Source organism: Triticum urartu, chromosome 1 (genome assembly GCF_003073215.2).
Source record: "Triticum urartu cultivar G1812 chromosome 1, Tu2.1, whole genome shotgun sequence".
Classification (NCBI taxonomy): domain Eukaryota; kingdom Viridiplantae; phylum Streptophyta; class Magnoliopsida; order Poales; family Poaceae; genus Triticum; species Triticum urartu.
The window spans coordinates 12141062-12213150 of NC_053022.1; the positions used below are offsets into that span (position 1 = coordinate 12141062).

At 45.5% G+C, this 72089-nt stretch overlaps 2 protein-coding genes and 1 pseudogene across 3 annotated transcripts; 1 reads left to right on the forward strand and 2 right to left on the reverse strand.

Annotated features, from left to right (window-relative positions):
* Positions 1 to 976: 976 nt before the first annotated feature.
* On the forward strand, positions 977 to 3156 carry LOC125532530 (annotated as a pseudogene).
* A 10384-nt stretch (positions 3157 to 13540) lies between these two features.
* On the reverse strand, positions 13541 to 15049 carry LOC125532531. The gene has a single exon (XM_048696568.1). It carries the CDS (start codon positions 15047 to 15049, stop codon positions 13541 to 13543), a length of 1509 nt encoding a protein of 502 aa, XP_048552525.1.
* A 21191-nt stretch (positions 15050 to 36240) lies between these two features.
* Positions 36241 to 54804, reverse strand: LOC125535779 (disease resistance protein RPM1-like). 2 transcript variants are annotated; one of them, XM_048698880.1, is made up of 4 exons: positions 54695 to 54804; positions 49908 to 50094; positions 49707 to 49802; positions 36241 to 39411 (listed from the first exon to the last, which is right to left on the reverse strand). In XM_048698880.1, exon 4 carries the CDS (start codon positions 39403 to 39405, stop codon positions 36655 to 36657), a length of 2751 nt encoding a protein of 916 aa, XP_048554837.1. In that variant the 5' UTR covers positions 39406 to 39411; positions 49707 to 49802; positions 49908 to 50094; positions 54695 to 54804; the 3' UTR covers positions 36241 to 36654. The 2 variants fall into 2 exon arrangements, with proteins under 2 accessions (XP_048554837.1, XP_048554893.1); XM_048698936.1 differs by lacking the exon at positions 49908 to 50094 and having other exon boundaries at positions 54695 to 54803.
* Between the last annotated feature and the right edge of the window lie 17285 nt (positions 54805 to 72089).

Below are 72089 nucleotides of genomic sequence, written 5' to 3' on the forward strand. Positions count from 1 at the left end.
TACTTGCCGTTTTTTAGTGCAAATCAGGGACCTCTGAATTGTGTGGCATATTCCTTGGTACCACATATCAAGCTTCTTATGAAAATATTTGTGTTAACATCCACACCAAGTTTTGTGTTGAATAAGGAATAGTGCGCAGCAGGCGAGCAACTACCATGAAAATGACTTGGGCCAACAGAGCTAGATAGTGAACTTTTGGAACTAGTTAGACCCCTGAGATGATAATGTCTACCATATAGTCCAAAATATTAAACTGTGAGAGGGAGACGATAATCAATCAGTGGGAGCCCTGGCACCACCGTGCTGCCGAGATCCTCTTTCCAGCGATCAAGCTCCATTGACTCGGTATCATTTCTACTTTCCCCTCCACAAGCTCATCCCTGCACTCATGTCATCAGTTGCTTATCGGCTTTTCATGCATGCAGTCTCCGTTTCCGTTCAACTTCAAGCACCATGGGTCGTCATGCCAGTCTGTTCTTCCTCCCGCTTGCAACTGCAGCACCCGTGCTCTCCATGGTAAAAGGCTTTGGCTATCCGACAGCCAACCTCGCGACACTTTGGATCAACAATGATGCCTCCCTCCTGCACAACTTCCACTATGACGGAGGTTTGTCATGCGTCCCATTCTCCTCTGTTCACAAAGTACATACTATAGCCAGTCCTTTGCCATAGGGTTCTTCTGTGCCCCACCTTATGACATGTTTTACTTTATCGAAAAAGGCTTTCGCCCCGCTTTATAAGTAAAGCAACCACCAAGCACAAAGTATCAAGATAACAACAGAACACACCACACACGAACACAACGCCACCGCAGGCTAGGTCCAACACACACACACAAACAGACAGACCCAAGTTCATCTGTGGGCACAGCACAACAAGCCCAACACAGGGGCGTGGTGCAGTGGAGATCGGCGCCCGATGCGCGGTGATGGACTCGCGCAAGTGGAGGTAGTTGTCTGGCGTCAAGGTGGCGTCGATGGCGGCGTGGCCTGACAAGGTAGAAGCCTCAATATCTGTTCTGAAGACGGACCTGTGGAAGATGGCAGCGACGACACATGTGAGTGCGTCAGACCAGTTTATGCCCCAGACCAGGTATGTGGCTCGGCTGGGGCTTCTGGCTTTTGATGATAGGCTTAGGTGAGTAGACCGGGTATTTGGCCCAGGTAGCACCCCTTCATCATATGGATAGGAGTAGTGGCATATGTTGCCAAGATGGCGAATTCAGAAATTTTGTTGTAATACTTTGTAAGGTCCTCGTGAATAATCAATAAAATGGCCATATGCATCTCCCAGATGCAGAGGCCGGGGGTCATCCTCCTTTTCTAAAAAAAAAAATCTATGGGCACAGCACAACAAGCCCAACACAGGGGCACTACGATAAAACACATAGAAGGCGGTGGCGGTGGCAAGATGACGACGATCTAATCTGGTTCCGGTGGTGGAGGGGGAAGCAGTGGAGCCATCTGGAGAGCCATTGCGCGAAGCTGGGTGTTGATGGAGGTGATGGCGTCTCTCTCACTGGGACGGCTAAGGGGCCGCCAAAGCTGCAAGTAACCAGACCATTTGAACAAAGCGTCAGTAGCACGACGAAGAGGAATATGCTGAATCACAAGTTTATTCGTAACAGTTCACAGCGTCCAGGCAAGCACCCCAATGGCCAGCTACCTAATGTGGCGCAACGCGGGTGGAATCGCCTGGAGTTCGATGAAGAGAGCGGGGAAGTTGTTGTGGTCCCAGCTTCCACCCACTACCTCGCGGAAACAGCTCCATATGAATTGTGCGGACACGCAGGTCAGGCCTGCAAAGCGGACAACGACCATCACCAGGGCCATTGCGCTTCAGGACTTCCACGCCGGACGGGAGGCGACCGCGAATCCATTGCCACAAGAAGATCCTAATTTTCAGAGGGAGGCGAATCTCCCAGATGGAGGTGAGCGCCTCATGGCCAAGCGAGGGGGCGATGGTCTGGTAGAGAGATTTAGTGGGGAATTGCCCAGACGGCACTAGGCGCCATCTGGATTGGTCATCTTCAGTCGTGAGATCAGGCTCATGCAATACAATGCAGTCGAGCAGCTCCTGCCAGTCCGCGTTTTCAGCCGGGCCGAAAGGTTTCCGGAACGCGAGTTGCCCCAAGTCAATAAAGGATGTCGCGACAGAAATCCGCGGGGCAGCCACGATGAGAACAGGTTGGGAAAGCGAGCCATGAGGGGCGAGTCTCCAGTCCATCTATCGAACCAGAACAGCGTGGCGGTGCCGGACCCTACCTCAATCGAGGTACCAATCCGAAGGACTGGAAGGAGCTGGATGATGGATTGCTAGAACTGGAAGCCCCCAGACCGCTACCAGAAAGCGAGAGGTTGGCCGCGAAGGTATTTCCGCTGAATGATGCGAAGCCACAGGCCACTATATCTGATTGGAAGGCTACGATCAGGTGGTGCACGAAGTGGACCTAGAAGCTCCCGATGAGATTCGACGTGGACAGGGTGGGGCTTGCCGGCACTGACGGGCCCACCCACTATGGAGGCCGAGTTGTTGAACATGGCCGCCACTGCCGTGGCCATTGACAACCGCCCCTCATGCTTCTGCTATCCGAGAGGCAACGGCATGGTTGGTGTCCCGTTGCCGGAAAACAACAAAGGCACTGCCATCGAGGTACATTAATTTTTCGGATCAACCTCATAATAAGTCAATCAATCAACATAACTCAAGCAACAAACTACTCCTTCTGAGATCCTAAATTAATTGACGCAACTTTAGTACAACGTGTGCTTTAGTACAACGTACACTAAAGCTGCGTCAATAGATTTGTACCGGAGGATTCAAGTCGGCAAAGGCAGGACTATAATCGAGGGTGAGAGGGTAGCACTGCTGGGTTATGGGTCCGCGGTGCAGTACTGCGTGGTGGTGGTGGCCATGGTGGAGCAGCATGGCCACGACCAGAGGGTCACCGTCGCAGATGCCAGGTTTCGGCAAGCTGTTGGACCACGGCAAGCCGTTAGACCACGCTCTCTCATCAGGAGCCTCGCCAAGTCCCACAAGGTGATCATCACCGTTGAGGAAGAGTCCATCGGCGGGTTTGGCTCTCACGTGGCTCAGTCCCTCTTAATACAAACCAAACCAGACAAGTTCAAAATGGGTAGCAACCTGTCATCCTAGCACGAAGTTCACCATGGAATAGATATAAAATCATGCATGTCATACAATAACATAACAAAGATCACCGGTCAAGTTGCTAGTGAGGCAAAATCTAGAGCTACAACAAAAAAGAGGTGGGATTTCACAAACAAAGGTCTAACCAAGATGTGCCATCCGATGTTAGTCAATCACTGGATATAGTCCTCCATACATAAACATACCCAAGGCACCTCGCTCGTCAGTAACGTGCCTACGGATCCTCCCAAATCCCCCCTCGCCCCAATCCTTTCCCCACGAGTTCTTGAAGCGCCAATACTTAACGCCATCAGGATCCATACCATAACCGACAATCAGGACAGCATGCCATGTAGTTGCGCTACTATCAGGTACAGCTTCACACTCCATGATGCCTCCTTTGTAGTTAAATAGATGAGTGAATTCCAGTTTTTACCCCTAAGTTTAACATTTTTGACGCTAATTACCCTATTTAAGAGAATTTCATCCGGTATACCCCATTTAACAAAAGTGTTGCCACAAATTACCCTCTTCTATTTTTTATGAGTGTTCTGATCTATGGGCCCCGATTATCAGGTCCACGTGGCGTGCCACGTCGTCGGGTTTTTTCCTTGGCGACTTTTCTACAGACTAAACCGATTCGCCAGCTTCTGCCGACCGGACCGGGCCGATGGCAAGCACATGCAGACGCATGTCCTCACCGATTTACAGGTCGCTTGAGTCTGATGCACCACGATCCCATCCAATCCTGCCACGCATATCTCGCTGGAGTCTGTTGCGCCACGCATGGATCACTAGAGGAGAGGGTAAACCTTGGACTTTGCCCATGGATCTCCGGAGCATCATCAAACCAACCATCACAGAATCACCGGAGGAGTTAACTGCACCCTACATCAAGCGAGAACTATTCACACATACAGTAGGCCAACGATGTATGCACAGGGAGTCTAGTTCCATGGAGAAACAATTCAGAGGAAGAAAGAAATACCTGAACTTGCTGACAGTGACTGGCGGGGCGGGATAACGCGCCAGCATGGGACTACACGCTCGAGGCACGGCAGCCGCACGCCGTTGTCGTCGCCGCCCTTCAACACCCTCCGCCACCGTCGCGGCCCTTCAGCACCGCCGCCACCGTCGCAGCCCTTAGGCACCCGCCGTCTCCGTTGCCGCCATTCAGCACCCGCAGTTGCCGTCGATGTCATTCAGCACCTGCAGCTGCCATCATTTCCCTTCAGCACACGCCGTCGCTGTCGCCGTCGTAAGCGAATCCCTAACCCTAGGCGCGAGCGAGAGCGGTGCGTGCGGTAAGAAGCCGGGCGACCGGTGCGTGCGCTAGGCTAGACGCGAACGCGGTGCGGCCCGGGTCGAGCGTCGATCGCCACGACTGACGATGCGTGCGGTTCAGCGATCCGGTCGGGCTCAGTGGCGCGGACTGGTTTCACATGAGGAAAAAAACCCAGAAAAACCGACGACGTGGCATGGCACGTGGACTTTGAAATCGGGACCCATGAATCAGAATGCTCATAAAAAATAGAAGTGGGTAAACCCTGGCAACACTTTTGTTAAATGGGGTATGCCGGATGAAATTCTCTTAAATGGGATAATTAGCGTCAAAAATGTCAAACTTAGAGGTAAAAACTGAAATTCACTCTAAATAGATCAGGCGTACCCTGTAGACAGACAACCACAGGCCGCTTCGCTACTGCTTCCTCGAGAGCATCCTCGGTCGAGTCGACGCACCAAAAGCCTAATATACGTGTTTCTGCTGCTACTGTCTTGTCCCTCTTCCAACCCGAAGCACTTCTCTTGGCCATGTATGGGTAGGATGATTCGCTCGAGAGTCCATTATCCCGTATGTACTTGAAAGCAAGTTGATAGTAGCCACCGTTGCAACCGTTGTTCTCTGTGTTGCAGTCGATAAGCTCTTGAACCGATAGGGAGATCGATTGCAAGGTCTGCAGATAGTGTGCTGCTTCAACCGATGCTGTTGTAGCCATGGCCCAACAACAGCCTGGAACAAATGAGCAAGTTAAGGTTGTGGTGTATGCTAGCTATGTCAACAACTGTATTGCGTAATTACTCTTAATTAAGCGACCCCTGCCCGCATAGCAGGAAATAAACTACTACCTCTGTAAAGTAATATAAGACCTTTTAGATCTCTACAGGGGGAGTAAGATCTACTAATCGAGCAAATTCAAACACATGCTAGTCAACAGCAGAGAAGATCCTTACCACAACCGTCTTGTTTCCTCACAACCGGAGAGACGGCGCCAGCTTCGACCCAGTCGATCTCTGATGGGCGGGTAGACTTCTCAGCATGCTCTCCTGTCTTGTTCATATGCCAAACTCCAAGACCAAGAGCAATGTGTACGGTGCACCATGCAGGGATCGCTATGACATGCATCTTGTGGTCCCTGGAAAAACGACGCAACTGCATACTTAATTATACAAACCTCGCTCATGAGCAATCTGATTAATAGAGGGACATGACGCACGTTTACATTGTGACAACCATGCATATATTCTAGGGTTTGTTCGCTGAGGAAACATGATGTATGTCTATGATGATGAAACTATAAGAGTCGGCCGCTGCGGGATTGACAGATTTACTATTATAAGAGTCTGCCGGCATATCATCTTAAAATTTACGAAGTCACCGTAGACACCTCGGCGTCGATGGGAACGTCTCCTTCCACTGAATGCGCATCGCCGGAAATCCTGAAACAAATCCAGGAATAAATGCAAGCACCAGGATCTGAACCCTAGTGGACTGGAGATACCACAGTCCCTCTAACCATCCAACCACAGGTTGGTTGGCTCCTTTTCATGTTTTTGGTGGGTATTTTCTAGAGAAAATTAATCAAGTAACAGAATTTTTTGATACAACATGAAAAGTGAAAAACAAATGTTAACATACCTCAATATAATTGTTCAATTATATGGAATGAAGATTAATATCATATTTGGAAAAGGTTCCTGTAGATATAAGAAAACATTCATGTATTGGAAAATATTTGTACATATTCCTATAAAACAAATCGTAGGCTTAAACAAGGTTCTTTCACGTACGTTTGGATATACCTTCATATAGTTTCCGACACATGTTCACATTTTTCCCAAAAAAAAAAGGAAAGGGAAAATGAGAAAGGAAAAGAAAGAGAAATAGTTAAAAGGGGGAAATAATAGACAAGGTTAAAAAAGTGAAAAAAAAAAGCTAGGGGGAAAGAAAAGGAAGATGAAAAAACAAAATGAGCGGGAGAGAAAAAAATAGCCAAAGAAGGGAAGATGCTTCATCTCGTTTTAGCCGCAACCTATGGGCTGAATGCCTGAATGCATAACATCCTCAAGGAGGGCCCTTTTTTTTTAAGAAAGGTCATCATGGCTAGTTTTATTAAAACTCAAATAATGTTTACAACGTCAAGGAGGGCCTTAGTGCCCCTCCTCTGCGTGGAAGGTCTTTTAAAATTTAGCTCATCAAACGGCCCCTTATCCTTCAACTCCTTATATTCTTGTAGCAAAAAAAAGCGGTTCCTAGCCAAACTCTTAAATTTAGCTCTTAAAAATATTCACACAAATTTGAACATCAATAGCCCAATTTATTAAAACTACATTGCATAGGGACATCACCAATATGTTCAAACTACGGTGCATAAACATGAACTTAATCTCGCTGATTCGAACGAAACAATAAAAAAAACTAGTCGACTTAAACCTAATTAGGGTCTACTTCGGTGTCATCATTGGAACCCCTTTCTTGTACAGCTCGAGCTGCCGGTGCTTCTCGGCGAAGAGCTTCGGATACATCCGGTGGAGCTCAGCCATATACTGCTCATTGCCGCTCCCTGCATCTAACCGCTCGAGAGCCTCCTGGTTCTCTCGCAACTTGTGGTGGGAGACCAATAGGGGGTCAATCTCGACGCCGGCCGGGACATTGCAGTTGTAAATAGGGAAGTTGAAGTTGAGTTTAGTAGCGCTGTCGTAGAGGGCCACCACATTCAAGCCATACACCCTCGCTGCTAGCTTGACTAGAACGAGCCCAGCCAGTACCAGACTCCGTTGTCCGTGACCTTTATTTCGGACACCCATGTCCCCCACGGTTGTTGCGGCACGTTCTGGTACTTCTTGTTCGGCTGTGGTATCCGCAGGTCGACCGTGAAGGAGCAGGAGGAAAGAGCGCCACCACGGCAGCCTTAGATGGGTTGTATGCCGGGGCGTGGATCCACACTTCTAATCGGTGGCGACGACCTCCAACGGCTGGATTCCGCCATTTTGGGGTCTTGCCGGTCGATTGGAAGGTTGGGTGGAGGTGTGTGATGGCTCAAGGAAGGCCTGTGGGGACGTGCGGGCTGGATTTGGGCGGTGGTGACATCGATGCGGTGTGGTGTGGGAGGGGTGGAGATTTTTTTGGAGAAAAGGCGCCAGAAGAGTTATTATATAAACACGGGCTGATGCGAGGAGTAAAAATTATCCTTCTCTAAGGGCATCTCCAATGCCAACCCGCAAACCTCACGCAACGGTCTGGACCATGCTGTCCGGTCCGCGAAAGCCATCCAACGCGGGCCCGTATCGGTCCACAGGGCGGTCCGACCGCGATTTCTCCCGCAAACTGGACAAAAGTAGGGGAAGTTTACCAAAGTCCAGACCGATCCAAAACCCGTTTCCAAACGCCCTAGTCCACAAAAAACATCTCACCCCTCCCGTGCGTTTTTGGTCAGCGTCGGCATTGAAGTGGTGTGCCGGCTGATAGAGCGCTGCCCGCGCCACTTCCCGGTGCAGGCCACTGCCGCGCGTTCAAACAATACGACGGCTGCCCGTCTGTCAGTCTGCCGCCCGCATAGATGGCATGTGGTTGCCGAGGCGTCTCCTCGGGCGCCACCCGTCCGTCCGTCTGCCGCTCACCACTGCCCCAGTGCTCCGGCCATAGTCAAAGTCATCCCTCTCCACAGCACTCCCCGCCATGTATCCTTCCGCTGCCAAAGCTCTCTGGACAAGCTTATATCGGAGCAGAAGAAGGCCAGGGAAGCCATTGTTGTGGATTGGCAGGCTAGTAGGCAGCGAAAGGACGTGCAAATGCAAGACGCCTCCTCCGACGAGCCAACACCACCCCCCCCCCTCTTCCTCCGCGGCACCCTCCTCCTCCGCTCCACTCTCGCCGGTGCATTGCACCCTCACCATCGACGAGGCCCGTCCCATTATATGGACATGGTGTGGGAGGAGCGGGAGGAGCAGTTTCAGGAAGCGCAGGCCGACGCCAACTACAACCACAACCTCCTCCAGGAGCATCTGCACGCAGAGGAGCAGGTCGCCTTCGGCAGGGCAGTCACATCGGACACAGAGCTGGCAGAGCAGGAGGCGCTGTTCGAGTCCTATCGGTCCTCCAGGGAGATCCGCCTCGCCCACTGGCAGTACCGGCAGCGTGTGACGGAGGTGGCGGCCACCGGCAAGGAGTGCGACGACGCGGGCGAGGCATTGTTCGGCACTGACGAAGAGGACATCGCCGAGAACGTGCCCCGGCGCCACGACGACGAAGAAGCCGGAACATCCGCGGGCACCGCCGGCAGCAAGGAAGAATAGTGCATAGTAGGTCGCCTTCGCTTGTGTCCCGGGAAGGCCACAACTCCTTCCCTCCCGTCGACACCAAGCTTGGTGGGCTCAACATCTTCGGCCAATTAGTCGCTTGGCGGCTACATGGAGGCGGGCAGCTTCAGTTCCCGGGGCTCCAGAGGCGGAGGTCACGGGGGCGGAGCTGGTGAGCGCCGAGACGGAGCTGGAAAAGGCGAAGCTTCTGTTCTCTTGGTTCATGATCGGACAGGGGGACAAGGCACCGGTGATCATTTAGATTACGTATTAATTATACTCCAGACACCGCCTCGGCCAACTTTGATGTATTTGTAATGAAATTCGTCATGTTTATATGAAATCAGACCATGTTTATATGAAATCCGGACTTGTTTGAATGAATTTCGTCCAGTTGGTTGGAGTTGTTGTCAAGATGTATGCGGCTAGCATTGGATGGCTGCCTCCCGCATCCGTGTCCACGAACTGATACCCCTGTCCATGGACGGATGCAGGAGGTTTTTTGGTTTTTTGCGGGTTGTCGTTGAAGATGCCCTAAAGACTATATAAGGGATCGGCTTGGTCCAGTTTAGATGATTAATAAAATGATTTTTTTATACTCATCTAAATGCTTTTAAGTGATGGGCTAGGGGTAATGAGTTTTTTTATACTCATCTCTATTCGGACTGAATTTCAAGAAAAAAAAAAGAACTTCTACTCGGACTAGTACTCCGCGTACACAACTAGCATGGACACGAGGAAACCAAATTAACACCCAAACTGACTCCTACACGAACAGAGCTCTCACTTACGTAGACTTTGACAAGATTTACCTAACAAGCTGTAGTATATGTAGAAGAGGGTGGGATCGATATATACGAAAACGAGATCAATATACGAGTAGCAGAAGAAAACGCCATGTCGGCGCCGGGTGAGGTGTCAAACCTGGACCACGACGTGGTGACGGAGATCCTCCTGAGGCTACCGTGTACCTCCGTGCTCCGCTCCCGGGCCGTGTGCAAGGCGTGGCACCGCATCACCACCGACCCCTCGTTCCTCGCAGCCCACGCCGAGCGGCGCCCAGCCGAGCTGCTCGTCGTGTCACGCGAACCTGAATCTGAATGGGCTTACCAAGATCGTGTCGACACAATCCCGCTCTCTCTCCGAGCCGACGACGGCCCGGCGGGGTGCCAGCGTGAGCTCCATTATCCCGAGCATTGTGATGTTCACTTGCTGGTGGGTTGCTGCGATGGGCTCCTGCTGTTCCTGCTCGGCAGATTCCCTCCGGGCCAGTGCTGCTCCTACTTCTTCGTGTGCAACCCGGTGACCAGGCAGGGGACATGGCTAGACCTGATGCCGCTGGCTTGCCGCGGCAACCTGCTGGTGCTCTGCGGCTTCTACCGCCACGGCCCGTCCGGCGAGCACCGGTTTCTCGTCCTGGCCAATGAACCACAAAGCACGAAAAGCCTGATGACCAACATGGACTTCTTCACTGGCTCCGCCGCGCACTATGTTTTCAATTTCTCAGCCGCCACCGTGTCCTCAGAGGCTCCTCGCCGGCTGGGACCGGTGCCCGGAAACGTAGTCGTCAAGCCCTACGGCTCCGAGAACCAGGTCCCCAGCCACCTCTACCATCGGGGGAAGCTTCATTGGACGACGCATCCTCAGGCCACGAGCACGGGCAAGATCTTGGCGTTTGACACGCTGTCCGAGGAATTCCGGCTAATATCGTGCCCGGTGCGGCCAAGGGGCCAATACTCCTACCTGCACGACCTCTGCCTCATGGAGTTGCACGGTAGGCTAGCCATAACGACCAATCTACTCTGTGGCGAGTTCATGGAGCTCTGGGTGCTCGAGGACTACGACGATGACCGGAGCTGGTCACACCGTTTCCGGATCCAACTGCCGCCGCCGTTCTGTCTACATTGGACGTTGGGCACCGGTATCCCTAACGTCATTCTTGTGGGAAGCTACATGGAAAAATTAGCGGCCGTATACCATCATACCGAGAAGTGGAGCGTAGAGAAGATAGGGTTTATCAACAGCAACACATCGGCTCGTCACTTTCTCTTCAAGGAGAGCCTTGTGCCACACGCCTTTTTTGATCCATATTAATTTTTTCATGGAAAAAAGTCACGCATGATTCTCATCAATCACTATATATGCTCAGTCCACATGCATATAGTATATACTTTGCATTCAGAATTATACCCAAGCAACATCCATGTACTTTGCCTTGAACTTCCTATCACTCTCAGATGCGTACCTGAAATGAGGAATATTAGTGGTAGTACTTACTACTCGCTCCAACGTTAGTACAAAGTTAAGACACTTATTTTGGAATGGAGGAAGTACATATCAATGAGGTAGCTCTGGTATGTCCTTATAGTCCATTGGAATCCTTTCATCTTGATTTGTAATACTCCTACCTACATCTGTTTGCAAATGTACTTTTTTCTTTGTCTTTTTGAAACAAAAAATTACATTATTCTTAACTATGTGCCGGTCCTAGTATTTCTCAAGTAAGGTAGTATTGTTTTTATTTTACAAAAACATTTCATAATATGTTTCTGTGTTACCAAATAATATAAAGTTAAACGATCTCATTTATAAAAATATATTGAGATCACATACAGTGATATGGTTTTAGTGTATGAAAATACAATGCGTATCAACATCTAAATCCTTAGAGAATATTCTTTACGATCTTGGATTCATCCGTGCATCAAACCATCATTTACATTGCACTGGAGATTATACCATGAACACCACAGCTACTCCCAAACTCCATCCGACTCCACCTGCAACTGTGGTCCCTTCTTTTCTTATTCATAGTCAACACCCGAGAAAATTTAATTCCTCTTTACTCTAGTTTCTGCTCCCAACTTTTGAAGTATCCGCTCAATGCTATCACGCAGTGATCATTGTCTCTGTGAAAGTGAACAACTCGCATATTGGGTGGCACATATAGAGTTACCCATACTCAACATCCTAACTCTTTTCTTGACCGTTTGCCTGAAACTTCAGATAATTTCACTGTCACTTTTTATCACTCTAGTCAAATTCACAGTTGTCTCATTCTTTTTTTTCGGATAGTCTCTTACATGTCCCACCGCTATAGCACTCCGCCTTCTTTTGTAATTGCCATTGGCAACGTGCTCATATGTCGTCATCGTTGATCCCACCACCATCCTCTGTTACGAACGGCATCCCCGTCGATCCGTCAACTGTGTAGTCTAACCCAGCCAATTTTTTTGACTGCAACCATGTCACCCTACTCTATATCTGCACTCGCACATCTCCGTGCATTGCTTCATGCACTGTGTATGCATGATCCCGCCACAACATGCTCTAGACTCCTCCGAGCCTTATACGCATGCCGCCATCCTCACCACGAGCACCACAGACCGTCACACTACCATCCACTTGTTAGAATAATCCAAGGTGCATAGTTGATCTATCAACGACCAAGCAATCACACGAGGCACGACACCGACATTTTCTAACACAGTTAACTGATAAGGCTACATCTTCTGTGCCTAACTATGGACGCTCCTCCCCATGATACCGCTACAATAGCACACACGGGTCACCCGGGCACCGCCACACGCCGCCGGCTCTCCCTGTGTGCATGTGCTATTATGTTGGCATAAGTTATATCATGTGATTACCCCTACATTATATAAGAGGTCCGGGATAAAAGTGTCCTACTCGAACACAACCTGTAATCCGTCTACACATGTTACAACTCCAAGTCCAATGGTTGTACTATGTAGCAAGTGGTTGTTTAATTATATCATACATCTACTTGCTTGCAAATAATTCATGCTAGTTGTCTGATGCAGCTTGTCGTGATTCAGATACAAGGAAATTCACTTGGAATAGGCTGTTCAAGTTTCTTCACGGTCGGTCTCCACATGCTCAACTCTAGTAAGCTTCATGAATCATAATGAGGTTATGAGAGACCATCCTCATTTTATGCTATATAATATGGTTAGCTGATTGATCAGGCATGTGACGACCAGCTATATATGTAAATTATGTTATATTTTCAAGAGAAAAAGTTGAGATGAGAAGAAAGTCAGGTCGGAGTGACCTTTCTGGAAACCCGACAAATTTGACGCTCTAGACCAGCTGAGGTTCCATATAGTATGGTTGTTTTATCTATGAGATATATTTGGTACGAATGGCTGTCATCTGATGTATTGTATGGTTATACTTGCTAAAGTATAACATACAATACATGCATGCAGATGCAGTTGGTTGTATTAGCTAGCTGCCTCTCACTCACGACAAGAGTTGATATCACACCAACCATATTATATCATACTCCCTCCATTCCTAAATACTTGTCTTTCTAGGCATTTCAACAAGTGACTATATACGGAGCAAAATGAATGAATCTATACTCTAAAATATGTCTACATACATCCGTATGTAGTAGTCATTTGAAATGTCTAGAAAGACAAATATTTAGGAACGGAGGGAGTATTACCTTGTTAGATGGTACTTACTATGGATGTATTTAGAACTGAAATACATCTAGATACATTCATTCCTCCAACAAGTATTTATGGACAGAGTGAGTACTATGTAGCAAGTGGTTTTAGTTAGGGCCAGGCCCCGGCAGCTAATTAATGCTCGAGTAGCGACATATCATACATTCACTTGCTTGCAAATAATTCATGCTAATTGCTGGATGCAGCTTGTCGTGACTCGGACACAAAGAATTTCACTTGAAATTAATAGGATTGAGATACAAGGAATTTTACAATGCGAAGGCATACAATTAGAACATGCATATCATAATACAATTAATCACGTCCAGTACGTCTTAGGCTGCTGGCTTGAGAGCTTGCAGCGAAGACAAGATGCCGACAACTGCACCAATGATCGAGATAACGGCAATGATTTTGTTCATGTTCTTCATAATGAAGAGGTACGACCTGAGCAAAAATGACCTGTTGCGCTTGAAGTTTTCGATCTTGATTATTATGTCGAGGTAGAACAATCCGAGGCGCATGTTCTTGCCAATGCAAGTGAAGAATTGGAGCGCCTCCTCGCTGGTGAGTCCTCCTCCTTCGATGACATGGTTTTCTTGCAGGTCGCGCACGTGCTTCTTCTGGTCCAGCAGCATGGCGAAGAGGTGGAGGTAGGAGCAGACAGCGGAATCTTCATCTTGAACCCCAGCAGCTTCGAAATTTGGGGTCTTGCATAACTCGAAGGCCGCCATGTTGACGAGCCAGGTCGCATTTGCCTCGGTCAGGAACAGGGGCGGCACGACCAGATCGCCAATCTCGAAGAAGCACCAGGATTTGGTGTTGAGGCCCATGTCCACTAGCCCTGCTTCCATTTCCTTGGGTACCAGCGTGATACCGATGTCGGCAAGCTCGGCTATGCTGATAGATAATGACATAGGCTTGTTTTTGGGGAGCTCGAGGTGTTTGTCGGACTTGTTGTTCCCCACGATGTAGAACCGGACTAGGCCGAGGAGATGTGGTGGTTGGTAGTTAGGATCTACCACGATGTCTTGGACGACGCCAGAACCCACTCGGTTTTTCAGTCCGCTTCTCATCGCAACGACGAACTTCTCCCAGGGCCAGGGCGATGACGCTGGCGGCATAAAGCTGAAGACGGTTTCAACCACCACCCAAGGGATCTGATTCTCAAGCATCATGATGTCAGTGGAGATGCGCTCGAAGTTGGCGTAGAAATAGCTGACCAGCACCTGATCCATGTCGTCATCGACGACATGATACCAACGCATGAACTGCACCAAGAAGCAAGCGTCAAAGAACATCATCGGCAAGAAGTCGTTGTCGCCGATACCCGCCACCTCATCTTGGTGGTAGAGGCTGCGGGCGATGCCGGATACGGAGGAGACCCCATTGTACATCTCCTGTACTGAGCAGCTCGAGTCCCTCATGCACTGGGTGGCAGCCACATGCTTCAACCTCTCCGCCTCGAGCACGCCGGGATGACGAGCATGGTGGTAAGGGCCGATGGCCACCGTCACCGGGGCGTTGTACCGTGTGTCGTTCACATCTATCAGGCTTGGAGGGAACTTGTGCATCTTCCGTTCCATACTGTCCAAGTAGTCAGCACGGAACGGTTGCACCGCTTCCTCGAACACCTGGATCGGATAACTGCAGTCATTATCGTGTGTGGTTGTGGCTGTGGATGGGGCTGCATACTCAACCACCTGCAGCTGCATTACGCTTTCACTATGGCTAGGCAAGGATTTTTGGAAGCTAATCCTACGATCACTACTCCACTCAGCTGCTTCTTCCAAGGACCAACCCGAGTCGCAAGGTACCACCCATGACGATGGTTCCATGCTCATCGATCAACCAGCTGCCCAAGAGTATTCAATAATGAGTGGACTAGCTACCTACCTAAATACAAGCCCAGAGTGTGGCTGAGATGAACGTACCCCTGATGGAACAAACAAGCACACAGCCTTGTCTCTCCTCTTATAGCCACGTTCGCACATGCTGATTTCTCTTCTTCGTTCACTCCACTCCACTCCACGTAGAGTGAGAGCACTCCATATTATCGAATTTGTAGGTGTGAGTGGTTACTTCGGATGGATTGATGTATGTTCTTGTCAGACCTTTGTTAAATAATTAATAAAGATGGCTGTATGCATAGATTGATGCAGAGGCCGGGGTTTTAACCTCCTTTTCCAAAAAATAAAGAGCAAAGTATGTTTTTGGTCCTTCAAGTTCCCACAAAGTATATACTTGGTCCCTCAAATTTTTTTGGTATGGACGTTGCTATAAATCAGCCGGATGATTTCTCTAAAAAATCATCCACCTGCTCAGCCATCCGATCTGCATACTGAGGTCCGTTGGATCAAAGCAACACCACGCAGCAGCGCAACCCGACAGGTACAACGTAGCGCCATTGCAGCCCCGCGTGTTGCTCCAACGCAGCATCGAAGGTGTCCCGCGAGCTCCATTGCAACTCCGGCCGAACTCCATTGCAGCCCGGTGGAGCTCCAACGCAGCAACGATGCTCCGCCGAAGCTTCATTGCAACTCCGGCCGAGCTCCACTGCAGCTCCGGCCGAGCTCCAGCACAACACCGACAGCTCTGGCGAAGTTCCAGTGCAACTCCGGCGGAGCTTCAACGCAGCACATGCGCGTCCAGCAAAGCTCCATTGCAACTCCGGCGAGTCTTCATTGCAGCGTCCGGCTATGCTCCCGGTGGTCCGACGGTGCTCCCAGTAGCTTCAAGGCAAACATCGCCGGATTTGCAGCACCCACATCGGCCACTCTCCGCGGTCACCGCCGTAGCGCCGCGCGCTCCATTGCATCTCTGGGAGGGTGCTCGTGGCATCAAGCCCGCTTTGCAGCACGGGTAACCCCCTGCAGCGACCGGCGAGCACCTGCCCATCTGCATCCCAGCGCCCCCAGCCGCCGCGGGCGGGAATCTCTCGCACTCGTAGTAGCAACGGTAGCGTGCAGGGACGGCAGCGTCGGACCACCATCGGCGATGACGACAACGGCTTGCAGCAGCGCCTGCAGCTTGGGCAGCAGCACTTGAATATGCGTGCATGGCCGCGGTGGTCAGCGAAGAGAAAGGGGATCGAGGTTGGGCAGCAGCCCGACGGAGGAGGCGAGAGGTGGAAGACGGCAGGAGATTGAGCTCGGGGGGAAATTGAGTGGTCCCGTGACGTGCGCAGTACATATGAGAAGATAAGGATGGTGGGCGATGCTTGGCCCACAGGGACACGTGTCGAGCGCAGGGGATGGTTTACGCCAGCGATTTTATCATCCGGATGAAAGTAAACGTTTTCCTTTTGGTATACACTTGGTCTCTCAAGTCTCAAAACAGGATAAATTTGGTCCTAAACCAGATTTGGAGCACGTTGACCTGTGTTGAGCGCCACAAAACCGCCAGATGAATAGTACATCCAAATAAATAAACTTAAAAAATCTGATTTTTTTGGGGGTCGAATATGCTTACATGCGCAAGATGCAAACAAAATTTCGGACTCTTTCGGCACTCGAGGAGCTCGTATCAAAAAAACAAAAATATATGCCTGATGCACAGTAAATTCAAAAAATATCAAAACAAAATAAAAAATTCTGAAATTTTTTGGTGTCCAATATGCTGACATGCGCAAGCTGCGATCAAAATTTTGTCATGAAATGACTTCGGTTTTGTGGCGGTCAAACTATGTCAACATGCTCAAAATCTGGTTTAGGACTAAACTTATCCAGTTTTGAGACTTGAGGGACCAAATGTATACCAGCAAATCTTGAGGGATCAAGTATATACTTTTTGAGAACTTGAGGGACCAAAAACATACTTTTCTCAAAAAAAAAACTCCACTCCACGTACTATTTCCACCTGCCACACACCATTTCCCGCCTGGATGCATGTGTGTCTCGGAATCTATCTATGCACTCCACACATGGCTCAGCCCGGGTCCAGAATTTATCTGACGGACAAATAGGCCATTTTTGTCTGCAAATGGTGTTCCTTGATGGTATTATTTATTGGTCAATGTACCTCTGTCCTATGTTGCCACGGCCGGTCTTCACATGTCCAAACTCTAGTAAGCTTAAGCATCTTTGGTCAAGAGAACATGAGAGGCCAACGACCTCATTTGATGCTATATAATACGGTTAGCTGATTGATCGGGCATGTGACAACCAGCTATATAATACGAATGGCTGTCATATGATACACTGCATGGTTATACTTGCTACAGAGAGCTGTGCTTTTTATCATTAGTGGGCAATAATCATGTTTCAAGTCATGGATAATTAGATCCCGGCCGTTTGGTCCGTCAAACAACACCCGGTATACAGGGTATCTTCCCCGGTGCCCCCACCCCCCACCCCCGCGCGCTCGGGAGACTCTGGCGGAGACCCAAGACCTAACTGCCAGGGCCCCTTCCATCCCGTCCTCCCCTCCAACGCCGCTGTGGGGAGATCCTCTTCCCTCCTGCGTCGTGATTGGATGAGGCGGGTAACCCAACGGCACTGGGGCGCTTCTCTTGGATCTTGATCACAGTGGCGCGGTGGCTTGCCTTCGGCAACGGCGCAATAAGGCAGCGGCGTGGTGGTGGGCGGAGGCGGCGGAGCTGCAGGGTGACGTGGAAGAGCGGGTGGTCCTGGCCGCTCGACGCGTCCGTGCATTCATGGTGGCGATGCCTGCGCTGGCCGGCAGTTCTGCGGTGGCGGGACGTGCCCCGTGGCAGCAGCCATGTCCGGCCTGGATCCCGGGCCGGCGGCCATGGGTGGTGGCGGCGGGTGAAGCTTAGGCTTCCCGTGGCGGCCTGGCGTGTTGGTGTCCCTGTTCAAGGCGGATCAGCATGGGCAATCTGGTGGCTTTGTCTCCGGATTGAATCTCCTGTACAAAGCCGGGCGGTACAACAATTATATCCCCACTTCCATGTAAAGTTACCATAAAAATTTATACTTCACACAGTTTTGCTGACATCGTCACTATACTTCTATTTTTAAACTAGAGAAGAATTTCTATATTTCCACGCGCGTGGTGCAATAACTTTTATCCAAATATAGTGATGCGTGTGAATGGGGTACACAAGAATATATATATTTCTATGCAAGTTCCTGCTTTGCCGCCGCCCTTCCATCCGCACATTGTCAGGAATCCCACTGTTGCATTTCTTTTCTTACTACACGCAGTCTTGACTCAGTCCACAATCTTTTTCTGCACTACGTGCGAGAGGAACACGAGCGCAACAGTGCCACCATGTGATTGCTCAGATGCTCAAGGTGCCATAAATAAATTGAAATCTAACAAAATGAGGAAGTGTGTGTACGACGCATATGTGAAGAGAGAGGCTGTGTGTGGCATGCAAAGGTGGGGGGGAGAGAGAGAGTTGTGTGTTGCATGGCGAGTTGTTTTCAACCTGGATGCAAAGCTTAAGAGAGAGAACATGCAATTAGAGAGAGAGAGAGAGTGTTGCATGCAGCTGACCCACCGTTCACACCTCTTTTTTATTAGCAAGTTACTGTCCACTCGTGTGACCTGCTCGTGTATGCTGCATGCAACGCAGCGAGACTGCTCTCTTTTTTATTCACAAGAGACCATTCTCTCTCCTTCGTTTCACTCTCTCTAAGCCAAGTACAATAAAACTGAGTCAACTGGTTATAAGAAATAAATTAGTATATTCTTGCTTAGTAGAAGAAAAAAAGAGAAGAGAGAATGTAAGCGGACTCTTGGTGAAGAGCAAGCTTTATCACGTGCTCCTAGACACTTTATGAGAGTGAAAGGTGGACCATATAATAAAAAAGTAGTACACTCTTCTAATTAATAACTATTATACATATTGGCTATAAAATGGGCTACAGATGACATGGCAATGGCTTATAATCAGTAGTTGGCTATACTATTAATCATGCTTTTACAAAGTCATAACAAAGTTCTGACATGTCTATAGCCAACTGCATCTTTTGCATGTTGTCTTGTCTGACTTGATGCAAATCTCGAGAAACAGGAGGCCAATGAACGGTATAGATAGAAGGTGCCATGTAGCCTGAGCTACAAAAAATCACTCTAATTATTACTATGTCGAGGTAGCACTTTTCGAGGCGCGTGCTCTTGGCAATGCAAGTGAAGAAGAAATTGAGTGCCCATTAAGGAGGCCACTTCCTTGCTTTGACACGTGACAAGTATAGTGGCGGAGCTAGGTAGAAACTGCTGGGGCCCAAGGCTAAAACATGATTGTTTGAGGTGTAAAATGCTAAAAACAAGTCACATCTAAGTCCTCCCCCAAAAAATTATTTACAGTTTAGTACAAAGTTGGGCGGGGGGGGGGGGGGCTGAGGCCCCCAGACTTGTACTCCTTCCGTTCGGAATTACTTGTCGCAGAAATGGATGTATCTAGACGTATTTTAGTTCTAGATACATCCATTTTCGAGATAAGTAATTCCGAACGGAAAGACTACATAGCTCCACCACTGGACAAGTATAACACTTCTTGGTCCACCAACTGAACACAAGAGTGGCTTCAGCCAATCCTCCCACTTGCCCTCCTCTGTATTCCACACGTCATCAAGGACAAGTAGATATCTGTTCTTTCGCCCTCGCAGCAGCTCGATGATGTCGGACAGGTCGCATTTTCCTTTGGTAGCCAATTCAGTGACTAACTTCACAAAAGCAGTGGCTTCAAAGTTTTCTGACACACAATGCCACATGTTCAACTGGAAATGTTTCTGGACACTAGGGTCATTGTACACCATCTTGGAAAGAGTGGTCTTGCCCAAGCCTCCCATCCCGAAGATGGCTAGCACCTGCAGATTCTCCTGATCTTGCTGGGCAAGCAACAAATTTATCACCACCTTCCTGTCTTCATCCCTGCCGGAGATCTCAACAGGCCTATTCAGTCCTTCGTGTGTTTCCCAACCCCGATCAAGCGGCGCCTCCACACGATTGTCCACCAGGTCAAACTTGTTGGCCTCTTCAACAAGCTTGTTAATCTTCTCAAGGACGTTGCTCAGCTTCCTGCTCATGGTGAGGCGGAAGAGGAGCAGGGTGTGGCTCATGAAATGGCTGAGTACCTTGTGCGTCATGAAGGAGCCGACAATTTGAGCATGGTGGCACAGCTTCTGGTACCGGAAATCGTTGAGGATGATGTCGGCCTCGTAGGCGATGGTCGTTTTTTTGATAAAAGAGAGCATTCTCTCTGATTTCCATTTAAAAGAAATCACCATGTCTTACTCGTCGACGCCAGCGGAGCGGGGACTCGTCGGAGCCGGCATTGTCCTCTGCCTCGTCCTCGGTCTCGTCAAACAGCGCCTCGTCCGCTTCATCGCCCTCTTTGCTAGCCTCTTTATAGGCGGCGCAGCCTCCGCCACCCGTATGCGCTCCCGCCAGCGCTCGAGGCGGCCCTTGCGGGCGGAGCGGTACGAGTCGAGCAGCGCCTCCTGCTCCGCCTGCTCCGCGGCGATCTGCTCCTCCGCCTGCAGATGCTCCTGGAGGAGATGGTGGTTGTAGGCGGCGTCGGCCTGCGCCTCCCGGAACTGCTCCTGACGCATCTGCCTCACACTGTCCATATATTGGGCATGGGCCTCGCCGATGGTCATGGTGCAATGCACCAGCGAGGATGGCGCGGAGGAGGGGGTTGGCGCTGGATCGTCGACTACCATGTTCTCCATTGGGACGTCGTCGTCCTCCGGCTGCCTGCCGGCCAGCCGGTCGGCAGCAATGGCTGCCATCTCCTTGTGGTCCGTCGTCCCCCATCCGAAGAGCGCTGGAGCGCGAGGAAGCCATGGTGGGCAGTAGTGGTGTGGAAAGGAGAAAGAGAACGGATGCGGATGACTGCGGCTATGGCCGGCGCAGCAGTTTATATAGCAATGGTGGGCGGGCGGAGGGACAGACGTGTGGCGTCGGAGTAGCCGCCTCGGCAACCGCGTATCAGTAATGTTGGCGGCAGATGGACGGACGGACGACACTTGTGTCGTTTGAAGGCGGAGCAATCGCCTGCAACGGGAAGCGGGGCGGGCGGCGCTGACTGTTTCGGGCGGAAAGCGCGCGCGGGCGAGGAGATGACTTTACTTGGAGAGGATGACAATGGGAACCCACCAGGTCCATAGCCTACGTACGCAAGTGCCTCCTTATTTTATATATATATATATATATGTATATATATATATGTATGTATAAAACTATACTTCCTCCGTCTAGGTGAATAAGTCGTATTAGAAGATGCATCACGACCTAGGTGCAAGCAAATTGGTGGAAAAGAAGAATATTTTTCTTTTCTAAAGACAACATTTAATCACAGCAGTTAAGAGGATGCCTTATTAGCTACCCATGCAGGCCATCGTAATTCATAGCATGCAAAGCGCTTTTATTTCTTGCCTAATAATCGCATGGACGTGTTGGTCCTTGCCCGAGCAAAAAAAGGGAGGAAAGAGGTTTCCACGGGAGACAGCGAGGCAGAGGTGGAAGCGCTCGTTGGAGTTATTTATTTTACTTCCCCCTGGTTTCCTGACATCACGGTCTCACGCCATTGTCGACCTATATAGTACTAGTCAATAAACGAGAGGATTGCACAAGAAGCGGCCGACAGTTGGGACCAAGCAGCTCGAGCAGTATTTGTGTTTTTGAGGTGTGAGAACTGCAGAGTTTTTCGATGTTTAGCCCAGATATTAATTTTTCTCCTCTGAACAACAACGAAAACATCGCTGCAGGTATTAACTGGGCGGGCTGTGACCCGTCTAGCCCAGGCCAGATATCCAGCCGAGATATTAATTTTTTTCAAGCTGAAAATGGCTAGCCCAGCTATACTTTTTTTTAGGAATACCCAGGCAAGGTCAAGTTGTTATTCTCCGCCCCGCTGGGCTGCAAATCTTTCCTAGGAGGGATGCATTAGGCTTAACAAAAAAATGGGATTTAATAAATAATAAATGGGATGTAATTATAAAAACTGGGCAGTAACTATAAAAAAATGCACCAAAGATGTGATTAGTTTATAAAATATTATTTTTGGATACTGAAAATTTTAATTTCATTAATTTTTGCGAGCGCAATGTTTCGTTGGATTTTTACGTAATATAAATTTATATTGAAATTGTATTTAATATAACTAGAAATTTCGGGATAGAAATATTTCGGATCTCATCAAAATGTGGGAAACTTTATTGAATTCTGTTTTGAACGGTTGGTTGAAATGGACTGTACTTTTAATAAACTGTAAATAGGCTGTAGTAAATTCCATTAGAATTCAAAAATGGGCTACACATTCTTACAAATCTCAAATGGGCTATAAGTTCTTTGCCACACACTTCTGGCCTTACTAAGTTGACGCGTTCTTAAAAAAACAGAGTTGACGCGTATGCAACGCTTTGTCAATTTGTAGTCAACACACGGTTCTAGCAGCAGTGGCCATTGGATATCCATCCAACGGATGTCGTGCTTCTTCTTCAATCTCGGATATTCTAGCTTCACCCGTCCAAAAAATGATTCCTCCCCCTGACATCTGGGGCGCACCGTTTCGGAAGCTGATCTGTGGGCCTACTAAGTTGACGTACCAAGGGCTTTGTCAGCTTAGTCAATATAAACGATTCTAGCTGCAGTGACCGTACGATGTCCATCCAACGGCCGTAGTGCTTCTTCAACCTCTGGTCTTCTCGCTCCAGCCACCCAAAGCAGCGCCGGTCGTGCCGCCTGCTCCTGCCTCCCGTGGCCGGCTGTGCTGCCGTGGAGGCCTCACCGCCCCCTACTATTCCCACCGCTAGCCAGGCCCTGCAGCGACAGCAGCCTCACACCGCAGCCGAACGAGTGAACCCTCATACTTCTCTCTGCATGGGCGTCCACTGCCGCGTCTTCACCGGCTCCGCGTCGTCCCCTTCATAGGCCTCGTCGTCGTCCACCGCCCTGGTGCTCTCGGCGCGGCATGGTCAACGTGGAAGGAACGACTTCCATCGGACGTGAACTGTACGTGGAGAGACTGACAGCTGGGTCCACGGCGGCAGCAAGGAAGTGCCTCCTTATTACGCGGAAAATAATGATTCCTCCACCTGACAGCAGGGACCCACCGGACGTGCCACCAGTATTTTGCGAAAAAAATCGTTTCCCCTGACTGCTGGGACCCACCGGACGGGCCACCGTATTTCGCGAAAAAAATGTTCCCCCCGCTGTCAGCTCGGACCCACCAGAAGTGTCTCCTTATTATGCATAAAAAAATGAATACTCTCCCGGCTAGCTGGGACCCACCTTACTAGGAGGCTGACTTGTGGGCCTACTAAGTTGACGGGGAGGAAGGGGTTTGTCAACTTAGTCAATATGAACGATTCTAGCTCTAGTGACCGTACGATGTCAATCCAACGGTCGTAGTGCTTCTTCAACCTCTGGTCTTTTTGCTCCAGCCGCCCAAAGCAGCGCCGGTCGTGCCACATGCTCCTGCCTCCTGTGGCCGGCTGTGCTGCCGCAGAGGCCTCACCGCCCCCTACTATACCCACCGCTGGCCAGGCCCTACGGCGACGGCAACCTCACACGGCAGCCGAACCAGTGAACCCTCGTAGTCCTCTCCGCGCGGGCTTCCACTGCCGCATCGTCCCCTTCCTAGGCCTCACCGTCGTCCACCGCCGTGGTGCTCTCCGCGCGGCGTGGTCAACGTGGTCAAGGAACGACTTTCATCGGAAGAGTACTGTACGTGGAGAGGCTGACAGCTGGGTCCACGGCCACAACACAGGTTTTTTGTGATTTGCCAAGTCGCTTTGTCAGGCCTGTTGGGCAGCAAATCTTTTAAGACGAGGAGAGCTTTCCTTCGGCTGGCCGAGAAAATGGTCCATCAGTAATGAGAAATGGGCTGTATATTTTTAAAACACATCAAACCGGCAATTAGTTTCAAATATCTTTTTTTTCATTTCAAGATTTTAAATTACATTAATTTTTATGCGTGGAGAATTTGTTGGATTTTATATTGATATACATTTATTTTTAAAATCAGTTTGAATCTGAGTCGAAATTTCGGGATTAAAAACAGTTCGGACCGCACCGAAATATGCAAAATTTCGTATAATTTTTTAATCGTTGCCACAATATGGGCTGTAATGCTAACAAAAAGAATATGGGCTCCAAAAAAACCTTAAGAATTAGCAAATGGGCTGTAAATTATTAGAAATAATGGCAGATGGGTTGTATGCTGTTTTCCACAGATTTGAGGCTTTCCTAAAAAAAGGTTGACGCACAAGTACTGACTGTTGGATGTGTTGGGGAACGTAGCATAAATTCAAAATTTTCCTACGTGTCACCAAGATCTATCTATGGAGTCATCTAGCAATGAGGGAGGAGTGGATCTACATACCCTTGTAGATCGCGCGCGGAAGCGTTCAAGAGAACGGGGTTGATGGAGTCGTACTCGTCGTGATCCAAATCACCGATGTTCCTAGCGTCGAACGGACGGCACCTCCGCGTTCAACACACGTACGGAGCAGAGACGTCTCCTCCTTCTTGATCCAGCAAGGGGGGAGGAGAGGTTGATGGAGATCCAGCAGCACGACGGCGTGGTGGTGGAAGTAGAGGGATTCCAACAGGGCTTCGCCAAGCGCTGCGGGAGGAGGGAGATGTGTCATGGGAGGGAGAGGGAGGCGCCAGGGCTTAGGTATTGCTGCCCTCCCTTTCCCCCACTATATATAGGGCCAAGGGAGAGGGGGGAGGCGCAGCCTTGGCCCTTCCTCCAAGGAAGGGTGCGGCCAGGGGAGGAGTCCCTCCTCCCCAAGGCACCTCGGAGGTGCCTTCCCCTTTAGGACTCTTCCTTTCCCTCTTCTCTTGGCGCATGGGCCTCTTGGGGCTGGTGCCCTTGGCCCATATAGGCCAAGGCGCACCCCCTACAGCCCATGTGGCCCCCGGGACAGGTGGCCCCACCCGGTGAACCCCCGGCCATCCAGTCTCCGCCTCCTCCTCTTACTCCTCCCCCACTTCTGATCTCGCATCTCCCTCCCGACCTCGAGCGCAGCAGCTGATCCCGATCCGAGCTGGAGGTGATGTCAGCGAGGTCGAAGTTCCCGTCGGCATCCTCTGCGGCGGGTCTCGTGGGGTGGGCCATGCATGCTACTCATCTCGGTGTCGGCGGCTGCAGCCATACCCTACCATCGCGTCGACTTTCCCCTGCCTGGCGCGGTGCTCGCTGGTTTGGATCGTGGCGTTGACGCAGCCGGCTCCTTATCATACATCTCCGCTCAGTGTGCTCCCAGCCTCTGACCATTTTTAGGTGCCGCTCACCCCAACATTGCTACACCACAAGCCTCGCCATGTCTGCCATGTGCTTGACTCCTAAAATACGGATTGAACCTAAGAGTTCATCCAGGGGAGCGACCACCATTTTCGTTTTGGTCTCCAACGCTGGCACTCTGGCACCCACCGTGTGAGAAAACTTGAAGCTCAGAGTGAATGCAGAGTATGGTCGTTACCTATTTCCATGTCTTCCTGTAGATTACTTTGTGCTGCTTCAATTGTTTGATTGTTTAGAAAAATGAAAACAGATTTTGCAAGGCTATATACTTGATCCCCATTTTTTTCCTTGTGTTTTGTTTCTGCCCAATACGTTTTGTTCATCTAAAAAATAGGATGCTAACTACATAATATTTCTAATCATCTCACAAGTATTTCATGTATATAATTTGGTAGAACTTGACACGCTGGGTTCTAGATAGTTAAGTTCAATCAGATGGATCAACAATGCAAGAATACTATAAAGTGCAGTTTTTATTCAACATAATTTTGATAAGATTAATTTTTTGTATTACATCATTAAGGAATTCATCTGAATTAAACGCATCAGGTGCATGTTTTTTTATCCTTCATGCAGCATTTTTTCCATTTCTTGAACTGAATAAGCTGTAATTGAAACGGCAACTTTGTCGAGAGGAGCACTGCGAAATGGCAACATGCTTGAACTGAATCAACATGCTCTGTCCAAAAGTTTTCTATGTCACTTTGGTAGAATCATCTGTAATCCAATATTACTAGCGCAGCTCTCAAACATATTTGACTCAATTAGGGTAAGTTTGGTTGTAGGCTCCAACATTATAATCTGAATTTTTGTATTGTTGTGCTTATGACATTCTCTTTTTATGAAAACCTATTTTGGACTTGCCATTGTTCATTTCCAAGAATATAAGCCCAGTGTGACTCTACTCGTCATTTGATTTCAACTAATAGTACCTACTTGCCTCTGTTGGAATAGGGAGGAAAGGAAAACAAGCCACCGACTATGGACAAACAATTTTCTCAGACTCGCAAGAAGGGTACAACCTTTGCTGATTCTACAGCCTCCGTCAGACATGTAAGATTTAATTTAAATGCAATAAATTCTATTATGAATTGCAAGTGTATAATACGTACTTACAGATTGAAGTTGATGCAAATAACTTACTGTTGGCACTTCAGGCACAAATTAAGACACTAGTTCAGTTGAATCCTGGTCTTTTGAATGATGAATTCATGCAGAAATGTGACTCTTCTAAGCAGTGTGATCGTATAGCTGGCTTTGGTGGTCGAATTAGAGCGAGAGGTTTGCGGGGACCAACATTAAGTAAGGCAGCATTTGTTTCCAAACTTAAAGTTTCCAAGCAAGCGAAAAAGTACTCCAAGAAAAAGGTTCAATTGCATGGTGCAAGTAGCGTCTTATGCCTGGTTGATCTTTGATTGGTAGTTCTCATGAAAGCCAACATGATCAACTAAGGAGTTCCCATCCATTGATTTTATATGCTTTTATACTTTGTGCCAATTTATTTACAAGGACTGTCTTTCATAAACTACTCAACATTTTGTAGGACTGATGAACCACCGTAAGGGATAGAAGCATCAGGAGGCATTGTATTCACCGAAGAAGAATGATATCCATTCAAACAATGATGGTGTCCATCGATTGAAGATTAATAAATATCATTTTTGCTAGTTGTCTCATTTTCCAAATAGATATGAGCAAGTACATTGGTCATATAAGGAGTGTTTTTGACTCAATTTTCTTCAATCATATTTTAATTTAATAATTGTATGTCGGAATTTTAGTATTTCTATTAATAAAAGAGGCTATGATCCTTTCAATTCAGATTATTTTGTTTCTATATATCAATGTGGATGTTAATATTCAAATGTTGGATCCCGCATAAAGTGGTCGCAAAATGGAAAAGTTATATAAGTGGTTCCGAAGGATATCAAAGTCATGAAGTGAGTTACCGGTAATGTTACTTTGGTCACCATGATTACATTATTTGCGATAACAAATATGGTCGTTAATACTAGGTCGCTATTGCCTCGGGATTAACGATGACACACCATCCCATTGTTAAAAGTAAAGTATAACGACCACATAATGTGGTCGTTATACTTTTAACGATGGGGCCGACTACGACCAGCACATTGTGGTCGTTAATGACCTTTAACAACCACAATACGCCTTTTAACGACCACATATATCGTTGTTAAAAACCATTTTCCTGGTAGTGAGGGTGGAGGGCGCGCCCTAGGGGGTGGGCGCGCCCCCTGCCTCGTGGCTCCCTCGTTCCTTTCCTGACATGCACTCCAAGTTTTTCCGGTAGCTTTCCTTCTAAAAATAACTTCTTCAGTTGGTTTCATTCCGTTTCGACTCTGTTTGATATTCCTTTTCTTCGAAACACTGAAATAGGCAAAAATAGCAATCCTGGGCTGGGCCTCCGGTTAATAGGTTAGTCCCAAAAATAATATAAAAATGGATAATAAAGCCCAACATTGTCCAAAACAGTAAATAATATAGCATGGAGCAATCAAAAATTATAGATACGTTGGAGACGTATCAGCCGCCATTTTCGGATCCTTGGCATCGAAGTCTCCATTTATTTGGGATATTGCGAGGTTCGAGTCGCCACGCACCTCTAGGCATTGCATTCCCATGGAGATTGCCATCCGGAGACCGTGTAATAGGGCCTCGTATTCGGCTGCGTTATTGAAGTTTGTGTATAGTATTTGGAGTACGTATTGCACTGTATCTCCGGTGGGGGACGTCAGGACGACGCCAGCCCCCAGACCAGCCAGCATTTTAGAGCCGTCGAAGTGCATGATCCAGTTGGAGTGTGCGTCGTACTCTTTAGGGAGTTCGACTTTCGTCCATTCGGTGACGAAATCGGCCAATACTTGCGACTTAATGACTCGTCGTGGTTTGTATGTTATGTCGAACGGGAGGAGCTCGATGGCCCATTTGGCAATCCATCCCGTGGCATCGTGGTTGTTTATTATGTCGTTGAGTGGTACTTCGGAGGCCACCGTGATTGAACACTCTTGAAAGTAGTGTTGTAATTTTCGGGATACCATGAATACCGCGTATGCTATCTTTTGATAATGTGGGTACCGTGATTTGCATGGAGTGAGGACGGTGGATACATAATATACCGGATTTTGAAGTGGGAATTTATGTTCGTCCATCTTTCGTTCGACAACGAGCACTGCGCTTACAACTTGATGAGTTGCCGCTGTATATAATAGCATTGGTTCGCCAACACTTGGCGCGGCCAAGACTGGGTTGGTGGCCAGGATGGATTTTATTTCTTCCAGTCCGGCCGTGGCTGCGTCCGTCCACTTGAAGTGTTCGGTACGCCGAAGAAGGCGATAAAGGGGAAGTGCCTTTTCTCCTAATTGGGAGATAAAGCGGCTTAAAGCCGCCACACATCCAGTTAATTTCTGGATTTGCTTGAGGTCAGTTGGGATAGCCAACTACGACAGAGCTCGGATTTTAGCCGGATTTGCTTCAATTCCTCTATTGGAGACGATGATGCCCAGGAGCTTTCCGGCGGGAACGCCGAAAACGCATTTTTCCGGATTGAGCTTAATGTCGTATGTTTGAAGATTGGTGAATGTGAGCCTCAAGTCGTCTATTAAAGAGTCGATGTGTTTGGTTTTAATGGCCACATCGTCTACATATGCCTCCACAGTCTTACCGATCTGTTTTTCCAGACATGTCTGGATCATGCGCTGATATGTTGCGCCGGCGTTTTTGAGCCCGAAGGGCATTGTGTTAAAACAGAAGAGGTCGTATGGCATGATAAATGCCATTGCGGCTTGATCAGATTCCGTCATCTTAATCTGGTGGTAACCGGAGTATGCGTCGAGGAAGCACAATGATTCGTGTCCTGCGGTAGCGTCGATGATTTGATCGATGCGAGGGAGTGGGAAGGGATCCTTTGGGCAAGCCTTGTTAAGGTCTTTGAAGTCGATGCATAGGCGTCAGGATTTGTCCTTCTTTGGTACCATCACCAGGTTTGCTAGCCAGTCCGGATGTTTTATTTCTTTAATAAATTCGGCCTCCGATAGCTTGGCTAGCTCCTCTCCCATGGCTTGTCGCTTAGGTTCACAGAAACGCCAAAGAGTCTGCTTGACTGGCTTGAATCCTTTTAGAATATTAAGGCTATTCTCGGCCAATCTACGTGGGATTCCTGGCATGTCTGAAGGATGCCAGGCGAATATATCCCAATTCTCGTGCAGAAACTCCCGTAGTGCGACTTCTACAGCAGGGTTTAACTGTGCCACGATGGATGCTGTTTTTGTGGCCGCTTTGTCGTATGTGATGAAGTGGTGGTCCGGCGCCCTGTGGGCGGTGGTTCCTGTTCGTCTCCTGCATTGTCGTCCATACCGTCGATGTCTTCGGAGTCGAAGTCGAGCATGTCGGTTAAGTCGTCGACAGTGGCTACTAAGTGGGTGGTGGGTGGGCAGCGAATTTCTTTGTCGTCCGCATCCCATTCTAGCCGGACATAGTTCGGCCAAGGTTCTCCTGACAGGGAGAGAGACTTTAATGAATTTAGCACATCTCCGAAAGGTGAGTGTTGAAAGATATCCGCGGAGGTGAACTCCATGATCGGCGCCCCGTCGGATTCGACGGGCACGGATGTAGGCGGCTCGGAGTCCGTGGCCGGTCGTAAATCCAGTGGTTCGGCGACGCGGCTCTCGAAAGGGGTGAAGTCAGTATCTGGCTCTATCGCCACTGAGAGTGCGTCCTCCATGGCGGGGTCTATCCCTCCGCTCTCAGATGGCGTGATTTGCTCTGGATTAACGGCCGGAGTAGTTGCGGATGCAATCTCCCGAACACTGTCCGACGGCAGAGCTACGTCATGCTCGTCACGACTGTGCGGCGCGTCCGACATGGGCTCGAATCCGTCGAAGATCAAGTCTCCGTGGATGTAGGCCGTATAGTTCAAATTTCCAAATCTGACCTGATGGCCAGGGGCGTAGCTCTCGATCTGCTCCAGATGGCCAAGCGAATTGGCCCGCAGTGCGAAGCCGCCGAATACGAAGATCTATCCAGGGAGGAAAACCTCGCCCTGGACCACATCGCTAGCGATGATCGAAGGAGCCATCAAGCCTTATGGTGACGACACAATGGAACTCTCAATGAAAGCACCAATGTCGGTGTCAAAACCGGCGGATCTCGGGTAGGGGGTCCCAAACTGTGCGTCTAAGGCGGATGGTAACAGGAGGCAGGGGACACGATGTTTACCCAGGTTCGGGCCCTCCTGATGAAGGTAATACCCTATGTCCTGCTCGATTGTTCTTGATGATATGAGTATTACAAGAGTTGATCTACCACGAGATCAGAGAGGCTAAACCCTAGAAGCTAGCCTATGGTATGATTGTATGTTGTCCTATGGACTAAACCCTCCGGTTTATATAGACACCGGAGGGGGCTAGGGTTACATAGAGTCGGTTACAAGGGAGGATATCTACACATCCGTATTGCCTAGCTTGCCTTCCATGCGAAGTAGAGTTCCATCCGGACACGAGACGAAGTCTTCAATCTTGTATCTTCATAGTCCAACAGTCCGGCCAAAGGATATAGTCCGGCTGTCCGGAGACCCCCTAATCCAGGACTCCCTCAATTACCCCTCTCGCGACAAACCTACCATGCGGCTATGCCTCTAAGTCGTGCCCCGACACGTGGGAGATATAGCCGCATTGTTGGTGTTACAAGTTGGTATCAGAGCCTTCCCCGACTTAGGAGCCCCCTGCTTGATCGAATCGCTGACGTTGTGGAGTCTAGGACAAAATGTTTTGAGTCTTAGGATTATATATATCGGAGAGTAGGATTATTTTTACTCCCCAGTCCCTTAGTCGATCTAGTGAGGCCTCTTGACGTAGAAGTTTTTGACTCTCCACTCCTCAAATTTCACAAAAAAAATTAGGATCACGCGGGTATCTTGGAATCGTTCCGATGGTTTTGTGACGAGAACATTGTTCTTGGTGCCTCCTGATATTTAGGGGTTGTGGCAGTTTCCCGGGGAGTTGAGCTCCAAGGTGTTGTTGTCACAATTTTATCGTTGCAGTTCTAGAATACCTGAGTTCACCGACATCGAAAATCTCTTTTATGCAGTTGTTGGTGAGATAACCTCGATGCCACACCCAGTACTGGGGCGGGAGTTCGGGAGTATTGCCATAACTCGTATAACATATGCTTTTCGAAGGTTGAGGTACACAATTTCCGAAGGTTTCTTGGTTATGTGTTGAAGGATGGATACAGCTGGATGTAGGGATTGTTAGTTTAGGTGAGATATTATGCTTTCCCTATATCCCCAACACCTGATTGCATAACCAGAAAGTTTCAGGAGTTTATAAGTGGGAATTCAAGTATATCGTACGATATCTTTCCAACAGACACATGATACGATGTGGGGTCTATCATATGTTTGTTCCGGCTTATTTCCTAAGCCAATCCTTTGTTTTGTTTTGGTTTGTGGTATTCGAGTTGTTTTGAAGTCAAATGTGGATTCCATACCTTTCCTTAAACGGTGTTCTCATATTTCTATGTGAATACCAATTCTTCATGATAATCGGGATTGTCATGTCAATCCTTTTCAACCAGCGTGTTTCTCTTCAAGTGGATCCGATCATTTTCAACATCCGCAAGATCAACTCAAAGTCTTCTCAATGTTATTTGTTGACCCGTGGGCTGACGGGCACATGTAGGACTCTATCTGATGAGTAGCCATTGAAAGGTCCTCATGAGGGTTTCTTTCTCCAAATCCAGTGCTTGACTTGAGCAATGAGATGTAAACTATGGATGATGGCTTGATGCCAAGGGGTGGTTCTGGAGTGGAGACGATCACACATTGTCTGTAGCTGCTGTGATCGCGGGAAAGTGGTGGCGACAACATATGAGTGACGTTGATGATCTTTCTGCGAGTATCCAGTCTCGAGTTCCGGTGTGAATGTGTAGGTATGACCCGGGTGAGTTATACCTGACAATGGCGATATTTTTATGTTGTTACCTTGTTGAAACATTGCTCATATATGCTTGGACTGATTCTTCATGTTGAAAACCTAAAATCTGGCCTTTGGTAGTTGGATCCGGTGATAGCAGCGCTTGAGCAGCGCTCAAACCTCATCGTTCATGTGGTGTCATGAGATGGTTCGTACGGACATGGTCATTATTGTAGTTTGCCAATCATGGATGTGACCGCTTTGGGTTTATTCTTTTATTCCTCACCTACACATAGCTTTGGTCATATATGACTTGGCTATTTGGTAGGGTATTTGCCTAAGAGAGAGAGAGAGAGAGAGAGAGAGAGAGCCTACTGGTTGTGTCTGTCCTAGTAAAATAGCGACTGCTAGGCGCTGGCGACGGGCCAAAATTTTCGTCTAGTCAGCACCCAAGCGCTTGATACAGGCACATGTAACCGTCAGATCCAGATAAAAAAAAAAGAAATATCCCCTCCGCATTTGCATACAACTCCATGACCTCTCACCGCCTCCGTTAGTAGTTTGCCAAAGCCACTCGTCGGCTCGCTCACCAGAGTCGCTTGCCGGTTGTAGCACCGGTGCTCACTGGTCCACCCCGACGCAGCAATTTGTAGTGTCGGTGCGAGCAAAAACTTGACTTACGGTTTGCAGTTTTTTCGCTCAAAGTCATCATTGTAGCCGTTTACACACGAGGTGGTAGCAAAAAATGACTGGTTCCAACAAAAAAAGAAAACGATGGTAGCAAGAATTGGGGTTGCTTCCAACAAAAAAGAACCTTGCCGGATCTCCCATACTTGTTGTCGTGGTTTCAAACGCTCTGAACGCCGACAGCCATGGCTCTCCAGCACTTGTCGCCGCCGTCTTCAGCACTGGTGGGTGCTGCTTGCAGCACTTGTCGCAGTCGTCTCCAATCTTGTGGCCATCGTCCCAGCATCACGTAGCGTCGGTTTCCCTCTCCCCGCTGACCGGATGGCGTTTTACAACAAAAAGTTTCGTGGAGGCGCAGTCCGACTTGTCAGCATGAAGGCAAGGACGGAAGGATGGGGGTGGAAGAGGGGAGTTTGCAGCGGCTCATGCGGTGACAATGGTGGCCAAGGTGAGGACTGGGGAGAGGATAAGAGCCACGATTGGGGAACGAAGCTACAGAACTCTCCAGATTCTACTGGATAGAGAGATGTGTGTGTGGCCCATTGACATGTGTCTAGGACAGTGTACTAGGAACCGCACGATATTAGGTGATCCGACACGCGGCATACGACTGGCGGAACGCCTGGGCTGGTACGCCGTATACAAACGTTTCACTAGTAAAATCCAGCCTTCATTGAAAAAACTATTCAATTTTCTGGAGAGCCCACCCACCCGCTCAGCTCCAGGTTTTATTTATTTTTTCAATTAAACCTAGCTCCCCACAAACCCACACACACACCTCGTTTGTGGCGGCGGCGACCATTCAGGCATTGTAGCCATTGATGCCCGCCGGGTGTGCCGGACACGTAGAACCAGGTGATGTGTGGGCATCTCATGTCCATGGGATATGACCCAAAATTGATCAAAATATTTAGGTCATAGGCAATTAAACTTTACTGTGTCATCTATGTACTTAGGTTGTCGTATTTTTATAGTTATGTAGACCTTCTGTTCTTTCTGTCCTATTTTATTTTCTTATATATATTTTGTTTAAAAGAAATATAAAGATTTATTGACAAATACATGACTCTTTTTTGCAAATACTTGAACATGTTTTGAAAGACATGAAAACTTTATATTACAAGAACATCCTTTCTAAATGGGTCAACACTTTTTTAAATATACCTGATTTTTTAAAAACATCCTTTCTGAATGGGTGAACACTTTTAAAATGGGACTAAAATTTTAATATGCATAAACATTCTTAATGCATAATTAGAAAATTGAACATTATTCAAAAGTAAATGTTTTATAGATGTTTAAATATTTTCTTTAACACATAAATATTTCTTCTTCTTTTTATCGTTGGTTTGATTACAATATGTATTTTTAAACCAATCACCAAAAATAGGAGAGAGAGAGAGAGAGACATAACTATGTGAATGGGCGGTGACATATCAGCAAGGACTGGGGTGACAAAGGACTTGGTGGCCAACGTCAGCCGCGGGTGGAGGGAGACGGCGTTTCGACCGGCGTTTTCCGACAGGTCCTCGAGGTGGATGACCACTGCGGTGACGAGGGCGGTGATGGGGCAAGACGAGGTGTTTATTTCCTTGACCATTTGACACCATGAGCGTAAGAAGAACTCTGTAAGGAGAATTGAGTAAAGTTGAAGCTCGGCCGGGATAGCTTTGGTCGTGGGCTGGGAAACGTGGTGGCTCTGGCTAGCGGGCCATTTTCCTTTGAGTGAGCTAGCAGACCTTGTTTCCTTAAGTGAGCTAGCAGGCCATGTTAGTAGGACGGCGGGCAGCACACCTTCTCATCCGTCTCAGCCGCCTCCACAACCCCGCTAGCATTGACGCCGGTTCTCCGCCCACCGCCGCTGACGGTGACGCCGTCCGCCGTCCGCCGTCCTGTCCGCTCCCGACGGCGGCAAGCATGTGCAGGTGACCCCAACCCAACAGCTGCAGCAACAATCCCAGCCGTCGGCCCCGACATCGGTGACTAGATCAGCGGTCTGCCGCCCCCTCCACCCCAACGGCAGCAAGCAGCAGCAGTTCATCTCAAAGTTAATCCAAGATCAGGAGGTACTACCTACTTACTGCACCACACCACTGCTTGCTTAGGTTTATTTCGGATCCGCTATTGTTGATACTCTGCTTCTTTTTATAAGCTATATATACGAAAATCCATTTCTGCACCCACGCTGACGAAAAAACTCAAAACAAATACTAGAAAATTTCTAAAAATTATTAAAAAAAATCCGTGGTAGAAAATTTGATGCTTGAGGTCCCTTTCAATTTTCAAATCATTTGGACATCTGAGCAGCTCTCGGCAAAAAAGACAAATTAGGGGTTTGTAAAAAGTTACTGTTCATGTACTGTTTTTGTTCAATTTGCCTTTTTTGCTGAGAGCTGCTCAGATGTCCAAGTGATTTTAAATTTGTAGCGGGTCTCATGCATCAAATTTTTTACCGCACAAAAAATTTATGGAATTTTTTTTTATTATTATTTTTTACGAATTTTTTTCTAACCGGGTGCAGATGAGCCTGGGCACCGAAACGCCGTCTATATATATACAGAAGAAAAGTTTTTAGAGAAACTTGAATTCGACACCAACGTTTAAATCTGTAGCAGTGAACTAGAATCTTCATATAGTTTCTACCTGTCTCCCGACTTCGATTTTCAGCCACACACACATCACATAATTGAAACGATCTTCATATACGCATTGAGATTCAGACTGCACCAGGAACACCAACTTATAGGAATTATTACAGCAGAGATGATTTGAAGAATCTATGTTACGACTAGTATAGACTATTGCTTGAACAACCGAACTGACTGTCCAGCATTCATTTTCTTCCCCTTTATGAAAATTCAAAACTCAACACGGAGAAAGGGTATGCACAGAAATATCACCGTTGGAAAGAGCAGTGTCCGTAGTAGCACCTTCTCCCCAGTAGCCCTTAACAGTGACCCTTTGCCTCATCACGCTTCATTCCTTCCTTTGACACTTCTCATCTCCACATTCGTCGTACAATGACACACAAGGACAAACCATTAACACAAAGTTCCAGAGCTTGCAGTAGTCATATTGTTGTTGGGTTGTTCCATACGAAATACAGTAAGAGCAAAGCATCATGGGACTTCACAAAATGAAAATGGCACACAAAGCCCATAGCACACTGTACCAAAAAATTATCGCCCTGGTGGTGGAAACATAGAGAGAAAAGCGTCCAGATTGCAGAAGCAATTGAAAAGGACCAAGAGTTTCCTGAAATGTTGTGAAAGAATTTTCCCAGGCATGATTTGATGGAATCGGTCTATCTATGACATCAAGCAAATCCAAACAGCGATAATCATATACATAATGAAACAAACTAACTCACTCTCATTTTGAGTCCTGATGGCAAGGAAGGCCAACCAAATATATATATTGTTTTAGGAATTATTACAGAAGCAACCAACAATGCATGAAAATCTACAATCACAAAGAAATTAATAGTTGTTGATACTATTAGACTACCGTAGGACTCCTGACAAACAATAAAATGCGTGCACACTTACAATGCATAAGAAATCCTTACATTTCTTAATAACCGAGGGAGGTAGACTGCTGTTTTTTGCTAGGAACGGAGCTCTGGAACATGCTTCATCTTGTTGTGCATCTGGTTCAAATTCCACTGGGCCTTGAAGTCCTTGTGCAGTCCCAGCATCCAGAGCTTCTTGAGGGTTCCAAGGGATTCAATGCCACGAGGGACCATATTCAGCTCCGAGAGCGACACAATGTAGATCCCATCAATGTGTGGAATGGCACCCTCTTCAATCTCCAGTTGCTTGACATTAGGCATGCACTTCAAGACGAGTGTCTTCAGCTTAGAAAAGGACCCTGCAGAAAGGACCAATATAGCTGCACTACTCACCCTGTTAAGACTGAGATAAGTTAGAGCTGGGAGATGAGATGCCAACAACTGCAGCGGATCTTCTTTCCCAAGATTGCACCAACTTAGAGCCAAGTACTTGAGATTCCTCCCATGGCCCTGAAATATTGGGCACTTGAGTGTCCCATCAGCCCAGCCACCTCTGATGATTAGCCTGTGGAGATTTTTAGAAACTGGCTTGAGTGCCTGGAAACTAATTGTTACCTTCTCATCAAATGCAGAGAGAAGTAAGCTCGAAAGCAGGGTCATATCTGAGAGAGTTTTGAAAAGGTCATCACAATTAGATGCATTGATGTTATCAACCCAAACAGTCTGCAGCTTCTTCATTTTCTTCAGCTCTAGCGACAAGTCTTTGCTGGCATGAACGGTCTCAAGAGTTTGCAGTTCTTGAAAGTTGGAGATCATTTGAGGCGCCTCAACTCCAACAAAGTACCGGAACTCCGTCTGCTTCTCATCAGCAAACCTGTCCGCTAAAAGGTGTCGCAGCTTCTCAACCTTTACAATTCCTGGTGGTAGGTTTTCTACTCTTGTTTGCTTGATGTCCAATGTCTCGAGGTTTGAGAGTTTACAAATGGTGTCTGGCAGTGACTGGACATTGGTACGCCTTAAGCCAATGTATCGGAGATTAAACAAATTCCCAATGGATGCTGGCACTTGGGTTATTGCAGAGTCTTGAAGCTCGAGAACAGTAAGGTAGCTGGATCCAGACAAAACTGATGAAAGCATGTTGGTAGAGGACGAAGCTGCCGCGAGTGACAAGATGGTACGGAGGCGTGGAAATTCCACTCCTGCAGCTGCCTTAGTGTCTACCCAACCATATGTCGAGAACCGACGAACTTCTTTATCCATGAGAATCATTTCGCCTGGATCATTTGCTGAGCCAAACTTCTCGTCCTTCGCCACGGCAAGAGCCAGGTCACGAACAATATCGTGCATCTTACATTTACTAACTCGGGAGAGCTCATCCCACTCCACAACTTCCAACATATTCCGGCTGATGAGCTCCATGAGATTTCCTTCAGCAACTTCCTCTGGCGTGCTGTTTTCTTTCTTCATCGCGAATCCTTCAGCAACCCACAGGCGCACAAGGATCTCCCGTGGCATTGCATAGTCTTCAGGGAACAAGCTGCAGTACAGTAAGCAGTTCCTGAGATCACCTGGCAAGTCACGGTAACTCAGATTAAGTACAGCTTGGACATGGTTATTCCCCCGCAGCTCGCTTCGGAGATGATTGTACATGTGATTCCAGGCGTGCTCTGTCGCTTGCTTCTTGGACAATAGGCTTCCAGAAGATACAATGGCCAATGGCAGGCCATGACACCTCTCAACTACATCAGCAGCCACCTTCTCGAGCTCCGGAGGGCACTCATGATTCGGGCTGTTGTGGAAAGCCCTTGAGCAAAAGAGCTTGAACGACTCGGCACTGCCCAATGGCTGGAGTAGCAGGCGGCGACTTGGTGGAGCAAGGGCCGCAACATCTTCCTTCCTTGTTGTGATCATAACACGGCTCCCTTGAAGACCCTGGAACGCATTGCACATCTGAGCATATGCCTCTGTGTCCCACACATCATCAAGCACGATCAAACACTTCTTGCCTTGCAGTATCTTCTTTATTGCTTCTATCAATTCATAAACATCAGCTTTGGCCCCCACGCTAAGAATAGGTGGCATCAGTGACTCTTGTGTGTGCTGTATCTTGGTGAACAATGCCCCCAGCAAATCAACCACATCATAGGCCTGGGACACCACAATCCAAGCATGAGCATCAGGGAAGTTGGTTTTCTCCCGGTCAAACACATTCTTCACAAGCGTGGTTTTCCCCAAGCCTCCCATACCAGAAATTGTTATCACCGTGCTTTCTTTATCATCGCTGGTCAGCCATTCAGTCAACTTACTCCTGTTTTCCTCAATTCCCACAAGATCCTCGTCACTAAAACGTTCTGGAAAGCAGCTCCCAGACCGCTGCTTATCAATCTTTGCATGATCAGTTTTGATGGGTTGAACAGTGTCCCTCCATAATTTAGACAGTCCTTTGATGCGCAGCATCTCCTTCTCTATCTCTTCAACCTCATCGGCAATCTTACTAAAGACCTTTATATGGCGTGAACCTCTGAAGATGTACCGGTGCAGGAAGCCTTCATCCTTGAGCTTGAGAGCCTCATACGAGTACTTATCAATTACATCCTCGACACGGTAGGCCAGCTTCCTTACATGTCCAATCCAACCCTTGATGACATTGTTGCTGAGTTGTGTTGTACCGAAATCTTGAATAATATCCTTCATCGTCGTCAGTTCTATGTCGATTATTTTGACCTTTGCCGGCAATTCCTTTAGAGCATCAACCTTCCTCGACAGCTTCTGTACCACAGCTGTGACAGCTTCATTCAAAACAACTGTCCCAATCTTTGACACAGCAATGAGTATCGCCTCCGCCATTCGCTTCTGAAAAACACCAACACCCAACAGGTTATATGATGCATCATACAAGAAGCTGGGATCGAGTACAACAAGTAGTAGTTGATGCATGCATGGTAATAGTAGTGGACCAGTACGAACCCCAGATGAAGGAGGTGCATGGTAATAAATAGGCTAGCAATTCTGGCAAGAAATCATGAAGGGGATAACTATGTACTCCCTCTGTTCCTAAATACAAATCTTTTTTAAAGCTTCAAAGACTTATATTTAGGAACGGAAGGATTATATACCGAAAAGTTGCTATGAAATTAGTAAAATAGGCCATCAGAGCATGCACGAGCGCCTCCCTATGGTGGTGGCGGCGGGGTCAAGGCAGAGCATGGAGGAGGAGCGGCATCAGCAATCAATAGCAGGGCGGCACGCGGATGCTCGGCGGGCGACAGTGTGATGTGTGATGCGGCGGCGGTGCACGCGGCCATTTGGGTTGAGGCATCCGTTCGCGCGCTAATGGGGCGGCTACGGCGACTATTTATTGCATTAAGCGAGATGAAAAGTTTCTCTCGGTGAGGCATCTGCAGATATTGGGCCAGCCCACTCGCGTGCAATTAATAAAGGAAAACGGAGAGGAGAAATGGGGGCGCGCAGGCTCTCCTGGTTGAGGCCGAGTGCGACGGTAATGTATCTGGTGCATCCGCAGTTGTGGTGCTACCGGTGCACCGGATGCCATAGAATATATATTTTTTTTAATCTGAAAAAAGTCTGGCACGTTAACGCAACATCAATGTATGATGTCACTTTTGTACAATAATTGAAATATTTTTTGAGATACAAAAATCACAAATTTTACATCAGTGTGATAATGTGTCAAATCTAAAGCCCAAGTTATGTTATATACTATTCAATGTTGAATTTGTCATTTTTGTTTTTGAGTTATTTTTCGAATTTTGACTTGAAATTTTGTGACAACCTACATTGATGTTGTGTGAGTGTACTAAAAACTTTTTTAATTTTTTTGAACTTTCTAAAGCATAATGTGAGTTTGGTACATCGGTAGCACCACAAGCTTCGGAGCACCATATATTTTCCCGGAGGACGAGTAGCCACTAGGCTAGACTCCCGTCCGTGATGTACAAGTACGGTGGTAGGTCTTAGGTCAAAACAAGTCTGGGTTTTCAATTGTCTCTTCTCTGTTTTTTCCAGTTTCTTTTTGGTTTTTTCTTCACTTTTTCTTCTTTTCATTGGGTTTTCTTTACTTTATTGTTTCGCTGTTTTTCTTCGGTTTTCATTTTTGTTCTTTTCTTTCTTTTCTTTTTTCTTCTCATTTTTTTCAATCTTTATTGCATTTGTTTCTTTCTTTTTTTTCCTTTTTCTTTGGTTTATTTATTTCTTTTTGGGTTTTATTTTTTGCTATCTCTCTTTCTTTTGGTTTCATTCTACATTTTTTGTATATGTCAACATTTTTCTAATACAAATTTAGCATTCTTAAAATACAAATTTAACATTTTTTTAATACATGGTCGACATTTTTTCTATACACATTTTCCAATTTCTTAATTAACATTTTTGAAACACTTGTTTGTCATTTTGTTCAAATGCTTGATTAACACTTTTGTATACATGATAAAAAAATCTAAATTTTTAAATACGTGTTAAAAAATTTCTATACACATTTAACATTTCAAAATGCTTGATTAGCATTTTTAAGTGAGAGGCACGGTTGTGCTTTCATGAGTCATGGCCGTGACTCTCGGAAATGAAAAAAAAACACGTTTTATGTTTTTTTTTCTTTCGCGAGTCACAGTTTTACTTCCGTGAAAGGCAGAGGTGTGCTTGCGCGAGAGTCACGGCCGTGCCTCCTCGAAAACGGAAAAAACATGTTTTCTCTTTTTTTTTCCTTCCGTGAGAGTTACGATTTTGCTTCCGCGAGAAGCACGGTTGTGATTTCGTGAGAGGCACGGGCATGCCTCTTTCGAAAAGGGAAAAAATCCGTGCTCCCGGTTTGGTTTTTTCGTGAAAAAAAAGTTCGTCAAAACCTATGAACATGGGATCTAGTTTTGAATATCTCGACGGGAGGAATCCAACGGTGAAAGCGGTTCGAGATTTGGACGCACCGTTTGAGAGGTAAAATATTTTTGAATAAATGGATCTACGAAAAAAGGGAAACTCTCAGGTTTCGTTTTACAACGGAATTGATGTGATCTTTGCAACGAGTACTCCTCAACTAGTGATTTCGTAACGTTGCTCTCATGGATTCCGAGCTTATTATTCATCGGGTTGGACCTGGGCCGACTCACCTATCGAGCCCAGCCAAGTTTAGGCCTATTAACAGTATTACATTAAAAAAATCTCTATTAACATAATATCATTAAAATTTCAAATTCCCCTAAAAAATTGAAATTTCAAATATCCTAATTCATTTTACAACGGACATGTTGAATGCTCGGTAAATATGCAAATTTTCAGGAAGAAAATATATTTCTAATGCTCTAAAAACAATATTGGCTCTAGAAAAATGCTTACAGAAGTCTTTCTGAGCCTCGGTTTTGTGTTTTTTCTCCTAGGGCACAAGGAACTTCACAAAAAGTTGCACGTACGTGGAACATTCAACAATGTTTGTTGAATTTTCTTTCAATTATTTTTACTATTTCTTCCAATTTTAATGTTCAAGAGGTGCATGTGAGCTCGATCAGAAACTCCCTATCCCACTACTGAGCCATTTGGGTCGCATCTTAGAGATAAAAATGTAAAATGTATATATATCCAAAAAATGATTAAAAATGTACATTATCGATCGGACGCTCCATCTAGCGCACCAAACTGTTCTAAACCAAACGATGCCACACGACATATTTGGCTGTAAAAAGTGAAATTTATTCTCTTAACAATTGTTCTACTCCTAACAATTGTGGAGCTGCACTCCGGCAACCTCCCGAAGTTGTCAAGGTTGCTGAAATCGGCAAAAATGACGATCTATGTTGAATAATAACGAGGGGGGTGTTTAATTGGGCTAGTTAGGCCGTCTTCTGCCTTTTTGGGCCTTGCTCACAAAAACCTAGGTGTCGTCAGGCCACAACAGGCCTGCATAGGGTGATATATGCTCGTGAATGCAGAAACTAGCTAGAAGGCTGAAGCCTAATCGATTAGAGTTTCTCATCAGTACGAAATAGAGTCAATTACACCGTAGGTGCTAGAACTTGGCACAAATAATCACTTTAATGCTAGAACTTGTGATGTACATATAAGTGGTTCAAGAACTTGGCTTGACGGTGCAAATACGGTGTTATATATGCCTGCTGTGTTGACTAGGTGTGCCAGCTTGGCGTGAGGCCCGCTGTCAGTGAGATGAAGGGGAGGGCATGGCGTGTGGTTTGTCTTTTCGCGACAAACCCCTCAATTTTTTTCTCTCACAAAAAAGTCGCTCCTGAGAAATTGTACATAAAATGAAAATGCTAGTCCTGAGATTCAAACAAACGACGTACGGATTACCTGCACAGTTAGCTATCCAGCACAACGAGTCGGATTTGACAACATATTAAGATATATGAACTTTATATACTTTAGGCTGAACAATATAAATTAAGAACTTTAATCCCATAAACAAGTTAAATACCGGGGCATACCACCCCAACACAAGACGTCTCTTGTTTAAAAAGTATACTTACGCTATCCATAATTCAAAAGGTTCATGTCATTGTAAAGAGAATTCATGTGTTATTTTAAAACATAGTCATACAATTTTTAATATTTATGAATTATAAAAATTGTTTATATGATTTAAATATTACACAATCAGAATCTGCAATCCGATGGCACAATAGGCTCATATTTATTTTTCATACATATTTTATATTTAGTTTTAGGTACAAATATTTTTAAAAAATAGAAACCACAAAATTTTTATTAAAACACATGAACTCTTTTTAAAATAACCTAAAATTTTCTTAAACCATGATCACTTTTATATACTATATGAATATGATATTGAAAATCAGGAAAAAGATAAACATGTATACGAACTTATTTAAATATATAAAAAATTCTAAAATTAATTTAATATTTTCTTAAAATATGAACACGTTTGAAATCATAGTTTTTTTAAGGTCATAAGTTAATTATATCAGTTTTTGTTAAATTTAGTATGGTGATATGTTTTCATGTTAGATGAACATTTTTAATGTAATTTATTTTATTTATATGTATATTATTTATAACACATCATTATAATTACAAAATTTTAAAATGCGAAAAACTAAAATGTTGAAATTGTCCGCACTGACTACAATTCAGTTTAGGCACGCAATCATTTTGTGTTATAGTCATAAAATTTAATTATATGGATTTTGTTAAATTAGTACATGGATATGTTTTGATGTTATATGACATTTTCAATGTAATTTATTTTGCTTATATGTGTATTATTTGTATCACATATTATGGTTTACATAATTTTTACAAAATTTAAAAACTGGAAAAAATGAAAATGTTAAAAATGATGGCGCTGGCTGCAATTCAGTTTAGTCAAACGATCGTGTTGTGTTATTTTGATAAAGTGTAATTGACATCAAAATAAGTTGCAAGAAGTCTAGCTAGGTGGTTTGGCCAGAACCTGCTCATGCAATCTGCAGGTTGCTGGTTCAAACCTTGGCCGACCATTTTCTTTTTTTGTACTTTTTCGTGGAGAAAAAATATACTCCCTCCATTCCAAAATATAGAGCGCCCGCGCTTCCTGAGGTCCAACTTTGACCATAAATTTAACCAACGAGATCAACTGCGGCGGGAGAAAAAAATTATATAATTGAAAACTTCTTTTGAATACAAATTCACTGATATAATTTTTGCTCCCGCCGCAATCGGTCTTGGTAGTTAAATTTACGGTCAAAGTTGAAGCACTACATTGTGGAATGGAGGGAGTATCAGGGGCTTTTCGCAAAATAAACTGGCCACACGCCCAGCCCAACCCTTTTTGGCCACTGAAAGTGGGCTCCTCGCCATGTGGGAACGCCAAGTCAGAGCTGCAGGCTCATACAACACCGTATTGGCATCAGCAAGCCAAGTTTTTGAACCACTTATTTGTACACCAGAAGTTCCAGCACTAAAGTGACTTTTTGTGTCAAGTTGTAGCACCAGTTGTGTAATAGACTCTATGAAATACTTCATACGGCGTGCACATGCAATAAATAGCGTCAGAATGTAATCATTTCGCCCAGATGAGGGGGACCCGGCAATGTAAATGGGCTTGTCCATTTTAGATAGCGAATCTACTATAGCATCCTGTTATGAGAACCTTCTAGAAGGTCCTGATAATTTTTCTATATTTTCTTTGCAGGTTTATTTTGTGTTTTGCATTTCCTTTCTTTTTAATCAAAACTTCAAAAATTGTTCATAATTCTTAAGAATGTTTGCAATTTTTTTAAAAAAATCATGTTTTCCAAAACATATTCACCATATCTATAAAAAATGTTTGCAAATTCAGAAACATATTGGAGTTTATGAAAAAGTACAAAACTTATAGAAAGGTTTGGTTTTTTTAGAAAATATTCACAAATTTAAAAAATGCACGTGTTTTGAAATTGTTCAGTTTTTGACAAAAGTTCGAGCTTTAAACAAGTTCATTTTTATCTATGTTTTCATAACATTTTGGCAACTTGGGCAAAATGTTAACTTTTTATTTTTGGGTTTTTGGTATTTGGTGGGTTTTTCCTATGTTTTGACTGGAAAAAACTATTTTACTTTTTAGTTTTTGGGTTGCAATGCTTTTTCATGAGAAGTACAAAATGTGCTTCTGCGAGAAGTAGTGCTTCCTGAAAATGGAGAAGCACAATTGTGCTTCGCAAAATAAAAACACAGTAGGTGCTTTCGTGAGAAGTACAACTGTGCTTCCTAAATAGGAAAACACACAATTGTGCCTCCTCGAAAAAGGGAAAATCACAACATGTACTTCCATGAGAGGCACAACCGTGCTTCCCAAAAAGGAAAAAGTACAACTGTTCTTCCACGAAAAAGATAAAAGCCAAGGCTATGCTTCCCGAAAAGGAAAAATCAAGAACTATGCTTCCAGAGAAGGGAAAAGCACATCTAGGGTTCCCAAAGAGTGTGAAAAGGCACAATTGTGCTTCCGTGGTTTTCTTCGGGTATTTTTTAAGATTATCGGTTTCTATTTTTTTTGTTTTCCGCCTTTTTGGTTTCCATTTTGCTGTTTACAGTTTTTTCGATTACCTATATTTTCTGATTTTTTTCGTCCTTTTCCCGTCGAAACCTATTAACCTGGGAACTAATTTTGAAGATCTCGACGCAGAAAAAATCCTATGACGAAAACGGTTCATGATTTGGACACATGATTCAAGAGGTAAAAGATTAAAAAAGTTCTACGGATAAGAGAAAAAGTCTCAGGTTGCGACAAATGGGCGCACTACACTTATCAGCAATAGAGAAAGTGGGAGTGACCTTTGCAAAGAATACCTTTTAATTAGTGATTTTTCCAAATAGTGTCTCACCGGTAGGAGGCGCACACCCCCACTCCCTTGTTTAGTTTTTTGACTGGCTGACCCGTTCTTTTTCCTCAATGATGTTTGGTTCTTCATGTCTGGATTCTCTAATTTTTGCAGCTGAGTTTTGTTCCTTCTTCTTTTTTCTTTTTTCTCTCTAGTTTTATTCATGAACGTTTTCGAATCCACGAACATTATTTTGGTTTTGTGATTTTTAAAATATTTGTGAACTCATTTTGGAATCCATGAACATTTTTTTTCTGATTCAAGATATTTTTTTAATTCATGAACGTTTTTCAAATTCATGAACATTTTTCAATCCATGAACAATTTCCAAATTCCTGCAAATATTTTTCAAGTTAGTGAACATTTTCAATATTCTTTTTTCCCTAAAACATCAAACCAACGGGCAAATGATGAGGGAAGAAAACAGTGAAGAGGGCCCGAGCGACCGATTTACTAGGTCACGGCCGGGCGATGCATATTCGCTGTTGCGCCAACTTGTGCATAAGGTTCTGAATCAGAGGACCCCGCGTGCACCGCTTATACCACTAGAAACAGGAAGGATGAAGGAACAAAAAGAAAGGTTGAAGGCAAAAATGACGAGAAGTGAACCAAATGTGTTACATCCTTTTTGGCTCCAGACTCTTAGTCTGCGTGTAGCATGCTGAGTGTGTCCCTGCCTTAGCTCGAAGATGGAGCGCCGAAGATGGGAGGTGGCAGAGGAGATGGCTCACGAAGAGATGGCGTGTGACACATGCTCTAGTCACGCCGTAATTCGGGCGGCCAACAATAACAAAGTAGGTGCGAGAGTTAGGCTGCTCGTTGTGGGAGTATCATGGCTTAGGATCATGCATGTCAATTAGGCAATTTTATTTTCATTCCTGCCCTCCCCCTAATTTTCGCTCGACCTCATCTATACCTCTAAATAAAAACAGTGCTCAACTATACCCCTCTTCCATCTGGTGCCCTTATGGAATACCTCTCCGTGTCATTTCCGTCCGGTCAAAGGGTTTTGTCCATTAGATGGACGTTTTCTGGACATACTTGCCGTTGTTTGCAATGCCACTGACATATGGGGCCTACCTTGGGCAAAAAAGAAAAAAAAACTCTCTCATAGGTGGACCCCACCCTAGAAACACACACTCTCTCTCTCTCTCTCTTACCAGCCAGGCCCATAGTCAGATGAGGCTACCAGGGTGTACCCGTAGCTCGCACGCATCCAGGGCATGCAACAAGAGGTCGCGGGGTGGCCAGAGGCGAGTTAGCGGCGTACCTAAACGGCGGGAGCAGCTCGGACGTGACGGCGATGACTCTATATGGCACGGGTGAGTAGGATGATGGGCTCATTAGCCTACTGGAGATGCTAGGAGCGCACTGACACGCTCACGATGACGAGCACGAGCTGCAGCCATGGCAGGCGACCATGGCGTCAACGGAGCTCGGCCATGGTGGGGATCATAGCCAGAGCATGAAATCGAGGAGGGTGCAGAGGGGAAAGGTTCGTGAAATCACAGCAAAGCTATCGGTGCAGTTGGTGAGGTGGGGGAGGCTCTCCGGACGATGAATCGAGCGACGGCGGTGATTTGGTTGATTTTGGCCCTCCTAGATCGAACCCGTTGGTGGTGAGGTAGAAGGCGTTCTGGCAGAGCTCTTGGACATGGTGGTTGGAGGGGGACTAGCCAGAGGCTACGCAGCCGCGGAGCGACGGCAAGTGGCAGCTCTCGGAGACAATCCAGGCTCAAGGTTGAAGACAACTATCTGTGGTGGTGGGCTAGGCTAGCTACATGGGCCGGCTATAGGTAAGTTTCTCTCTGTCTTTTTCTTCTTCCTTTGTTTCAGTTTTTTTCTTTTTCTTCAGCGAGGGGTAAAATGTCCAGAAAACATCCGTGTGATGGTCAAACCCCTTGACCAGACAAAAACGGCACGGAGGGGTATTTTCATAAGGGCACCAAACAGAAGAGGGTATGATTGAGCACTGTTTTTATTTAGGGGTAAAAATAAGGTGAAGCTCAAATTAGGCTGAAAAATGAAAATGTTCCTAAAAGATATTATACAACTACAGTCTTGCATAACAATGAATAAGCTATTAATCTATGACAGTATGCATTACGAAGGTAGTGTTATACACTACTATCATATGCATAATACTAACTTGTGATACTCTCCACTACAAGCAGCCTAAGACGCGATTCCTCCTGTCATATTTTTAGTCTGGTGGACGTTGGCTCGTTAGCACTCCAGTTAGCGGTAGGCAAGCGCACAACATCAGTGACCTTCCAACCTGGGCAATGCAAGAACCAAAAGGCAACAAGTAGCAACAGATCGGCAACGACAAGGGCCATGGTCGGCCCACGGCGAACCATTCTCTGTAATCTAGTGAGAAATTTCGCAAGTGATAACGAATGATGGCATTAATAAATAATAACTAGACTTGTTAAAGATCAGACTTGGATTCTTTTTTGTTGACACTATAAGAGATTCACAAGTGAATCTATTAGTGTATACATATGTCTGGGTAGACTAAAATAAAGTACTTTTAACTTGTTGTGTTCCCAGGTTTTGGCAAGCTGCTAGCTCCACCACTGGAAAGACAAACGTGTTTGGCTCATGGTCTTTGCTCGCAGATCTATCCAAGAGGAAGATAAATCTGAGAGGATAATGAGGAATTCAGGGGTGGGTGGGGAGACATATATGAGAGGAGTAAGATAGAGCTAGCTGGGCGTGGACTTGATGGAGGTAGATAATTTATGGCTAAGTTTATGCTTGGTTCCTCAACATGTTCCTATCACTAGTGGAATCGCCTACTTTGGCAAGTGCCCAACACGCTCGGCGAAGGATAAAAGAAGCTTGGCAACGCCTTTGTCCAGAACAGTTCTCGGCAAAAGACATTCGGTGTACACCCCTAAGAAAACCAGAACTTTGTCGAGTACCGTCTGTCGGGTACTCGACATATTTATTGCCGAGATCCAAATATGTACTCTCAGCAAAATAAAGTGATTTCACGACCGTGAGTGGAGAGCAGCGCCATCAGATCTTTGCCGAGTTCTCTCGACAAACACCTTCCTATTTGTCGAGTGTCAACTCTCGGCTTACCTACCACCAACAACTATCTAGGTGTTGCCACGTGCCATCTTTTGCCGAGAGCTGCCGCCAAGCTCTAGGTAGTATAGATAATAGCTTGGTCGTATAGAACACAATAACTACCACTAGCACAGCGAGCTCCTCCGGATCACACCATCACCGTGGTGCATTTAACTCTCTCTCTCTCTCTCTCTCTCTCTCATCACCTCTTGAGTGATTTATGTTGAGGATAAAAAGACCAGTCCCTCGCAACTGTGCAATACTTGCACGGGATATGTTTGGCCGTTGGGTACGCTCGGAACAAGGGCTCGGCATGATTTTACCCAGGTCCGATCTCCTTTGTGTCGGGCAATAGCCTTACTCCTATTTGGATTTGATTATATCTTTGTAAAAATTATACCATTCTATGAAGAAGTTAATTACGTCTTACATGTGTTGCAGACTTATATGTTTTATGGAGCACCCAAGTGTAAGATTTTTGTTGATACTTATGTAGGAACATTTGTATGACAACGTTTAAGAAAGACTATCCTAATCACCATTCATTCAAGGAAAGAGAATACGACAACGTTGAAAAGACTATATCCCAGTCTACATCTGTAAGTCCTCTGGGGAACAAACCATATAGCAAGTACAAAAAAAGTATAGAATACTGGACGGCTCGGCAATTTTCAGATTAACATAAGTTGATTAATTTACGAAAATTGAACATAAGTAAATTTACGAGTATTCAACCTTAAATTAAAGGCATACCTACTGGAGACTTGACCTGGAACCTTGTAGGTGTCCTGCAAACTCAAACTAGCTAGAACATCTAGTGAGATTGATGTCCAATGATGCAATCAAACCCTGCATAAAAAATATACACAAAAAGATGCTTTAATCATCTAAGATTTTTTTTCATAACTATGATAATCTAGAGTGAATAAAAATAAATAGGATTTGAAATAATACCTAAATTAAAAACGAGCAGTTTTCGTGGAAACAGAACAAGCAGTTCAACTCACTAGCCACGTACATTTAATGATACACAATTTTTTTTTAGGATCAATGATACACGATTTTAAGGGTGTTATTTAGTTACACACTAATTACAGGATACACGATATGCTGGCATCTTATTCTCCACTATTTACGGTGCCTGCATAAAAAACAATGCGGTGAACGTCGATTAGTAATTGGTTAGAACGATGCAACTGCTTGCACGACAACTAGTTTATATGTATGTGTAGCAAGCGGTAGATTCATGCAACGGGGCCTATGGCAGTGGCGAATCCAGGACAAAATTGGAGGATGGGCTCAAAGTTAACGGTGAAAAAAAAACGAAACATTTGTTTGAAGAAAACAACATCATCTCGTAATTCTTTTGACCAAATAAGCTGAGATTTTCTCAGATTACTACTGGAAACATGTAGTATTTACTGGAATTTATGAAAAATATTAATTTTTGAATCTGCTTAAATAAAGTAATTAACATAACTTGAACTAGCAATTACAAATGTACAACATTTGCTAATTCAAATTACTCAGCGACCAACCGTGAGCACCGCCGACAGCCACGCAAATGTTTTCAGGAAGTAACAGTGATAGACGGAGGGGAAGTAAGCCAAACATGGTGACCCACCCCCAAAGAAACTGCAGCTTTAACCAGATTGTGAGCCTCACAGCTTGATGATCTCTTGTTATGCAATAATGGCGCACTACCGAACACACGCTGCTTCACTAAGAACTCCCTGATGATGACAGCATTGGCACAAATATTGTTCTCTTTGACATTCTTCACCATTTCTAGACAACCAGTGACAACCTGAATACGAGATAAGTTGAGGTCAGGAGCAAGTGATAGTGCTTCGTTGCTTTGGTGTGGGCAGCCCTGCGTGTGGGCTGTTGCATGTTGTTTGGCGGAAGGAGCTGAGCTGAGAAGAGTACTAGTAAAAAGAATAATCAGTTTTTTGGAGGGTAGGCTAGAGCCCTATGAAGCCCACCTACTGGACTCGCCACTGGCCTATGGGACGAGGCAACCATGGCTGCGCAAGGTCGCTCGATCAGGGAGCCGGCAGCTAGTGCTCGAGCGGGACACCAGGAGGATTTAGATCCAGAGATAAAAAAAGTGCACTTGCAGTAGCGAGCCAAAAAGTCTAAAGTATCCTTTGAACAAGGGAAATGTTTCGGGACGGCACGCCGGCTGAAATTTCAGCCGGTCACTCTGGTGACTCACGCACTGCACTACGTCCCTTATCTTATCTTTTCCCCACACCACACCACATCCAAATTGTATCCTCTCTCACTTTTCTACCTCGTCGCCGCCCAATCTTCTCGGCTCTCCTCCCCGACCTCTCCGACAAGAAGCTCCACGGGCTCTGTGGCGAACACGCCATGCTGCTGATGTGAGGTTCAGCCATGGTCCGCGAGCTCATAGAATTAGGGGCGGCCATGGCCTGCGAGCTCTCACTGCAAAATACGGCGGGGGCGGCGAGCGATCCCATGGCCGATGCTGCAAGCGAGGTGGCTGCCCGCGGATTGGATGGCGAGGTCGTCGACGTCGCACTTCCCCCCCACCCCTGCCCCCTCCCCTCTGCGGCACCATCGGACGCCCGCGTTGTGAGACAACAGCCGAAGCAGTCAACAGGGCTGTTCAAGGGCCTGTGCGGGCTGTGCGACCGCACAGGGCCCCCAAATTCCAAGGGGCCCCTGATTTGGGCCAGTGTCTAGTGTATTTTTCGTGTTGGGCCCTTTTATCACAACTAGCACAGACTTAGGCCTGCCCAGCTAGTCCCTGTCTCTCTCAAATTGGGCCGGCCCCTCAATCTCCCAAAATACGCCTTTCCTTAGTCCCGGTTGACACAGCCCAGCAGATCGCGATCTATCGATCTAGCCCCGCACGGTCTGCTCGGAAGAGAAAAAAGGGCCCTCGCGGAGGTGAACCGACGAAGTGAGGCGGCGGCGGCGGCGCACGGAGATGGAGCGTCGTTGTCACTTTGCTTCCTGCCCGGACAAACAACCCGCTGCACTGCCCGCATGAAGAATTCATTCCACAGTTTTCTTTGTCGCCGGTATCCGAGGCCTAGGTGAGGACGTCCCCGATCTGTCCACAAGGTGTGCTCAAACTGATTCCGGATTCCCTGTTTAATTTAGTATTTTGTCCTGTTGAATGATTATACTCCTACTAGTGAGTATATTGTGTGCATACGCTTCAGTTTATCAATCCATTTGTTTAGAGAAGATATATAGTACTACTAGGCTAGTTGACCAAGTTGTCACACACCAATTTCCAAGCTAGTTGCTCGTTTAAAATTCAGAGTAGAGTTTAAAATTCAGAGTACAGTCTATAATTTATGGAGTGTTTGAATTCATTCTTTTTTCTTTTTATAAGAAAACATCTATTCTAGAATTTTTAGGGCCTTATTTTGCATTTCGCACCGGGCCCCCGAATTCCTAGAGACGGCCCTGGCAGTCAAGCGGCCATGGTGGTGTTGCAAGCATCACCAACTACCGGCGATGTCAACAGCAGACGCCGGTGAGGAGACTGGGGCATTCGGTGCTGCAACAGGTGAATTTTTTGGCTGGAAATAGACCGGCAAAAGGCTGCAACCAATAACCGTCGACGGTGGAGATGAAGGCCCTCCGGGGCTGCAAACGGCAAGTGTTTTTGCTGGAACGGTAAAAAAAAGCTACATCCACACATGACCGGTGCTGGAACTGCACGACCGTCGAGTCGTTTTGCTGGCACCGGCTTGTTGTTTTGCTACAACTGGCAAAAAGTTTGCTGGATCCGGCGAGATTATTTTGTCTGCAACCGTCAGACGCATTTTTGCTGGAACCGTGATGATTTTTTGCTGGAATAGTTTTGTTTTTTGCTACCACCAACGAAACCCTGTTTTGTTGCCGGATTTTGCTGCTGCACATGGTGGTGGAAGCCGACGGCGGCGGCCGCAGAGGCTGCAACAGCGGGGTGCTGCAACCACGACGCCTCGTGCTGGAACCAATCCATGAAAAGCTGCAAACAGCAGAAGCTGGATCATGCATTTTGATTTTTGCTGGAACCAGCGCATTTGTTTGCTACTTTGATCTCTCTTGAAGTTTGCTGTTGTGGTTGTTTTTGCTAGAACCTTTGTCATTTTTGGCTGGAAGCGGCCATTTTTTTTTGCTTCAACTGATGATTGGAGATTTTTGCCGTTCATACTTTTCAATTGAAACATGACGCTGCTAGTTGATGACGGTGGCGAGCCGGATCCAACAACACAGGTTTTTTTGTTGCGACCATGGGACCTTGGCCTGGGATTTAGAGCTGCATCTCAATAGTGACCGCGCCCTGGGATCTACTGGCAGCTGTGTTGCCATCTCGGCGTTGGGGGCGGGACCTCATTGGTGCTCGCCGGTCATGGCCACGGCGGCGACTAGATGTTACCCACGGCCACGAGTATGGGATGGGGTGGGAGGTGGGTGGGGGACAGTGCTACACGATGGCGAGGGGCCGAGGGCCGGTTTTTTCTCGTGAGCGGCGCGGCGAAGAAGATGCCACAAGAGGGGGGACCAAAATCCAACGGCGCACACAAGGGGATGAATCAGGTGGCTGTGGTGCGACCGGCCGAAATTTTGGCCAGCGCACCGGCGCCTATCGCTGGCCTTTGAAAAAAGGGTTAGATTTAACTGGTAGTCCTAACACTACTTAATATTTTTTTCAAGAAACTTCCCATCTATTCATCTTTGATCATGGTAGTACAAAGAACAGTGGAGGTAATAAAAATTACAACCATGTCCATGAACCACCTAGCGATGACTACAAGCACTAAAGCAAGCCGAAGATGAGCCACCGTCATCGCACCTCTCACCGGAGCCGGCAAACCTTGTTATAGTAGATAGTAGGGAAGTCGTCGTGTTAAGACTCTATAGGAGCAGCGCACCAGAATAACAACCATCGTCGATGAAGAAACCCGTAGATCAGAAGGATCAAACCTGTAAACACCTAAACGAAGTCGAACAAAGACAGGATCCAAATACATCCACGGAAGACCAGCACCGATCGAATCCCGCAAGATCCGACGGAGACAAACCTCCACACACCCTCCGACGATGCTAGACGCACCATTGAGATGGGGATAGAATATGGGACACATTATTCCTAATAAGGGACATCGCCACCGCCACAGCCAGAACCAAGACGCTGAATCTAACAAGAATGAGAACGGGGTCCCTCCCACCAGCGGGAGGCTGAGAACCTCTGCACCTCCATGGCCTAGAGGCCATCGGAGATGGGACGGATCGGCAGCTGCCTATGGGAGGAGAAGAGCCTTTCTTGTTGAGGGGAAAGAACGTGGGAAGCTAACACTTGCTTAATAGCTAGTACCAGGGTGTACCATCCTTGCAAGAAAAAAGTACCAAGGTGTACCGTAAAAAAGCTCCTCTCTATACCTGTCGCATATGATAAATTGAAGGGTAATAAATGACATATTAGGATAATCTTTTCCATTGTGTGAGATGTGCATCTTTCTGTTGGATGAGAAACTTTTCCTCTAGTGTCCATGTTGGATACGGAGGAGAACATACAAATCTTTTGCGTTGTGTAAAAGAAGTAAGCATACAAATAATATAGCTGAATAAACTCTTGGTACAGAGTTAAGCAAAGCTGGGACGAGAAGCAACATTGAAATAGGAGTACAAATTCGGAAGAAAGTCTAGGTAAAACTCTAGCTACATCGATCTCAACTACTCAAAGAGGAGTATGAAGAAGAAACGCTAACCTGTAAGAGACGGACTGCAAGCGCTTGTGAGATAGGACAGTTGGCCGATGTGGGACTTGATCTGCTAGATCTGAATTCAGATGAGTATATGTATATGCTCGCAGCAGTGAACCAATTCCTTGCTGTCCAGCTCACCTTCTTTATTTTAGCTTGAGTACCATCTGTCCATCTCCCATGTGTAAATTGATCGATCGACGTGCACGGGCACTTGGGGTCTTTGATTTTACCAATTTTCTGGTAGTACTTCGCATTTGAAGACTACTCCCTCCGTTCCATAATATAAAAATGATTTGGTCTGCATATAAGATTTGGTTAAAGTTAAATTTTGTTAACTTTAGCCTAAAAAAGCCCCAGGAGGCGGAAACTCCAATCCAGCATCCTTTCTAGGAGTCATTATCCGCAAAAGTTTTTTTGAACACAATACAGATGCAGGCGCTCATAAACACGCATACACTCATTCCTATGAACACACACATGTACACCCTATCCAGGAATAAATGCGAACACCATGACTTGAACTCTGGTGGGCTAAGCAATACCACTGTCCACCTAACCATCTAACCACAGATTGGTTTGAGAGAAGAAAAAAACTAGTTGATCTGTTTAATGCGCGTAGACAGCTCCTCAAAGGCTAGATTTGTCACAGGGCTCCTCCAATTGCTGACAGATTCATGTTATAAATTCATAGTCAATTAAATACATTTCAAACTTCTTGTTCGCATTTATCTTTTGAGCCATGGGCGTAACGAGTCATCTAGTGACTAGTGTGCAAGAAGTCCTGCTACCTGCATCGATTAGACATCAACTCTCACAGTGTGTTGGGTGATCATAGTGTGATATGTTGTGGAGATCAACCCTAGCGTGACATTGAGGTCATGGAGATCGTCCTATACATAAAGTCTGAGCATGGGCACGGTATTTCCATGCGATGGGATAGAGATGCTTTATTTTAGGTGATGGTAGAGATGAGTAGCAATTGACTTTTTTGTCAAGAGTTTGTTGAGTAAACATTTCCGCATCATTTTGTCTTATGTTTTGTAGTACGCACCAAAAAGTATTGATCATGTCCAACCTTCTTTTTGAATCCATGTTGAACCTTTTATATATATGCTAAAGTTTACTCTTGGAGCAAGTCCCGTCAAAACTTGAACACTGAACAATTTGCAAATAGTTTAATTTAGAGTTCAGATGCATGTAAGTGAACAACAACGTCATACTTTGAGCTTGCTACACGTCATCATGCAAAGGACGTATGCATTTGCCATGCATATATACTCCCTCCATTCCTAAATATAAGTCTTTTAAGAGATTTCGATGCAGACAATATACGAAACAAAATGAGTGAATCTACACTTTAAAATATATCTATATATGTCAGTATGCAGTCTTTGTTGAAATCTTTAAAAATGCTTATATTTAGAAACAGAGGGACTACAATAGTATTCTGTTTAGCAAGGCTGGTTCAATGTTGTCAAAGAAAAACCTGACATGCATTATCGGTAGTACGTGTTGAGTACTTTTTGGTTATGCATTATCGGCAGGCCATGTGGAGTACTTATTGGTTATTATTTGTTTATTAGGATGACCGACGGGACTTCACAAGTCCTCTGGACCTCACCCCATTGACTTCGGGGAGAGTTTAGCGAGAGAGAAAAATTTATCTTGATCCGCTTAATGCTTGTGGACGGCACCAAGCTCACATGCATGGCTGCAATTAGTTGGGGTTTCGAGGTCAAACCAGCCGCTAGCACGACTGCAAGTCGTTTGGAAAATGGGGCAGTTTATACAGTGTCTACGCTATGTACACCAAGACAAAGCAACTATATACATCATGTATACTAGTCCCTTCAAGGCCCTTATGCACTGTCTTATTTTCTCCACGCCTTGTTTCTTCAGCAGCCCTTAATAAGGCAATAAAATCACTTGCTTTTCCTCTAGCACCAGCGCATGCGTCCCTTGTTATTATTGGGCAGTCGCAACAACCGCTATATTAAATAGAGCATGTGATGCATGCTGGAAAGTGTGCGCATGCAAGTGGGGCTGCTTTTAGGCCCGTTCTTTTGAGAAGATTACGAAGAATCTCGGTCATGAAAATCCCGAGCGAAAAGAACTCAATTGAACTTTCAAAATATCAACCAGATTCTCTAAAATCCTAGTGCAATCCTAAAATTCCAAAATACCTGGTTTCTCCCACAATCTCAGGATTCTAGCTAGTCCCACAAAAGAAAACGTTTCAAAGTATAGCTGTACCCCTATTGTATCATGTATTTACGGTCAAAATGCTATCCTGCAGTCCAGCCCAGGACCCCGAAAACGAGCGGACGCACCCGGCCGCTCGCTCGTCTCCCAGTTCCCGCACCACATCGGGGCAGCGGACCTTCAAGCCGCCCCCGCCCCCGGTCAGGCCGCCCCAGCCCCCGCCGGCCCACCTCCCTTGCTCGGTCCGCCCCGCCCTCCCTGCCCCGTCAGCTTCGCGGCAGCGGCTAGGGTTGCTGCGCCGCCGCCAGCCAGGCCAAGCCGTCGCCGCCCCCGCCGGCCAGCTTACCTCCTCAGCTCCTCCTCGCCCCTCAGTTGGCCCCGGCCCTCAGAATCGTCCCTCAAAGTTCGACGCCGACACTCACGGCGAGCACTCCTGTTTCTGTTAACATTTCATCAAACAAATTCTGTCTAAGGGTAGTATAGACATTTCAACACACAACAATTTCTAGAATCTCAAACTACAATCTCTGAAAAGAACTCGACGACAGATTCTGGGAGAATTTTCCAGAATCCTGATTATGTAGAATCTTGCCTGAAAAGAACTGGCCCTTACTCTTTGCAGTTAATTTGGTGTAGAAGCCAAAAGAATGATGCTAATTTCGGGGAATTAATCACTATGTTTTGGTACCTACGTTTTGGTCGAAGGGCCAATAAACCCGGACGGAGGGAGTAAGTATTAGGCTGCCCGTAGTGGGTACTTCCTCCTTTCCGGTTTATAGGGCTCAATTCAAAAATCTCACCAACCAAGGTAGATGGTGAGTGGTGGAATACTTTTTGTAATTTGCAAAAGCACCCAATTAATGCTCTTGTTTTCCTCAAAAAAATATGTTTACCAATGTATTAATTGCAACGCATGCATGCATAAAATACATGCGTTGGTCAATTTTCTCTTAATACTTACATGCAATGATTTAATACACCTTGGAATCTGAACTTGTGATGGGGAACAACCAAATTGAGCGTTATAAAATGGAAAAAAACTAAGATTTTGAGATAAGCCCTATAAACTGGAAAGGAGGGAGTAGTATCTTACGTTAGTACTTCCTCCATCACGGTTTAGAAGGCGCGCTAGAAAATTCTCTGGGACCAATGTGGTTAGTGATTGGCTGTACCACGTACTGGAAATAGCATCATTGCATAACGTATGATATTAGCTCCACAATGCATAGTTATCATGCGTGCCAAGTAGGCAATTATGATGAGGTACCATAAAATACAACTTTGCAATGCATAGTATCATAGATGACCTTGTTTATTTATTTTTATATTAGAAGAAAGACGCAAGGAGCATCTGACCTTAAATTAATAAAGCCTAAACCAGGCAGAGTACGAAACATCGTATGAAACTGAACAGACATAGTACTACAAGCAAGCTAGGAACAAACCATAGTGTGAAAAGGGTTACAGAAGGATTGGTGGAATCGTTACTTATTGTTTGAGCCTCATGGGCATATATATATAGGAGTACATGATCTTCTTAGAGTACAAGACAAGCTAGAATACTTCCTAGTCTCCTATATTTTCAATCTAATCACGATACTCAATATCCCCCGCGGTAGCAACTCAGATGGTGATACTGGAGAAGATTCCGAAGGTAAGCCGACAGACATCCCCCACAGTCGTAACGGTCGATGCATGTCGGAAGTCGTGCCTGGAGTGAAAACTGACGAGGTTGCTCAAGAGCGTAGGGTGGTGTAGTCATGGTCGAGGTAGACGTGCGATGACGTCGTGGTCGATGTCGAGTCGGGATGACCTCTATCAAGGAAGTCGCCTTGGAGCCGCGGGCGCAAGGAGGCACAAAGTCAGTCATGGACGAAGTGGTCTCAAAGTAGTGGTGCACCGGGAAGAAGACGTTGTTGACGAGCCACCGTGCCGAGTTTGCCATGCCCGGGGACACGTCATCGACGAAGGCACGCATCGGTGTTGCCATCACCGGGCATGTGTAGACAGACAAAGTCGATGTTGACGAGGCGCAACACCAGGTTTGCCAGGCCTGAGGACACATCATGGACGAAGGCACACATAGGTGTTTCCAGCACCGGCATGCGTATACGAGAACCAACAGAAGTTGTACACCATGTCGAGGGGCCTAGCAGAGAAGGACTCGATGACGGTTGCGGTGCCAATCGCATGTCACCCGTGGTTTTCGGAGTAGATGAAGTGGTCGGGGAAGACGACGATGACGCTGGCGATGAGCTGGTGCTGGACGAATATGAAGGGGGTAGACGGGCGGCCTGGCTCGGGTAAGCAAGCGACAGCGGCACCGAAGATGATCAGCGGCCGCGGCATGACGACGACATCCAGGGGTGGGTTGGGAGCGCGGCGGCGATGCTCAAAGTAGGCAAGGAACTCGACAATGTGATGAAGACTAGCATAGACGAAGGCGTTCCCACGTAGAGGGTGATACGTCTCCAACGTATCTATAATTTTTGATTGCTCCATTCTATATTATCTACTGTTTTGGACTATATTGGGCTTTATTTTCCACTTTTATATTATTTTTGGGACTAACCAATTAACCGGAGGCCCAATCCAGAATTGTTGTTTTTTTGCCTATTTCAGTGTTTCGGAGAAACATATATCAAACGGAGTCCAAACGGAATAAAATCTTCGGAAACGTGATTTACTCATTAGATAAGATCCAGGAGACTTGGACCCCCCGTCAAGAAAGCCACGGGGTGGTCACGAGGGTGGGGGGTGCGCCCCCCCTAGGGCACACCCCCTGCCTCGTGGGCCCCTCGGAGCTCCACCGACGTACTTCTTCCTCCTATATATATATATATGTGTGTGTGTGTGTGTGTCTATATATATATATATATATATATATATATATATATATATATATATCCACGTACCCCCAAATGATTGGGGACGGAGCCAAAAACCTAATTCCACCGTCGTAACTTTCTGTAGTCACGAGATCCCATCTTGGGGCCTGTTCCGGAGCTCCGTTAGAGGGGGCATCGATCACGGAGGGATTCTACGTCATCATCCAAGCCTCTCCGATGAAGTGTGAGTAGTTTACTTCAGACCTACGGGTCCATAGCTAGTAGCTAGATGTCTTCTTCTCTCTTTTTGGATCTCAATACAATGTTCTCGCCCTCTCTTGTGGAGATCTATTCGATGTAATCTTCTTTTTGCGGTGTGTTTGTTGAGACCGATGGATTGTGGGTTTATGATCCAATTTATCTATGAATAATATTTGAATCTTCTCTGAATTCTTTTATGTATGATTGGTTATCTTTGCAAGTCTCTTCGAATTATCAGTTTGGTTTGGCCTACTAGATTGGTTGTTCTTGCCATGGGAGAAGTGTTTAGCTTTGGGTTCGATCTTGCGGTGTCCTTTCCCAGTGACAGAAGGGGCAGCAAGGCACGTATTGTATCGTTGCCATCGAGGATAACAAGATGGGGTTTTTATCATATTGCATGAAACTATCCCTCTACATCACGTCATCTTGTTTAAGGCGTTACTCTATTTTTAACTTAATACTCTAGATGCATGCTGGATAGCGGTCGATGAGCGGAGTAATAGTAGTAGATGAAGAATCGTTTCGGTCTACTTGTCTCGGACGTGATGCCTATATACATGATCATACCTAGATATTCTCATAACTATGCTCAATTTTGTCAATTGCTCAACAATAATTTGTTCACCCACCGTAGAATACTTATACTCTTGAGAGAAGCCACTAGTGAAACCTATGGCCCCCGGGTCTCTTTCTTATCATATCAATCTCCATCACTTTATTATTGCTTTGCTTTTACTTTTTACTTTGCATCTTTATACCAAAAATACCAAAAATATTATTTATCATCTCTATCAGATCTCACTTTCGTAAGTGACCGTGAAGGGATTGACAGCCCCTAAGCGCGTTGGTTGCGTTGAGCCATTGTTTTGTGTAGGTACAAGGGACTTGAAGCGTCGCCTCCTACTGGATTGATATCTTGGTTCTAAAAAACTGAGGGAAATACTTACGCTACTTTGCTGCATCATCCTCTCCTCTTCGGGGAAATCCAACGCAGTGCTCAAGAGGTAGCAAGAAGAATTTCTGGCGTCGTTGCCGGGGAGTCTATGCAAAAGTCAACATACCAAGTACCCATCACAATCCATATCTCGCGCATTACATTATTTGCCATTTGCCTCTCGTTTTCCTCTCCCCCACTTCACCCTTGCCGTTTTATTCGCCCTCTCTCTCTATCCTCCCTCTCTTTCACTATTTGCCTCTTTTGCTTGTTTGCTTGTGTTACCATGTGCCTTCCGTTTGCTTGCGTCTTTGCTTGCTAATAATATATTGATATGGATCCACTTAAAGTGTTCTACTTGGATAATCTTCGATCCTTATGCGCTCGTGCTGAAACCCCAACTAGCTTAGTTGATGGGAAATCTTTAGATGAGCATGCTCATTTTGTGCGTCATCGTTTGTCTGAAAAAGGGAAGCTCTTATGGTATCGTATAAATAGTTTGCTATGCTATGCTTGGAATCTTTGTGAAATTTGTGATTTTACTTGTTGCTCTAAGAACCCTAAAAAACACCTTCCCTGCCTATGTGAGTTCAATGATAATGAAATCTTATCTTCTTATGCAAAGGGTGTTTATAGTTACTATGATATTGAACAAATTGAAGAATTTGTCATTTTTAAGGGTTCTCATGAAGTTGCTTCTTTGATTGAAAAGTATGATTTTACTCTCAATAAATCTGAAAATTCTGTCATACTTAAATATTGCAATGAAAACTTGCTCATAATGTCTATTTCCAAGAATTTATTGAAAGAATGACCGTTGCTTTGGAAGAAAATAATGATATGCATGAATCTATAGATAATGATGATTCCGATGATTTCGTTGAAATATCCCTTGATGAACATGATGCTTGCTATTCTTGTGGACATGATGCCAATATTTATGAAGGTGAATTTGCTATAGTTCCTTATGTTAAACATGAGATAGTTGCTTTTGCACACATACTTGATAGTTCCTTCGATGAAAAGCATGATTGCAATGATGTTATTATAAATTCTGTTAATGTCAATTGTGTTAATGATATGCAAAACCCTAAGCTTGGGGATGCTTGTTTTGCTATGACTACTATTTGTTGCAATGATCATGATTGGGGTGATTCTTCTTTTGATCTTGAAAATTTATTTAAGCCCCATGATGAATATGAGATTGAAAATAGTGTTTGCAATATTATTGAAAGTGGGTTTGGAAGAGTGTCAACTTTAGATCCCACATATGGAGAACGTTCAATCATATGAAATTTTTGATAAATGTGGGTTTGGAGAAGTCATGACTTTAGTTAATATTAATCCCACTATTTTGGAAGAGTGTCAACTTTGCATGCATGTGGATCGTGTTGAAAATATTCTTTGTGATAGCTATTTTGTTGAATTTTATTATGATCCCACATGTAATTATAATGAGAGAGGAAAATATGATTGTAGAAATTTTCATGTTACTAAATTACCTCTCGTTTTGTTGAGATTGTTATTGTTTCTTTCCGATTCCTTGCATATGCTAGTTTTTGCTTGCTATGATAATTTGTTTGCCTATAAGATGCCCATGCATAGGAAGTATGTTAGAATTATATGTGTTTGTCAAGTGTTTCATGATGCTCTCGTTGTGCTTCAATTCTTGTCTTTCATGTGAGCATCATTGAAATTATCAATGCCTAGCTAGAGGCTTTAAAGAAAAGCGCTTGTTGGGAGACAACCCAATTTTTTTTCCTTGCTGTTATTTAATAATTATCTGGCCTCTGTTTTTTTTGTGTTTTTTGTGTTTAATTAGTGTTTGTGCCAAGTATAACCGTTGGAAGACTTGGGGAAAGTCTTGTTGAACTTGCTGTAAAAAACAGAAACTTTAGCGCTCACAAGAACTGCTGTCATTTTTATTTTAAGAGTGCTATTTACTTAATTATTTTTGAAGATGATTAATAGATAAATTCCTCACGTCCAGCAATTTATTTTAGAATTTTTGGGGTTCCAGAGCTTGCGCTAGCTACAGATTACTATGGACTGTTCTGTTTTTGACAGATTCTGTTTTTCGTGTGTTGTTTGCTTATTTTGATGAATCTATGGCTAGTAAAATAGTTTATAATCCATAGAGAACTTGGAATACAGTAGGTTTAACACCAATATAAATAAAGAATGAGTTCATTACAGTACCTTGAAGTGGTCTTTTGTTTTCTTTCGCTAACGGAGCTGACGAGATTTTCTACTTTAAGTTTTGTGTTGTGAAGTTTTCAAGTTTTAGGTAAAGATTTGATGGATTATGGAACAAGGACTGGCAAGAGCCTAAGCTTGGGGATGCCCATGGCACCCCCAAGATAATATAAGGACACCTAAAAGCCAAAGCTTGGGGATGCCCCAGAAGGCATCCCCTCTTTCGTCTACTTCTATCGGTAACTTTACTTGGAGCTATATTTTTATTCACCACATGATATGTGTTTTGCTAGGAGCGTCTTTTATGATTTGAGTCTTTGCTTGTTAGTCTACCACAATCATCCTTGCTGTACACACCTTTTGAGAGAGCCATACATAATTTGAAATTTGATAGGATACTCTATGTGCTTCACTTATATCTTTTGAGCTTTATAGTTTTGCTCTATGTGCTTCACTTATATCTTTTAGAACACGGTGGTGGACTTGTTTTATAGAAACTATTGATCTCTCATGCTTCACTTAGATTATTTTGAGAGTCTTAATATCATGGTAATTTTCTTAAAATCCTAATATGCTTGGTATGCTAGATTAATAATAAAACTTTCTTATGAGTGTGTTGAATACTAAGAAAAGTTTGATGCTTGATGATTGTTTTGAGATATGGAGGTAATAATATCAAAGTCATGCCAGTTGAGTAGTTGTGAAATTGAGAAATACTTGTGTTGAGGTTTGCGAGTCCCGTAGCATGCATGTATGGTAAACGTTATGCAACAAATTTGAAACATGAGGTGATATTTGATTGTCTTCCTTATGAGTGGCGGTCGGGGACGAGCGATGGTCTTTTCCTACCAATCTATCCCTCTAGGAGCATGCGCGTAGTGTCGAGGTTTTTGATGACTTGTAGATTTTTGCAATAAGTATGTGAGTTCTTTATGACTAATGTTGAGTCCATGGATTATACGCACTCCCACCCTTCCATCCTGGCTAGCCTCTTCGGTACCGTGCATTGCCCTTTCTCACATTGAGAGTTGGCGCAAACTTCGCCGGTGCATCCAAACCCCGTGATATGATACGCTCTTTCACACATAAACCTCCTTATATCTTCCTCAAAACAGCCACCATACCTACCTATCATGGCATTTCCATAGCCATTCTGAGATATATTGCCATGCAACTTTCCATCATTCCGTTCATCATGACACATTCATCATTGTCATATTGATTAGCATGATCATGTAGTTGACATTGTATTTGTGGCAAAGCCACCGTTCATAATTCTTTCATACATATCACTCTTGATTCATTGCATATCCCGGTACACCGCCGGAGGCATTCATATAGAGTCAACTTTGTTCTAGTATCGAGTTGTAATCATTGAGTTGTAAATAAATAGAAGTGTGATGATCATCATTATTAGAGCATTGTCCCAAGTGAGGAATAAAAAAAGAGAAGGCCCAAAAAAAGAAGAGAGAAAGGCCATAAAAAAGAAAAGGCCCAAAAAAATGAGAGAAAAAGGGAGAAGGGACAATGTTACTATCCTTTTATCACACTTGTGCTTCAAAGTAGCACCATGATCTTCATAATAGAGAGTCTCTCATGTTATCACTTTCATATACTAGTGGGAATTTTTCATTGTAGAACTTGACTTGTATATTCCAACAATGGGCCTCCTCAAGTGCCCTAGGTCTTCGTGAGCAAGCAAGTTGGATGCACACCCACTAGTTCCTTTTGTTGAGCTTTCATACATTTATAGCTCTAGTGCATCCGTTGCTTGGCAATCCCTACTCCTTGCATTAACGTCAATCGGTGGGCATCTCCATAGCCCATTGATTAGCCTCGTTGATGTGAGACTTTCTCCTTTTTTGTCTTCTCCACATAACCCCCTCACTATATTCTATTCCACCCATAGTGCTATATCCATGGCTCGCGCTCATGTATTGCGTGAAAGTTTATAGGTTTGAGATTACTAAAGTATGAAACAATTGCTTGGCTTGTCATCGGGGTTGTGCATGATGAGAGCATTATTGTGTGACGAAAATGAAACATGACTAAACTATATGATTTTGTAGGGATGAACTTTCTTTGGCCATGTTATTTTGAGAAGGCATAATTGCTTTGTTAGTATGCTTGAAGTATTATCATTTTTATGTCAATATGAACTTTTGTCTTGAATCTTTCGGATATGAATATTCATACCACAATTAAGAAGAATTACATTAAAATTATGCCAAGTAGCACTCCGCATCAAAAATTCTCTTTTTATCATTTACCTACTCGAGGACGAGCAGGAATTAAGCTTGGGGATGCTTGATACGTCTCCAACGTATCTATAATTTTTGATTGCTCCATGCTATATTATCTACTGTTTTGGACTATATTGGGCTTTATTTTCCACTTTTATATTATTTTTGGAACTAACCTATTAACCGGAGGCCCAGCCCATAATTGCTGTTTTTTTGCCTATTTCAGTGTTTCGGAGAAACAGAATATAAAACGGAGTCCAAACGGAATAAAATCTTCGGAAACATGATTTACTCATCAGATAAGATCCAGGAGACTTGGACCCCCCGTCAAGAAAGTCACGAGGTGGTCACGAGGGTGGGGGGCGCGCCCCCTGCCTCGTGAGCCCCTCGGAGCTCCACCGACGTACTTGTTCCTCCTATACATATCCACAAACCCCCAAACAATCGGGGACGGAGCCAGAAACCTAATTCCACCGCCACAACTTTCTGTATCCACGAGATCCCATCTTGGGGCCTGTTCCGGAGCTCCGCCGGAGGGGGCATCGATCACGGAGGGCTTCTACATCATCATCCAAGCCTCTCCGATGAAGTGTGAGTAGTTTACTTCAGACCTACGGGTCCATAGCTAGTAGCTAGATGGCTTCTTCTCTCTTTTTGGATCTCAATACAATGTTCTCCCCCTTTCTTGTGGAGATCTATTCGATGTAATCTTCTTTTTGCGGTGTGTTTGTTGAGACCGATGAATTGTGGGTTTATGATCCAATTTATCTATGAATAATATTTGAATCTTCTCTGAATTCTTTTATGTATGATTGGTTATTTTTGCAAGTCTCTTCGAATTATCAGTTTGGTTTGGTCTACTAGATTGGTTGTTCTTGCCATGGGAGAAGTGTTTAGCTTTGGGTTCAATCTTGTGGTGTCCTTTCCCAGTGACGGAAGGGGCAGCAAGGCACGTATTGTATCGTTGCCATCGAGGATAACAAGATGGTTTTTTATCATATTGCATGAAACTATCCCTCTACATCATGTCATCTTGCTTAAGGCGTTACTCTGTTTTTAACTTAATACTCCAGATGCATGCTGGATAGCGGTTGATGAGTGGAGTAATAGTAGTAGATGCAGAATCGTTTCGGTCTACTTGTCTCGGACGTGATGCCTATATACATGATCATACCTAGATATTCTCATAACTATGCTCAGTTCTGTCAATTGCTCAACAGTAATTTGTTCACCCACCGTAGAATACTTATGCTCTTGAGAGAAGCCACTAGTGAAACCTATGGCCCCCGGGTCTCTTTCTTATCATATCAATCTCCATCACTTTATTATTGCTTTGCTTTTACTTTTTACTTTGCATCTTTATACCAAAAATACCAAAAATATTATTTATCATCTCTATCAGGTCTCACTTTCGTAAGTGACCGTGAAGGGATTGACAACCCCTAAGCGCGTTGGTTGCGTTGAGCTATTATTTTGTGTAGGTACAAGGGACTTGAAGCGTAGCCTCCTACTGGATTGATACCTTGGTTCTCAAAAACTGAGGGAAATACTTATGCTACTTTAATGCATCATCCTCTCCTTTTCAGGGAAATCCAACGCAGTGCTCAAGAGGTAGCAGAGGGAGGTCGCACGACACATACCAGTCTGAAGTCAATGCCCGGGGAAGGCGGAGTGGATCACGCGCAGCGGCGCGAGGGTCGGTGCAACCGCGGGGACAGCCTCAGGGCAGCGGCGTGGACCGCGAGTTGCGGCACTACGGCCCAAAGGGGTGACGCGGCGGCAATGCGCGAGTCTATGCAGCCGCAGGGAGAGCCTCGGGGCAGCTGCGTTGCGTCCCGACGGGGTGATGTAGCAGCAGCCCGTTGCTCGATCGGTGGAGGGGCGCATTGTACTTGGGGACCGCCTTCACGAGACCCACGGAGGCGCATGCAATCGACTGATCAGGTCAGTCGTGCACAAATGGAGCGGATCGCGGCGGGCGGGTGATCAATCCGATCGCACACGAGGTCGCGGCGCTGTTTGATGATGATGATGGAGTTGATGTTGAAGCGGGGTGGTCGAGCAGATCAAGGCAACGACGACCGGCGGGGAACGACGTGTGGATGAGCGCGTCCAGCGCCTGAGCGGTTAAACCCAATCAGCCAACACAACACAGACGCCCGAGCGGCCAGGCCCGGGCGGCCAACGCAGTGACGTCCGTGAGACGGCCATACGACAAAGGCGGAGATGGTTGGTGATGCAGGAGTCCTGTTCGGAGTGAGGCGGCGACGGCCGACGTAGAGTGACAGGCGGACAGAAGCATGCAAAACGGCTGTGACAGGCCGCCGCGTTGCGTGAGGCTTCCTGGTCGGAGAAGAGTCCGGGTGCTCGTGCTGGTGTCGGAGTAGAGGTGCGGGGTCGACGGCGGCGGTGGACGACGCAAACTGATCTTAGATCGGGAAAACAAAAAGAAGAAAGCCGTTCAAGATGACCGGCGGGAGAGATAAAAAACTGGATCGAAGGATCGGGAAAAGGACTCCCTAGGGCAGCCGGTCAACACGGCCGACGGACGAACTCTAGGTACAACATCGCCGCCCCCAGTGGCGATCATGGAGACCGACTGTCCCGAGGGCGGCGCGGAGTGGAAGCGGTGGCTGCGGCTAGGGTTTGAATCGGTTAGGATGATACCATGTTAAAGGGGATAGAGAAGGATTGGTTGTATCGTTGATTATTGCTGGAGCCTCGTGGTCATATATAAAGGAGTACATGATTTTCTTGAAGTACAAGACAAACTGGAATACTTCCTGGTCTATTCTATCTTTCCAATGTAATCACAATACTCAACACAAGTATGAGATGCATTGGGTCAAACAGATGACCTTATTTATTTTCATGCAAGATATATAAGTACTGTAATATTTATTATTATAAGCTATCATAACATGACACTCAACCCTTTCTTTCTTTAATTAATTCTATGTCACCTTATAAAAATTGCCTACTTGGCATGCATGATCCTAGCTATAGTACTCCCAGTATGGGCAGACTTATGCATTAATGATATTAATTGGTCTCGGTCATGCTTTGCTAAGACCACCTAAATGAAATGATGATTTGGCACTATAACTAATAAAGTAATGTGGGAGATATGATAGAGTACCATGCTAGTATGATACAATATGACAGTGCACAAAACTAGAAAATAAATATTGTCAAATAAATCTTGTTCCGAACTTTAGATTGATGGATTATATAGATTAACTAATAAGGTGGAACTATGATACTAAATTTGAAAATCTTGAGTGTTTTTATGAGAAATCTTGAGTTTGTTGAATCTCCTATGGTAGATATTACTCCTGGGTGAGTGTTTTTTCTAATAGTATGACACTTGTCACATAGTTTACAGCAACGAAAATTGTATTTCTTTTTCTGTTTGAAATGCTTGTAATTGAGCAACTCAACTTTACGTGACTGATATAATTCATTAGGGGATGGGCGTTGGGAGCGGCACAGTTGCAACTAGACCAAAGCCGTACTTATCTTGACATCGGATGTGCGGCTCGAGATGCGTTAATTAATTTGGGTTAGTATCAAGGTCAAGCATGGGTGTAAGTCATTTGAAAATCCAACTTGCATGTTGTATGTACACATCAACTGCTATACCCTGAGTAGCTGGGCTTGTACGCATATGAACATATCTTCATCTCAATAGTGACGGAGATGGCACGACCTTTTCGATGACATATTTACTGCAAAAACAAAGATGGTGTACTTTTTTGCGGGAAAATATGGTGTATATTAACAACATTTGCCATCGATCTGTAAATGATGATTTATCCAAGGACCTAGCAAGTCATCCATAATGCACCCCTTGATGAAGAGTTTGATCTAGCTATTGACTATCTTTCTTTTGCCGGGAAACTCTTGAGAAAATTTTGCCATGTCATTTTGTACATCTTGAGCTCGTTGAACCTTCTATGATTGAGATTACTCTTGGACGAGTGTTTCTGGAAGCAATCTGAACAATGAACACTTTGGAAATGTGTGTTTTATTTTCTTTTTGAAATGCATTGAAATGGATAATTTAAAATTGTCATAAGGATAATTCAGCAGAGGGTGCATATAAGTATCGAGAGGCATCGTTGCATTGAGACCAAAGCCTAATTTGTGTTGACAAGAAAAGTGTGGATGCAATCATGCAACTGCATTAATTAGATTGGTTTATGCAACTTGCACCACAATACATTCACAAGCTTTTGCGCAAAAAACAAAAATACATTCACAAGCCCTCGATCCGTAGGAGCACCTTTTAGTAACGAGTCCGCTCTTACCATTGACTATGATCTTGCCACACGTATACGGACAAGAGTTTGTTGAGTAAAAATTTCTGCGGCATTTTGTCTTACATTTTGTTCTAAGCACCAACAAGTATTGATCATGTTGAATCTTCTTTTCTTTGAGAATCCATGTTGAACCTTTTTTATGGTAAACTTTATCTTGGAGCAAGTCCTGCTGGCAAAACTTGAACACTGAACAATTCGCAAATAGTTTAATTAGAGTTGAAATGCAGGTAAGTGAACAGCAACGTCATGCTTCGAGCTTGGCACGTCATCATGACAAGGACGTACGCAGGTGTCATGCAAATATACAATATTCTGTTTCAGCAAGGCTGGTTCGATGCTGTCAAAAAAACAAAACCAGACATGCATTAACGGTAGTACATGCGGGGTACTTAGTGGTTATGCTTTGTTAATTAAGGATGACCGAGGGGACTTGACAAGTCCTCCGGACCTCACCGCATTGACTTTGGACACAGTTTCTCGATAGAGAAAAACTTGTCTTGATCCGTTTAATGCGCGTGAACGACACCAAGCTCACATGCATGGCTGTAATTAGTTAGGGTTTCGAGGTCAAACCAGCCGCTAGCGCGACTGCGAGTCGTTTGGAAAATGGGGCAGGTTATACAATATCTACTGTAAATACACCAAGACAAAGCAACTATATGCATCATGTTGCTCAAGACAAAGCAACTCTATCCATCATGTTGCTCAACTCAAAGCAACTCTACGGTAAAGTACTAAGTGCTAGAATGCCCATAGTGGGTAGTATCTTAAGTCACTAGTAGAAAAGAGGGCTTTGGTTCAGGCCGGGTCAGCCCATCAGTTCCGGTTCAGTTCAGAACCAGGACCCATGGGGGCATTGGTCCCGGTTCGTGAGGCCAGGGGCCTGCCGGGCCTCGTGGGGGCATTGGTCTCGGTTCGTCATGCCCCTTTGGTCCCGGTTGGTGGGACGAACCGGAACCAATGGGCCTCGCTCCTGGCTCACCATCATTGGTCCCGGTTGGTGGCTTGAACCGGGACCACAGGCTTCCCTTTAGTCCCGGTTCATGCCACGAACCGGGAACAATGAGGTGCCTATATATACCCCTCGCCCGCGAGCAAAGCATCTCAGTGCTCTGTTTTTCTCTGGCCGGCGAGGGGAGGGCTTTGTGGTGCTCTAGCTCACCTCCTATGCACATGAGGTGTTCGATGAAATGCCCGAGCCACACTAGTTAAGCTTTCTCCTCTCGAAGCTCGACCTCAAAGCTCCATTTTCCTCAAGATTTGTCTAGGTTTAGCGGCCCGTCACGTACGACCCACTCCTGTCTTCGCCGCCGTCGATCGCCCGCACCGATCTCGTCGCCGGCACCACCGTGGTGAGCCTCTTGTTCTTATCTTCTTTCTGAAAGAAAAAAATTCTTACTTTAGATAGATACTTGTCTAGTTTTCTTACTTTTATTATTGCTTGTTATTATATATTGCGATGGTTTTGGTATCCGCCCCCGTCGGCCCTCGTCCTGGCTATGATTTGGATGTGGTATATATTATATTTTTATAACTATTTGTTTCATTTATTGTTTATGACAATTATGCCGACCAACGTGACATAGATTTTATTTATCTAGGAGGCAGTTGAACCGGAAATTCCAACCAACCCTATTGTCGAGAGGTTAAATTTAGTTGAAGAAGAAAACAATTACTTGAAGGGAAAAATAAAAAAAATTGAGGAGGAGAAGATGATATTGGAGTTGCATGTTGCAGATGTCATCGATGATCACAAGATCAAGATGGATGCAATGCGGTTGAAGATGAGAAAAATTAGAAAATATGCCATTCATACCAAGGCTTGGTATCATCATGCCGTTGGATCAATTGTTACCTTGGTTGCGATTATGATCGCATTTGTTTTCGCATTGAAATGTTTTACATAGTTTCAATGTATGGTTTAATTAATTAGATGCTCTGGAGAGCTATATGTTTGTTAGATGAGAACTATGTATGTACTTTGGTTTTAATGTGATGATGAACTTCTATTAATTTGGTCACTTAATTATCTATTCATGATGTTCTGTAATGGTTTTTGACACACTTAATTATATATAATGCACGTAGATGAACCGGCAATGGATGTACGGTGATAGACACACCTCCGAGTACATTAAGGGCGTGCATGATTTTCTCGAAGTGGCTAAGGCAAACAAGCAGAATGGTTTTATGTGTTGTCCATGCCCTAAATGTGGGAATACGAAGTCTTACTATGACCGGAAAATCCTTCACACCCACCTGCTTTACAATGGTTTCATGCCACACTATAATGTTTGGACGAGGCACGGAGAAATAGGGGTTATTGTGGAAGACGGCGAAGAAGAAGAGCACGATGACAACTATGTGCCCCCTGAATACGGTGATGCTGCAACGGGGGAAGCTGCTGAAGAT

Coding starts and splice junctions, on each gene's coding strand:
- LOC125532531 (XM_048696568.1), bottom strand. CDS start 15,049: ATGAGCATGGAACCATCGTCATGGGTGGTACCTTGCGACTCGGGTTGG.
- LOC125535779 (XM_048698880.1), bottom strand. CDS start 39,405: ATGGCGGAGGCGATACTCATTGCTGTGTCAAAGATTGGGACAGTTGTT.